The 72,089-nt window shown below is 38.4% G+C and overlaps 3 pseudogenes; 2 read left to right on the top strand and 1 right to left on the bottom strand.

Annotated features, from left to right (window-relative positions):
• Window positions 1-11,352: 11,352 nt before the first annotated feature.
• Window positions 11,353-17,017, bottom strand: LOC149246864 (polyadenylate-binding protein 8 pseudogene; annotated as a pseudogene).
• Window positions 17,018-17,229: 212 nt separating this feature from the next.
• LOC149246865 (purple acid phosphatase 2 pseudogene) lies at window positions 17,230-17,601 on the top strand (annotated as a pseudogene).
• Window positions 17,602-27,331: 9,730 nt separating this feature from the next.
• On the top strand, window positions 27,332-51,659 carry LOC149246866 (arginine decarboxylase-like; annotated as a pseudogene).
• Window positions 51,660-72,089: the final 20,430 nt, after the last annotated feature.

A 72,089-nucleotide genomic window follows, 5' to 3' on the forward strand; every position in this document is an offset into this window, starting at 1 on the left:
TTGGGGCTTGCGATCGGGTTAGTTCCCCTTGTTGGTATAACAAACATTCGCCATGTCAACAAATTGGTGCTAAAAGGAGGGCCTGAACCGCCGTCCACAACTTTTCAAGATTTCATCTATAAGTGCCACACATGGATTCAAGAAGATTAATACATGGATTGTGAAGGTCGAAAAGACCCCTCCTCTCATTCGGAAAAGCCTCATTTTGAAGAAGAGACACTGTGGGAGTATCCTGTCACTCAGGAACAACCAGTCAGAAGACTTACTCAGGCTTACGCTCATTCCCTATCACAACTCCCTATCTTTTAGTCATTACCTCCGATAGCAAAAAGAAAGCCAAGGGTATATCACATAAATGAAGAAACGTCTGCAGCCCCTTCTCTTGAAGATATTGTGCTTGATTCTTTGTAGAGTATCAACTCTCCTTGGGAAGAAATCCCTGAGGATTACCCGTTTGAAGGAAGTCCCTGGCCTGATTTGGAAAATGCTAACAAAGAAGCCCTCAACCAGAACATCCCTATCCTCGATATGGCTAATATTCCTCCATCGGGTGGAAACCAACTCCCACCTCCTCCGGGAGCACTGCCGCCCTAGCTCGCTCAAGATGCTGTGGCGATACGTGGGCAGCAACATCCCTTACCCAAGAATGCAGAAAAGGTACTGCCTAAATTTGACCCTGGGAGGGGAGACACCACTAAAAACCATATTAATTTGTTCTTCCTGGTTGTGTGCATGTTGGGGGTAGCTGATAAAGATATAGTCTGTCGCCTATTCCCTTTTACCTTGACTGGTGCAGCTTCCACGTGGTACTTTAGCTTGAGAACCAGATCGATCACCTCGTGGGCTACCTTTAAATAGGCCTTTTTAGACAAGTATGGCGATGACAAAACCCCTGATGCCTTAGTCCTAGAACTATCCCGTTTGAAAATAGAAACCAAAGAAAAGGTTAAGGATTTTAATATCTGGTTCAACACCTTGTTCAACAGAATCGCGGCCACCGCCAGACCTATAGAAGAGGTGCTTATGGAATTCTACATTGCTTCTCTCCCTGTCCCTACTGCAATGTGGGTCAAACGGAGTAACGCACAGACCTTACAAGGTGCTATTGGTGAAGCAGTAAAAGTCGAGAATGAAATTCTTAGTCTCACAACATGCTACCCTACAACCGGAGAAAGGAAAGCCTCTCAAGTATCCAAGAAGAGTAATGGGAGTGATAACAAAGGGGCTGAAACCAAGGAAAAGGATACCACAGATGTAGAAGGTTTGCATTGGATCATTAAGAAGCTGACAAATGCAGTTTTCGATATGAAAAGGAATCCTGGAGAGAGTACGAGTAGGAGTGCAGGAGAGTATAACAACAGAAGACCCTTCAAACCTTTCTATCGTAAGAAGACAGAGGGCAGTCATGGTCCACTTGTGCTGGCTGCTCCACCCAATGAAGGGACTTTAAACATGGAAGAGCTGGCTCTTATTGGATTGCTCCTTAACAAATAAGAACCTATAATGGAGCTCGAACTAGAATAAGAATATGAGGAAGAGTACCAGGTAGAAGAAACCTTGGATGAAGAATCTCAAATCAATGTACTGTGGGATTTCTACACTAATGAGAATGATGACGATGAAGGAGGTAGCACAATAGAAATAAACGCTAATGAAATCCACACATGAAGCAAAGGGCCAATTACAGGCACCATGAAGCCTGTAGACCAGACAAAGAAAGATACTTGCCCTTTGAAAGCATCCACTCCCAAGGTCCCTGTTGAGAAGGGCAAACCTAGTGGCGATTCCAAGAGTACACCAGTCGCGAACTATCTAGAGAAAGAGAATACATCTTCCGCTGCAATGAAGATGACCCAAAATGGTAAACTCATGCATAAGAACAACAAAACTAGTATGTTTACTCTACCCTAGTTTGTTTATAACATTGATTACCACATTGTAGATGATCTTAAGAAATATAGGGCTAATATAACATACTTCGATTTGCTAAAATTAACACAACAAGGGGATCTGCTCCTGAAAGCTATGAATGATCGGAATTGCAAACCTCCTACCAATCTGAGTATCCAAGCCAAGAAGTCGACATCCAAACCTCTTAGTACCCCCAGCACAACCCAAAATCCATCAGCTATGGAAGCCACTCTGTCGAAAATGAATCGAAACCCCCAAGATGTCAGTGCAGCCATGATAGGGAGGAAATCAAAATCAATGACTCCACCTTTCCTTATCACATTTGAAATCTTCAACATGAATGTACACAATTTCTTGGTAGATCCCGGTGCCTCATCCACTGTTATGCCTTACGCTATTGCTAAAAGACTGCATGCAATATCGTAGAGAACTGGAACCTGAATTATGCAATTGGACAGAGAAAATGTGAAAGTACTTGGGGAGTTAACAGATGTGTTGATTTGGATGGTTGCTAAACCACAATACACACAAATCATTGATATAGTGGTAGTCGACATACCCGAGGCTTATGGAATGTTGCTCAGTAGGGATTGGTTATCAAATTTGAATGGGTATTTCTCAACTGATTGGTCCCATCTCTTGTTACCTCAGAGGGGAAAAGGTGATATTCTGAGAGTTAATTGAGAAAGATACATGAAGTATGTGGTAACAAAACTAAACAGCTCCAATGAACCTGTAATGTTTACTAACTCCATCCTTGGGAATTATAGTTTCGACCTTTATACCACCGAAACCTGTTTCAAAGAATTCTAGGCAGAAACGGTTGAAGAAACTGTGACAAACACATAGTTGGAAGCTCTCCCCTGTCATCCAACTAATGAATCATCCTGTATTATAGTAGATGGTAGGACTATTTTCGTAAGGCGCAATTCATTGAATGTAACATTAGATTCTATTTTTTGGACGCTCTATTTTGATGGCTCTAACTGCCTTGGAGGTGTAGGCACTGGAAATGTTCTCATTGACTTGCAAGGGAACCAACATCTGATGGCCAGCCGGTTGGAGTTCACATGCACCAAAAACACGGCAGAATACGAAGGCGTGCTGCAAGGCCTCAAAAGGGCCATTGATATGAAAGTGAAAAATATTAAAGTTTTTGGTGACTCGCAGATAATTTTGGACGAGGTAAGGAAAAGGATGCACTACAATTTGCCACACTTGGTAAGGTACCAACATGAGATATGGAGCTTAATTGATAGTTTTGATGCTTTTAATATTTCATACATACATCGAGGGAAAAACCAACATGTCGATCGGATGGTTGGTATGGTTGCAAAACTTTTGCCTAATCTTACATTGAACAAGAATAAATTTTATGTTGAATTAATTTTCGGACCATCCGTACCTGATAACATCTCAAATTGGCAGGTGTTTGAAGGTGATAATCAAATCCCTGAATTCTTGCATTACAAAAAGGCATTCAAAAATACATTCATTGGTGAAAAGGAGCGTAAGTATATACTCACAGTAACTGACCACCTCACCAGATGGACCAAAGCCATCTCACTTCGGAAGGTTAATGATGACGAGGTAATATCTTTTATGGAGAAATCTATTATCAACAGGTTCGGAATCCTTTACGCTCTTATATTTGATAACACTTCTTCCCTTTCATCTCTAAAATTGACTGGATTTGCTATCAATAAACCAATCCACATAAGGCATGCATCAGACTATTATCCCGAAGGAAATGAAGAGCTAGTCCTAAACTGGGGAATGATGAGTAAGCCGAAAGGTGAACACCCGAAGTTTCAGCACTTATGGTAGGGCTCATTCCAAATTAAAGAAAAAATTGTTTAGGGAACTTACAAATTGAAAATTTTGCAGGGAGAAACTGAAAAACTCCCTGTTAATGGCCAACACCTCAAAAGATACTTCCAGTAGCCATGTAGGGTGGTTACCTCCTGAGTAGGTTAGGACTCCTTTTATTTTTTTGTTAGCTTAGTTGCATTTTCATCCTGTCCATTCCGGTTTTGCGCAAAGTTTATTTTTCTGCTATTTTCAATTTTAGTCTTTTGCAGCCATGTGATTTCTGTCTTCCAACCTTGTTTTCACCTTCTCAAACTTCTTCAGATTGCCTTCATTCACTACCTTCGGCTTTTTCATCCCTCATTAACCTGCTGATGGATTTTCTGATCCTAAATCCATCGTTACCTTGCAAATCAAACAAATTTTCAATGAGCCCATGAGAACTTAAAAAAAAATTAGCAGTGGAATTCAAAACCGAAGTCACTCAGTGGCATCTGTTAGGAACTAGGTGAGATCTGTTGATAACTTGGATATCTGGAGCATGTAGGGGCATCTTTATAAAACAAAAGTATGTAACTAAAACTGGACTAGCATGGAGGAATGCTGCATTTTTAAATAAATCCCACTCAGACCTAGCCTATTCTTTTCCATAAGGTTTGCAGTCATTCTCCATTGGTTTCGTCCACTACACTAAGTTTTCCAATGCCTGCCATATACAAGTAAACCTCCTTTCATGGGCTAAGCCCACTGCCATATATCCTGTGGCATATCCAATTGTTCTCTAGTCCTTGTGCCTGAAACTGGAAGGAATTATTTAAAATGGATACTTTCATGAGAGGGTTGACAAGTGTGAGTTTCTAGGAGGAAAGTAATAGTACTATCCTAGGAGAGGCAAACAAGAGCAAGGAAATATTTGTTAGTTATCTAGAGAGAGAGAGAGAGAGAGAGAGAGAGAGTAGGAGGAGGGAGTGACAGGTATATAGATAGATTGGAGAAAGAGAGCATATGTTCTAGGAGTGATATAGAGATACAAAGGGAGATATAGATATATATGGAAGGTGAAGAGAGGGAAGAAGAGGGAGATGGAGAGAGGGAGGGAGGGATAGAGAGATTGATAGATATGGAGAGAGAGAGTGTGTGTGTTTGGGGGGGTGAGATAGAAAGATAAATAAGGAGAGATGGGGGGATATATATATATATATATATATATATATATATGGATGGGGGGATGGAGAGGGAAGAATATTTCTTTCACTAGATGCATTGATTTCAATGTTGATAATTTCTAATGCCATTTGATTTCTTGCTCTAAATGCACTTTTTTCAGTGTAGATGGTAATTTATAATCCTATTTGATTGCTTGCACTAAATTCATTGATTTCAATGTAGATGGTGATTTCTAAACCTATTTGATTGCGTGCACTAGATGCATTCGTTTCAGTTTAGATGTTGGTTTCTAATCCTATTTTCTTACTTGCACTAGATGCATTGATTTGTGTGTAGATGTTGATTTATAATCCTAGTTGATTACTTGCATTAAATGCGTTGATTTCAGTGTAGATGTTATTTTATAATATTATTTTATTTCTCGCATTAGATGCATTTATTTAAGTGTAGATGTTGATTTCTGATTTGATGTAATTGGATGTATGATGGTACATTAATTTTAAAGTGATTGGATTAACAATGTGCATTGATTTCAGTGTAATCGCAAACATCTATTGACAATGTACATTGATTTTTGTGTTATAGTAATTCAACCTATTAATATTGGAGATCAAGAGAGACAAGGTATGATGTTTACTACAACAACTTGAGCTAAATGTTTAAATGGTTTACAATTTCAACTACCCTTTTCATATAATCGATATGAAAAGATGACAAAACTAATAAGGGTGACAATAATAATAGTAGAAAAGAATAGTTTGAGATTGATCACAATGAATACTATTTGTAATTGATTACATTCTTATTATTCATATTTTATATCAGTCAAACTTATTACCTTGTCACTTTGAATTCCAAGTTTTTATTTCATCATTTTTCATCATTAAAGTTATTAACAATATTTATCATCTCAACAAACTGAGGTAACTACGAAAATTTAAAATTAAAATGACTAGATCAATCTCAAACATATTTAGCATATTTAAAATGACTATATTAGTATTAGATGTATTTAAATATTATTGATAAAATTAATCATATGTTCTATTGTCTCTCCCAAAGACAGACTTGGATTGCTTACAAGACCAGTGCTTGGGCACATCTAAATTCTATGTATCTCATATGATCCTCAAGAAACCGAAGGCATCATATGCATCTTCTACACATAATAATTACAAATATACAAATACACATATAACAACATGGTTTGGTTCCTTCATCCAAGGATATAAGCCATGTATTTTTGGTATCCTTTCACATATACTACTCACAAGAATAAGGTAAAAACAAGTGGAGGCCGAGTAATCAAGGACTTACAGTTTAATCAGATTTTACAAAATAATGAAAGAAGAGAAAGAGAATAATAAGTCATTACATACAACTTGAAACATCAAGAGTTCTATACTTATCTGAGATAAAGATAGACAGGTGGATGTAAGAAGAGTGAATGCTATGATTTTAGGAAGTGCACATTTAAAGATATAATCTCAGACTTGTGTATAGGAATATGTATTAACTATTTAACACCAATGAATTTGTAAGAATATAAGAGATATTTCTGGCAGCCACAATTGATTGAAATCAGAGAGGAAGTGCAAACATAATGGAAGTTTAACAGAGAAACAACATACTATAATACTCGAACATGGGAATCACCATTGTTTCATTCATATTAAGAAAGATGTGGATCTGGAATCCATACAAATTCAGAAGCATATAATGTTTTTTCCTAGAATTCATAACCTTTCTTCAATGTTTCTTCCTCCCTTTTATAATGAGAGGGAGGGTAACAAAATCAGTTACAAAAATATCTTCAAGTGGAAATTTACAGCTGTCTATATGAATGGCTATCTTAGCATAACTCCTCTAACTATTACAGCAGGGAGTTTCCTTTCTTGAAATAAAAATAGGATAACAATACAATGATCAAAACAACAAAATGAAATTAATCCATCACAACTGAAATGATGGTTTCCAGAAATATCTTCATGCCACTCTTCTTTGTTGGCCTTTAGTCTTCCTCGAATTCTTGCAACAACTTAGCTACTAGCATTGCTAGTTGAGAGTCCCAATTCCTTTGTTTTTGAATCGTGGTCTTCTTTAGAACTCTCACCGTAATTTTATTAGAAGACACAACCAAGCCATTCCCTTGAGGGTAGTATGTAGTGGAGTGTCAACAAATGATGTTGAATTTGTGGTAGAAGTTGGTGAACTTGGCAGATTTGAAGACGGTGCATTATCAATGATGATTTTAAAAGGACACCCAAAGTGGGATCGTATGTTCTCTTCCATGAATTTAATTACCACTGAATAAGTAGCATTCCTAGCTGGGATAGACTCTACCCACTTGGTGAAATAGTTAGTGGCTGTTAAAATCCATTTATGTTGGCCGCTAGAAGGTGGGTTGATTTCTTCGATGAAGTCCAATCCCCACTATCTAAAGGGCTCCTCTACATGCACGGGAATCAGGGGAGAAGATAAAACTTTTGTCTTTCAATAAACAACTGGAATCTTTGGCATGACCCGACCTTAGAATAAACATCTCCAAATAGCATGTGCCAATAAAATATTTCCTTGAGGGTTTTGTGTGATGTTTCCTTCCAATTGTAGTGTCCTCCATAGACTCCCCCATCGAAATATTCCATCACTTCATGGGTTTTCCCCTCAACCAAACACAATAGTAATAATTCCACCGAGTCCTTCCAGTAGAGCAGTCCGTTGGATATAATGTATTTTTGTGCCTGCAATCTCATACTCTAGTATTTTTATCTATCCAGTCCCAACGAGCACTTTAGAAATAAGAGGTAATTAACAATGTTATCATACCTGGGTGATCCCTCATACTTGGCATAGATCTTTTGTTCAGTGGTTTTAATTTTTCTTTGTTCATCCTCTACACTACCCTCCTCTGTGATCAGGCTTATCCTAGAGGTTGGCATATGGATTCAGACAAAATCTTGGCCAACCCCTGGCCTTTGATGAGCTTGGTAGGCTTGATTTCCAGCTCATTTTCCTGTATTTTAGCTATCCATCTACCCTTCTTTCCTTCGTTGTCTCCCTACACCAGAATTGCATTGACTGTAGTCATTGGGATAAACGTTGTGATTTCAGATTACAATACATACATATGGAATGCCTTTAGTGCCTTGAATCTCCCATACTATTTGTAATTTATTACATTACTATTATTCATATTTTCTTTCAATCAACATTATTACCTTGTCACTTTAAATTCCAAATTTTTATTTCATCATTTTTCATCATTAAAGTTATTAACAATATTTATCATCTCAACAAACTGAGGTAGCTAAGAAAAAAGACCAAATCAATCTCAAACATATTTAGCATATTTAAAATGATTATATTAATATTATATGTATTTACATATTATTGATAAAATTAATCAGATGTCCTATTGTCTCTCCTAGAGACAGGCTTGGATTGCTTACAAGATCAGTGCCTGGGCACATCTAAATTTTATGTACCTCATATGATCCTCAGGAACTGAAGGCATCATACGCATCTTCTACACATAGTAATTAAAAATATACAAGTATACGCATAACAACATGGGTTGGCTCCTTCATCCAAGGATATAAGCCATGTATTTCTGGTATGCTTTCACATATACAACTCACAAGAATAAGGAAAAAACAAGTGGAAGTCGAGTAATCAAGGACTTACGGTTTAATCAGATTTTACAGAATAATGAAAGAAGAGAAAGAGAATAATAACTCATAACATAGAGCTTGAAACATCAAGATTTTTATACTTATTTTTATACTTAAATATATAATCTTGGACTTACATACATGCATATGTATTAACTAGTTAACACCAACAAATCTATAGAAATATAAGAGATATTTTTGGCAGCTATAATTGCTTGAGATCAGAGAGGAAGTGCGAACATAATGGAAGTTTAACAGAGAAACAACATACTGTAATACTCGAACATGGGAATCGCCACTTTTTCATTCATATTAAGAAAGATGTAGATATGGAATCCATACAACTTCAAAAACACATACAATTTTTCCCTAGAATTCAAAGCCTTTCTTCAATGTTTCTTCCTCCCTTTTATAATGAGAGGGAGAGTGACAAAATTAGTTACATAAATATCTTTAGGTGGAAATTTACAACTGTCTGTATGAATGGATGTCTCAGCATAAATGCTCTAACTATTACAGCAGGGAGATTCCTTTCTTGAAAGAAAAATAGAATAACAATACAATGATCAAAACAAAAAACAGAATTAATCCATCGCAACTGTAATGATGGTTTCTGGAAATATATTCATGCCACTCTTTTTTGCTGGCCTTTGGTCCTGGCATGTTCCTATTAAGTCATGGTTAATCCTCTCTCAGTAGGTTCCAGGTCACTCTTAGTCTTTAACAGTCTCCGAAATAGCTGCCAACTAATACGCCTTTTTAACTTTATGTTAGATAATATTGGTGGCCTGAAAAGTTTGGTGTCATAGTTCATGGAGTACCTAGGAGCGTTTTGAACATTGGCCTTTTAACACAGGAACACCATGAAACAGGTGAGCTCGACTTCCCTTTACATTGTTGGGAATACAACCCCCTTTTACTTCTTCTTTTATGTGATTGAAGGCTTGAACCGAGCGCTTAGTCCTTTGGACGCTAATGCTTTCAATTGTCTCGCGGGGACCTTTTCCTTTGTTACCTAGAAAACCTTTAATAACCCCTTACACTGCATTAGCTGATATCCCAAATGCAAGAACCTTATGAAATATAGCCTATGGAAGATCGTATCTTGTCTTAAACTATTTTAGTCCTTCCCCAGAGATACAACATTATATCGCAGATCGACCCCCCTGAGTTCTTAGAGTATGCAGTGACTGCATGATATCGGCCTTTGACGTTAAGAACTGCTGATAATATTTAAGTGTGAGCCCCGAGAATTTTTCGATAGCCGGGAATTTTTATATTTTTTGGTTTGTTGGGATTTTCCAAGGTAGACCTTCAAAATGCTCTATCTTCTGCTCCAGGAGTCCATTTTTGGACTTCCATATACAACCGGAAATCTCTTTCTGATTACTACCCAATGGGGAGGGTATGATTCAACTCTGATATCTTTTGTGGACTGGGGAAGGGGCTCCAAACTTCACTGCTCTTGGGAAACTTTGACCATTTGAAACCCGCAATGCAGTGAGAACCAAAACTAAAAACCATGGGTTGAAACAGTAGACCATTAAAAGCTAAAATTATGTGTGGAAATTTGCTAAAACCAATGTGCAATTTTAGCTTGAGGAACGCACATGTGAATTTTTTGAATAAATTCATTTTATCATGTAGAATTAAAAATAAATTAATTTAGCAATAGGTAGTTTAAATATAATCAAATAATTAAAAGATTTTATATAATCAAATAATTAAAACATTTTTTCTTTGGAAAGAGAATAGATTTGAAAAAAATACCTTTGTTTTTACAAAGCATTTCTAAAAACAAACATAAACTTTGAACAAAACAAAAACTTTTGGATTGAAATTTTAAATTTGAAATGGTCATGTCTAAACACAAACACACACACATAAGTTTCATATTCACAACTAATCCATAGTGGAGTTGCCATTATTGTATGGTAGAATTTGGGTCATGTAATTCAAACCAAAAATATTCCATAGTTATGGATTGCTACACAAGCAAGAAGTCAAAATTGGAACCCACTCATCCCCAAAGCATGTAAACATGTGATACAAGACTAAAGAGAAAAATTTAACCAAAAAATCGCTGCTAAAGAATCTTCACTTTAATTGTTAAGAGTCTTTATTTTAACTCAAAGAAATAAACCCAAGGGCCAACTTAATATAATGTATAAATATCAATTTCTAAGACTAAAATGCATAATTAATGAGACCAAACATATATATATTACAATCAAAATATAATTAAACACTAAAGAGTAGTAATGTAACTATGATGGAGGTGGTGGTTGGCCATGTCCATAACTTCCACGATTGGACATGGGGACATCAAACATTGGTTGGTTTAGTCCATAACTTCTTCCACGAGAAAAATTAGGTGGTATCATGTCAATTGGGTGAGATAATATAGGACGTTCAGGAGGTGGTACCATCCCCATCCCAATTGGATGATATAATATAGGATGTTGAGGAGCTGGTACCATGCCAATTGGATGAGATAATGTATGACCTTTGGGAGCTGGTACTATACCACTTGGATTATATGATATAGGACCTTTGGGATTGCACATGGGGACATGGGCACGAGTTGTTGGTTCCATGTCAATTGGATTAGGCAACTCGGAGAAATGAGACTCTAGCTTTTTTCTTTTCTCCTCTTTTTGTTGGGAGAAATGAGACTTTAGCTTTTCTCTTCTCTCCTCCTTTTGTTGGGAGAAATGACACTGTAGCTTTGCTCCTCTCTCGTATTTTTGTTGAGCCAAAGCAACATAAAGAGATAATATAGGACATTCGGGATTCACATGGGAACATGGGCAAAAGCTGTCAGTTCCATGTCAATTGGATTAGGCAACTCGGAGAAATGAGAGTGTAGTTTTTCTCTTCTCTCCTCTTTTTGTTGGGAGAAGTGAGACTGTAGCTTTGCTCTTCTCTCGTCTTTTTGTTGAGCCAAAGCAACATAAAGAGGCCTACCCAGGACAAATTTCTTATTCATTTCTACCAAAGCTCGGAATGCATGATCAGGTGATGAAAATGAGAAAAATCTTGAACCTTTACTATGTCCATGAAAATCCCTCATTATCTTGCATGAGGTGATTGTGCCATAAATAGAAAACAGTTCTCTCAACTTGTTATCATCTATGCTATCATCCAAATGTTTTAAATAAAGATTCGTTCCAGATTGTTGTCTCAATTCAGAGTTCTTCAGTGCTTTTCCGACATACCATTCTTTGCCATCAAGTTTCTTGCCATTTAAACTCTCAATGCACTTTGCTGCATCATCGACATTCTCAAAATTGACAAATACAAAACACTTTGACTTCCCTGCTACATCTCTCATCACTACCGCACTGATAATTGTCCCATACTCATCAAAATATTTCCTTAAATCTTCATCATTCATGGACTCTGATAAATTGTTCACAAAAACATTTTTAAACTTGCCTTTTCCTTTTGTTTGTTGCTCTGGCTCTAGCTCTAGCTCTGGTTCCTTTTTCATTTGTTCTCTATCCTTCTTTTTCGCCAGCTTCATTTGTTCTCTCTCTTCCTTTTTCATAAATGAACCAACATAAATGTGACTATCATTTATCAAAGTACCATTCATACATTTAATTGCATCTTGCACTACTTCGTCTTGCTCAAAATGCACAAATCCATCCCCTTTAGATTGCCCTGATGCATCTGTTGCAATTTTGGAAGAAAGAATGGGTCCGAACACAGAGAATTTGTGATAGAGGGTTTGATTGTCTACTACTTTGTGAATATTTTTAATAAATATGTTTGCCGACCCACACTTGCGGATAGTGGGGTCACGGTGTGAGTACATTATCCAAATAGGCTTTCCATTAAAGGGTGTAAAATTAAAGCTGCGTAAAGCCTCTGTGGCATCTTCAACAGTGCTGTAATTGAGATAGCCATATCCCAGAGAAGTCTTGGTCATGGCATCTCTACAGATGTGAACACTGACCACCGGGCCAACCTGCTGAAAAAGTTCCTGAATCTGGGCATCGCTAACATTGGGCTCCAGATCCCCCACATACAGAGATTTGGGCCGTACTGATTCATTCTCTTTCTCGCTGCCCCCATTAGTAATAACTTCCTTACTGTTACTGCCATTATTAATAACTTGATGATTCTCTCGCCCATTATTAATAACTTCACTGCCATTAACAACTGCGTGTTGTTCTACGGGTTGGACTTTAACAACTGCGATTTCTGCGAGTCTCACGGCAGAAAATCGATTCAATCGAAATAAAAATATTCAAAACCCACCACTGATGTTTTGATCTTTTGGTTCTTAGTGGCAGATTTATCGATTTTGCAACGTAATCAACTCCTTCCTTCGCACAACCTGTTTCAACCTAATCAACTCCTTGAGTGGTGATATACAACTCAATATTGAGAGTGCGGCACCAATTTAATCGTAGTGGTGATATATACATATTTAAATGGGGTGGACGGAGATTTATTTCCAACTCTTGGGTTTTTCTTCATGAGTCGGCCGTGTAACTCTTGGGTTTTTCTTCATGAGTCGGCTAGCTGGCATTTGAATTGGAAATTTGAATTGTATTTCCAGCGATATTATTTTCGCAATATAGTTGGAAAACGGAATAAAATTTGTATTTTCCCAAATTCAATAAAAAACGCCATTATGAAAGTAAAAATTTGAACAATTTAATTTTAAGTTAAATTAATTAATATAGTCTTTAATTGAAGCACAATGTAGAGATTGCAAATTATAGTCTTTAATTGAAGCAGAAGGCACAGATTGCAAATTATAGTCTATTTATATCATGGAAAATGACAACCATTTTATTTAATTTCTACAAATAAAACATGGTAAAAACCAGAATAATTGGTTCACCACAAATAAAACATGAATAATGGCTAATGGTTAGTGAGGTATGAGGACATTCCCATTGTATAGAAAGGCCTTTCAGGTCAAATGTCGGGTTCACAAGCAGAACTTCTATGTCGTTTTCCACTGAGTTCATGGGGGATGATACAAGGGACTGGGGGGATGGTGGGGATCCGTGGGGAGGGGAGGTTGTAGGGCATGAGGGATTCTCAAGAGTCTTCAGCAGGTTAGGATGTGGTAGAGGAGCCAAATTCACAGGGGTCATCAAGGAAGCAGAGAGTGGAAGAGGCAAATTCCTGAGAATCAAAGGAGGGGCAGTGTGATGGGGTATGTGGGGATGTGCATGCGGTGGAGGTGAGGTAACCAAATTCATAGTTTCTGAGTCTGTTGAATCAAAAGGGGGGATGCGAGGGGAGGACGATCTAGCATTGTGGGAAATGGACAATGGATGTTCCTTAGATATCAAACTAGGAGATGAGGGGATTGTGCAAGGAGAGTGTTTTATTGGCGACAACCACTCTCTAAAATTTTCCCTCTGCTTATTTTTGGAGCCTCTTTCCTAAATCACAACACATCATCTCGCATTGACTAAGGTACTTGTGTTTTCATTGATATTTATCTTTTTCTTTATGGATCGTATTTGCTTACTTGGTTTACTATCTAACCCACAAGCTGATCTCTTGACTTGGTTGTAATTTGGTTCTAAGCCAGCCTTGCTAATTTGTGCAATCCTAGAGCAGAACCAACCTTGCTCTTAGGAAATGCACAGTTCAAGCCAGCAGTGAGCGTCAGCTCCAAAATTGCGCATGTTAGACTGAGTCTTCTCAGTCCTCTGTCAGAATCAAATTCACCAAGGTTCATTTCTCGTCATTTGCAGTCATCAAATGCCATTTTGGTCAAAAAGAGTCATTTTAAATTCTTGAGTCCAGGGTTTCGTCTCCAGAAGTGTGAAATACCGCTTGCAGGCCAGATGGAGGTTGAATAAGTCTCTTACTTCAAGAACTTCATCATCAGTAATGCTCGAAAATGATCCTTCTCCAAAACTCTGTTTTGGAGAAGAAATCGACAAATTTGTTTTTGTAATAAATTTGCATTTTAAAGTCTTCCATCATGGAGTACTTCGAATGTAGGCCCTGGTCATCTTGCTAGGTTCGAAAGCTCCATCAGTCTATGTAAACAAGAGGAACAACAGCGAAATTATGATTCAGGCCCTATAAAGTAAACATCCTACTGCGATTTGTGCCCTGTAAACTAATTTGGGATTTTTCCATGGAGCACAATGGAGCTAATCATCTTGTGGACCCATTGATTCAACATGAGGATATCAAGAGTCTACAGATAACTCAAACGGAGTGGTGGTTCCATAAGTTGGATTATTGAAATTAAGAGTGAATCGCATTGCAAAGAAAAAGGCATGCCCAATTTGATGGCAAGTCATTTGTATGATGCGAGGTACATCGAATGGGACAACTGAAATTGAAGAAGTTACTCAATTCAATTCTTCTACCACAGGCTGCTTCTTTTCTTCTTTATAGCGTATTCAAACGAAAGTAGTTCAGGCCACGCGTGCTCGGCTTTTGATTATTGTGGAGAAATGGCCGGTTCTTGTACTGCTTTTAAAACAAAAATGTATTACATAGTCAGCATGTTCCTTACATGTTCATTAGAGCTATAAATGCAACAGTTCTTTGGACATAACAGGCCTCCCAACTACTGGTGGTTTGTCAAAGAAGTTGAAGGCGTTACAGGTGTTATGATGGTAGTCTTCATGGCAATTTGCATTCGTTCTGGCCACTCCGTGGTTCAGAAGGAATAAACTTAATCTTCCAAAACCATTGAAAAGGCTCACAGGATTCAACGCTTTCTGGTATTCACACCACTCATTCGTAATCATCTATGTGCTGTTGATAGTCCATGATATATATCTGTACCTCAGTCACAAATGGTACAAGGAAAAACGACATGAATGCACCTTGCAGTTCCGGTGTTGTTATATGGTGGAGAAAGAACTCTGAGAGCTTTCAGATCAGGTTACAAATCCGTTAAAATCCTTAAAGTAGACATCTTTCCAGGAAATGTTTTGTCTCTTCACGTGTCACAACCGCAAGGTTTCAAGTATGAGAGTGGACAGTACATGTTTGTCGATTGCCCGATGGTATCCTCTTTTGAATGGCATCCTTTTTCTATTACCTCAGCTCCAGGAAATGATTACTTGAGTGTCCACATCCGAACCTTGGGTGATTGGACAACAGAACTTAAGAGGATATTCCTTCTGAAACAACATCAAATCTAAACGAAGAAAACAAGAGAATCAAGGATGAAATTGGCCAGCGCGGCACATAGGATGACTGGCGTGGCGCACATGGGCTGCGCGGCACATTGGGCGCAGATTCACCGTGCATTTTTCCTCTGGCGCGGCGCATCGAGGACACGCCGCGCACTGAGCAGCCTGCGCGGTGCACACAGCCAAGGAGCCTGAGAATTGCCCAGATTCACTCCAATTGCCCAAAAATGCGTGAATTCCCCTTGGGACAAACGTTTGAGGATTGCACTGAGCTTATTAATCGACCAGGGACCTCAAACTCTAAGAATCGCCTCTAACTTGCGTCAGATGGTTGAAGGCCTTGTAACTGTTTGGGAAGAAAATTCATGTTCTGGGGTCTCTCACTGCAAAGTAACGCCTCTATCTTACATGCGGCACAACAATACTTGCAATATGCTGATGCTTGCGGCATTTTTCTCAATATGTCATTCTTTCCACAAAGGCAGGCGAATGGTGTAGAATTCGTTTCCACTCATTTTTCACAACAGAAGGAATTTAGCCACAATGCTCGATTGGAACAACAACGTGGAACTGTATGGAAGATGTGCAATTGAGTTTTGGTGAAAGCGTTGTAAGCAGATGAGTTGGAGAAATAGAGGCCAAAATCCTCTTCCTTGATGTCAGAAAACCATGAAGATGCACACTGCAGATAGGAGCGCCCTGACATTGTCGACTGTGTATTTTGGTGGCTCAAAATGATGTCACTGCCACTGGACACAGTAAATCCATAAAAAAGGAAGAAAAAAAAATAGGAGTATCGCCATAGAGTATGCTTGTCATCGTTGTATTACAAATTGTGTTTTCTGTGGCTTAGTTGTTTCATTTGTCAGATTGCAAGCTTGCAATAACTCCATGAAGTTGAGGGTGGATAGACAAATTTTACCAACAGTCAAAGATTTTGGAGTTCGAACCTTCATTGTTTGACCAGCGAGTGATTGGCTGCCTTGGATCCTAGCAAGGGATTTGGTTTACCAGCCTATCTCTCTGTCAATTGATTTGAAGTAAGAAACCAGTTATAGTTGCAGAACTTCCAGAGTTTTGATATCCAAATTGCAGAAGTGCTTCATAAATTTGCAAAGCTTTGAAGTCAGAAACTTGTGCAGAAATTGTCACGTCTCGACCGGTTCTCTTCAGATCGATCGGAGGAGACAATTTCACATTGGAACAATCTATGGCAAAAAGGTGATCTATGTAAAATGCGGTAGAGGAATGTGGAATGCAGGTGTAACGACTCAGATGATGTCTGATCTGTTTTAATATAGTTGGAGTTGTGCATTTTGGCATTGCTGGCAATGCAAACAATTCTCTTTCAATAAACGACACAGAGGAGGCGGCCTCGAATGACACAAGAGTTTACGCTCCTCAATATGCGTGGCTTAACTCAGAATTCATAAAGGTCAATAGAACAGAAACACCATGGTTGATTGTTCTCATGCATGCGCCATTATACAATAGTTACTACGACGCCTACATGGAAGGAGAGGCTATGCGAGTCCATGGCTATGCGAGTCCAATTTGAATCATGGTTTTTGAACTACAAGGTTGATATTGTTTTTGCAGGTCATGTTCATGCCTATGAGAGATCTTATCGTTATTCAAATGTGGCTTACAATATAACTAATGGGAAGTGTACACCTATATTTAATCCTGCTGCACCTGTGTATCTTACTGTTGGCGATGGGGGAAATATGGAAGGACTTTCATCAAACTTTACAGAGCCACAACCCAGTTATTCAGCGTTTCGGGAAGCAAGCTTTGGCCATGGAATTCTTGAAATAAAAAACAGAACACATGCTTACTTCAAATGGCATCGTAATGAAGATTCATACGCTGTAGTGGCAGACTCCAAGTGGTTATATAATAGATAACACTGCAAAGAAAGAAGATTTTCAAGCTCGTTAGAGCTCAGGAAAACCGCCGACGACACAGGACAGTTCAAGGAGTTGTGCAGGAAATTGTCAAAGTGATCTTAGCTCGCAAGAAGATATAACGTGTGGAAAGATAGAGGTGGAAAAAGCTCGCTCTCGCCGGTTAGCCACGGCATTGACTGTAACAATTCACCAGGTTGAGGAGATGCCAATGCTATTCCGGTAAAATCAAGTTCAATACGAAATAAAGTTGTTGGTAATGAACCTTGCGTAAGAAAGTTGTTGGTAATGACATGGCCTCTCAAGTAATGGAGTCAAATCGGAGCATTCCTTCGAGATGAAGGTTTATCCGATACGACCCATGAGCTAAGCTTGAAGATAAAGTAAGAAAACAGTGTCTGGTGTGTACGCATGCCCTGTAGAGGCAGATGGAGCAGAGTAATCTCAAGACACAGTGCACAGCCTTGGAATGAATATACCCCAAAAAACAACATTTGCTGTGACTAGGAGACCGGGATTAGAGTGATAGCATAACAGAGAAATGGCGCAATTAGCAGCAGCAGCATCCACAGTGCATAGATTGAGTTTGGGGTCTCAAGGACTTGAAATATCGGCGCAGGGGTTGGGTTGCATGGGCATGTCTGTGTTCTATGGACCTCCAAGGCCCAACGATGAAATGATATCTCTCATCCACCATGCTGTCTCCAGGGGCATCACTTTTCTGGAAACTTCAGACATTTATGGCCCGTTTACCTACAAAATCCTCATTAGAAAGGCCATTAAAGGGATAAGAGACAAAGTCCAATTAGGTACAAAGTTTGGAATCAGCTATCCAGATGGAATGCCAGGGAAGGTGAAGAGCCAGAAACCGAAAAGCCAAAATTTAAATCAGAAACATCTACCAGGGCAGAGAAACAGGGTTCGATTTCCTGTTTTTCACTTCAGTTATGATCTGCAGCTACAGTTGTCATCTTTTTATTGATCTTCAAAAAATTTTCAAGTGGAATAATGTAACACTGTTCTATCTATAGAGCAGATGGATGGTTCATTCCCTATCCTCAGGATTTTAGTTGAAACGGACCCTATTCTCAATTGATCTGTTTCCCATTCCTGACGTCTATTCATTGTATGAAAAATTATGTGTCAAGGGTTTTGAGTTCTGAGCAAAAGTGTGGGAAGAAAAAACCCAGCACTATCACTGTACAGTTTTGACAGAGAAATAATTAGATGGTGCAACTCTGATTTATAAGATCCTTGCAGTATGAGTTTTGGCAATGTGTTTTTCTCTCTATTTCATATGTATCATGTGTTTTTTTGCAGTCCATTCATGATTGTTTCCAGATGAATAATTTCAAGTGAGAAAGGTAGAATTCAGTCATTTCTCTGCCTTGAGGAAGTGTTCAGTCTTTATGTGTTTTCTTCTGCCTAGAAATGATTCATACATTAATGCCCTTTTCAGCTTTCTTAAACAGTATTTTCACCCCATTTTTCAATTCGATTGCTAAAATCTCATGCTTATCTTGCCTTATGAAATATCTTGTGCCTTTGGTTAAATCTCTGTTCATGCTATCCTCGTCCCATACAACTTAGCAACTTAGTCATTAAATCAAATATCCCTCATTCAAATTCATTTACTAGCCTAAAATCAGTTCCCATTTTAAGTCATCTCGCACCCTATTGCTCAATTTATCGAGATTGACTGGAGAGAGCCCTCTCCTGTCCTCGTAGGGCTAGCTACGAGGATGAGCTTGGTTTGATGTTTCCTTGAACCTCACCTTCATTCAGCTTGAGGCAGATTCGAGCGCTAACAGTGCAGACCCAGCTAAAAGCTTGCCTTCAAATGGGAAACTGTGTAGAGCATGAGAGACAACCTAATTCACTCAGCTCTAGAATTGCGTAGAGCCAACTTACAAATTGCCTTTAGCTAGGAAGTTGTGTAGAGCTTGAGAGGCATCGCAAAGCCACTCAGCCTAGAAATTGTGCAGAACCTACTGTGCTCAGAAACTTCTCAGTACATGAACCAGAGAGTTGCCCAGTACTTCCTAGAAATGCACAATATTTCCGGGCAGTGCATGGTAGTTTTCTTGAAAAGAAAGAAGCTAAGAGGAAAAGCATCCCAATGAAGTAGGGATGTATTATTAGTTTCACAAAGGTGACACATTTCCATATTTAGAAGTTTATGCCAAGTGTCGATGCTCTCATTGATCTCAAGCATACGTGTCATGAATTCCATATTTCTCAACTTTATGTAATGGGCACATCTAGATGTCACTTATACATTCGAGCATCAAGCTCTAGCTTCCTTAGGAGATGAAGGAGCCATCAGATCATTGTCATCGCTTTTAGGGGTGAGTTTTTCTTTTATCGCCTTTTGTTGCTTTTTTTGTCTCTTTTGTTTGTTTAGCTTGTGAGAGTGTTGTTTCACTCACTTTGTTTAATGACCACTAGAATTTTAACTTGTCTTGGCTTGTAGAAGAGTCGTTTCAAGTTATATATTGCTTTCTCAAGTGTCGCATGAGTTTTTTCCGTTTTTGCATGAAGGGTTGCCGTTGCGGCGACTCCCTTCAAATGCTCTATGTTCCTTCTATTTAATTGATTTTTGCACTTGTTTTACATGCATACATATACACTTAGTCAGATATGTACTCATGCTTACATTATCATTCAGATTTTCTTTTTTGCACACTCCCTATGAACAGGTCTTGGCTCCTCTTACCTGGATCTCACATCTCACTACATGGAATGCACAATTTGGGAGCTCCAAAACACTGCCATGGCTTTTAGAAATGCGCAGAGCCTATCACAGGTTGGATCGAACTATGCACTATGCAGTTCCAGGAGCCAGCCTCCCACCTTGGTCATTGAAACTTCATAATGCACAGTCTCTGCCAAGCCTTGTCTTATACTGAACTTTGCATTGCACAGTTCCATTCATCAAGCTTACACACTGATTACTGGGACTGTGTAGTGTGTAGTTCCCACAGTCAGTCAGTCACCCCTGTCAATAAAAATTGCGCAATTGCTCTCATTAGATGCTTTGGTTGCTGCTTGATCATGTTGTAAAGTTAGATTTGTAAGAGCTAATGTTTGCTTGCCATGAGTGTCCTTTCTGTCCTACAGGTACCACACTCATGAAGCACTTCTCTCCAGCAATCATTGTACCATGGCACCAAAGAGATTTGTTTCAAGAGTGACCACTGAAAGAAATACTCAAGAAGCAGTTGAGAAAGGGCCAATTTACTTGCTAATATATGTAGATTCCCAACTGTTTATAGAAAAGGAATCAACACTAACATGGCAACAAGACCAAAAACAATGGTCGAAAGTAGCATCCAGTACAGGATTAGGGAAGGCAAAAATTGCTGACATAATAAAGGGAGAACAAAGCTGCAGAGTGAAAGCAGATCAATCTTCATGCAGACAACTTTGATAGCAGAATAAAAAGGAAGAAAAGGACACAGACAACAGAGCGAAGGCAGAGAGAAAATTTGAGCTTGCAGGTAGCAGAACTGAGATCTCAGCAAGAAGAACAAGGGTCTAAGAAAGAAAAGTAGCTGAGAAGAAAAAACATGAATAAGAAAAAAGTCCAGGTGAAATAATAGAGAAAAAAATGCCAATACAGGTTGATAAGCCAGAACAACCAAGAACTGAGGATGAGAGTGAATAGATGCAGGTTCCCTCACCAAAGTTAGAAAGAGGAATGTCAAGGGTCACCCCACCCTTCGTTATAAATAGAACCTCATTACTCATAGAATAGGGTTTTGGAAGCCAATATTTTGTCAACGGATTGCTTAGAGAAGGCTTGGAGAGTATTGTGATGAGCCTTGGATTCTCCACAACGTAGAGCAAGTATACTTCTTTGGAGGAGTAGGTGGTGTTGACTGTAATGGTCCACTATTGGGGATAGTGGTTGTCAATGGTCTAGGTATGGATGGAACTTTCACTTAATAATAATATAACTAAGCCAACATGTTTTCATGCATATGTTGTTATTGTAGTTGGACTATTCTCATTGCTTTAACAATGTATGCTATTTAACTTATCCATTTGTGTATGAACTATTTTGTATATGATTGTACGAATCTTGTTGAAGATGTTTTGTTAGATTAACCCATCACTTTGGTTTTTGGACTATTCTACTTTCTAGCTTGTGATGTCTTTCTGCTCGTGTGTTCCTTTCAGGTTGTGTATTATTACAGGCTTCTAAGGGACACACTTCCTTTTCCCCTCTGTGTGAAATAACCCCCATGAATCTCACTTGACTCACCGCAAGGTCAGACACTTTCTTCCAGCCAAAGCTATATTACTTACCTTTGTGCACTACTGCAGCGAAGGTGATACTTTACTATGCACTGTTGGGAATCCTACTCCAAACAATTTGAGGTCTAGTTGGGACTTATTAACGGAGATATCTCCTTGACATATTGGTGGGTCCAAACGTCAACAGAGAGGTACCTAAAAACTGTTTTCGATCTGTGAGAAATATTCGACTTTGTACATCAATACCTCATCCATGATGTTTTATAGGGTACCGTCCAATGCCATCATAAACCCGAGCCCCACCACCCACAACGCCTTTGTTCCAATGTCTTTTGAGAGAATTGTGCCATAAGATGACCTATATGGTGGCAAATTAAACATCGAAATGGTATACACCAAAAATCTAGTCTCTGATGTATATGGATTTTGTCCCAAACCAGATTTATATTTGTAGGAAGGTCCCCAGTGAAGCCACATTCTATCAGAATCTAAACTACCATTTTGTCCTTAGCCCCTAAGCACTTTGGATCCACATATATGAATTTACCAATTTCATTTCCAATGTCTATAAACACCCTTTTGGTCCATAATTCAATGGGAAGTCCAGGAAGCTTCACCCAAATCAAATTATTGTGAGGGGTGTCCCTAAGAGGGTTAAAACTAACATACCAAGGTTGAAGTGACAAAACACCATGTTCTCGAAAACACGACAATTTGAGGATTTTTTCCAGGTCCTCCTAGCGTAATAAGTGGACGATGAACCACGATTTCACAAGTTTTATGACTGTAGGAGTGTAACCAAGGAGCGCTTTCCATTGTGTTGAAATCAATGTACGCATCTCTTCTTCCTGTAAACCCGAGTAGTAACAGTGCCCCACAAGTTCTCTTTTCTATAGGTTGATCACCTGGTCCAAGAGGAAATCATACCCAAAGCTTAGAAATTGTGTCTGAGGAGATGTTCCGATCCCATGGTGTTGATGTCTCGTATTAGGAGCCCAAGTGGAGTCATGGGAGTTCAAAAGGTGTGGTAGTTCCACACGTGAGGCAATTAGAAGGCCCACCTTAGCCAACTGTATTAGATTATTATTCGTATTCGGTAGTAATGATGTTGCATGTCTCTCTCTTGACATATGGGTGACCGAATGGGGATCGAGATGGGAATTTCACTTAGCTATTTGTAGTGTCAGAGAAGGGCCAGTTGGATGTGCTAATTCAACCTCCAAAGTGGCTCTGATGAATGCCTCATGTTCTGAGTTGTCCGATATGAAAATATATGATAGGTCCATAGTCCCCTAGGTGGAATCAATGGGGTAGGGTGACCGATCCAACGTGAAGGGGTAGAGTAGGTAGAAAGGTATAGGTGTGAGAGGTAGGTATGCTAAGGAGGTAGATGAAATCCCCAGCTGGGACATATGGTTGATAGATATGAAAAGTACAAGTTTAAAAAATACCTCAGGAAGGATTCAACAAGGGTCCAAGTCCCATCAAGTGCAAAAATGGTCAACACGTAGCACCCACGACACATATACCCTTTCATCTCTAGTTACATTCTATAAAGAAGGACCCAAAGTGCATCTATGAAATAAAGTGCAAGTATCATCCCGTGCAACAACAACAACAAAAACAACATCCCAAGAATGTTCACCATCGATTACAACATCTGAAACCAAAATTTTTGCAAGGTTTGGAAATGGTGAAAGTGTCTATCCACTTCTGCTAGAGTGTTGATTAATTAGTGGTATCTAGACACGATCTATGGTCTTGTTGTGATGTAGGGAAGACAATCTTAAGGATTTAAATCCACAGAGGCATATGGTATCTAGAAAAATGTTTTGAAATGGTTACAAATGATACAATAAAGGTTTTAGATATCTATGAGGAAAATTATGACAACATGAAAGAATTCAGATGTAAGGATGTTAAACATGTTCGGCGAGGATGAGGGGGGAAACCTGTAGTACACTGGCCAGATCATAAGCCATGATATGGTCTCATGTGGGATAGGAAGTGTGGATAACCCTAGTTGGGACAATATTCCAGATGCACCAAAAGACCAAAGTGCAGGAGAGGGCCAAAAATGAGAAACACCGAGAACTGAAGTGTTCCAATATTCAAAAACCCCGCAATCATGGACAAAACTTATCCATCAACACTAAATTTATCATATAAATAATTGAATATTTCCCCTTACAACGAATATGGAATGCATACAAACCCAGTCCCCTAGTTATAAAAAAGGCTACTTGGAATCCTGGAAACCACACACTGCATCGTGTCTTGACCTGCTACTCATTATACTTTGGGAATATTGTTGCATTGTTAGTGTCAACTTCAGGTCTTCCAAAGTTTTTCCCTTCAATACAGGGATATCTTTCTCGTAGAATACATAGCCCCTAGTAACAACCAACTTATGAATGACGTGGAAGTACGTTGCTCCATTGGATGTGAAATAACATAGGTTAAAGTGTTTGTTAGTTTATATCATTTAATAAAAGATATAATTTAATATATTAAAGAGTTTGTTAATTTATATCATGTCAGATGTGAAGACATTGCAATTGATGTCTCACGCTTTATGAATTCATAGTCTAACAATTGGGATGTACTTTTTGTGATGTGAATTGCAAGGCAATTTTTATGCCATAAGGTGTTTCTGTTTGAAATGAATTCCCTTATGTTTCATAGTGTAGTATCTTGCACTGTTGATTTGATGTTTTAGACAACTAAAAATATTTTCATCGTCGGATCATCATAGGCAATTATATTAAGTTTGTTATTGCTATGTCTGTCTACAACAACTCAAGGCACCAGGCGCAATAGAAGCTTTGAATGCCACCATATTTCTCAGGATAACCTCTGTGTTACTATCTAAATTTACTCTGGGGAGGTAAAGTATGGTCATTTTCTCATCATATTTTATTGTGCTGATATCGCCATCAGTAGGAGAGAATTTCACTCCCGCCAAATGTAAATTAGCCATAGAAGGAATATTCAATTCATGTGGAGAGGGTTTTATGATCTTAACAGATGATTCTTCCTCAGTTCCCACTGCATCTTTTTTAGGTGTTTTAAACATATTCAGTATAAGAAGAAAGGGAAACTTCATCAAATATTGCGAAGGATTCCAGTTCAACACTCACTGAAGTAACATTGTGAGAAATTGAGCGACACCAATGTTCATAGAAGAGAGAGTTTGATAGGGCATACTAAAGGCTTCTTTAATGGTTAAACTATCTGCTAGATCAAGTGAATCATATTTTTCCTCAATTAGAGTTGGAGTAATGGTTGACATGTCCGCTGGATAAGGAGCGTCCTTTCCTTCATCAAATTGAATTGGAACTTTATTGTCAGAAGAAGGGACAATACAATAGTACAACACCTCCAACATGTGCCACCTTTCGTTGATACAAATATTTCCGGTCTTTGGAAACTTGAAACTAAAAGGTAATAGTTCTTGAACCATTAGGCACAACACGTTGGAGAGCCTCTCCTCTGCCTTGGCTTCAGAACCCAACTCCAACTCCAAAATTGTTTTCATTAGGAAAAGTGGCATCTGATTTTCGAGCATCATCAAATCTCTGAGAACATAGTTGTAGAAGGAATTGGTGCCAGTCAGATCTAAGACATGTCCTAGCAATTTGACGTCAGAGTAGAAGCTTTGGCATCCGGGGGCATGATCCACACCAAGGTTTCTTCCTTATATTTGATGAAGTTGTGATAACAGCGCCCGACTTCCCAATCATATTCTTTAAATTCCTCGACAGTGACAACTAAAACTTTGCTAGACCCTTCATTTTTTTCTGAAATCTGCAAGCAAAGTTTCCAACTTGTAGCGGTCCATATCATGGATCTCAGATCTCCAATAGTGACCAATGCAAACCATTTTAGGAATGTACGCTTGAGGCTTGTCTCCCAATAACTCTTTTGGCACATTAAACATCGAGACATAGAACTGTTTCACATTCTCCTCCTCTTCTTGTTGTAGTGTGTCGAGAGATTCATTAATTTGAATAACCCAACTATCCTCATTGATATACATTTGAGCAACATCAGTGTTGGATTCCATTTTTTTGGGTCAAAGAAAAGGGGCCACAAACAAAATAGTGGAGAAAATTTGGAAATGTATCAACTAGAATTGAGAGACTTTGCAACCTTATATTGAATTCAATGGGCTAAGGTCATGAGTCCTAAGACATTTCCTACATTTCAATCCGTTGTTTCATTATAGAAAATAAGCCTGCCCTTCGTTACAAACAATCCCCACCCATATAAGTAAGCTCCAACTCCCTAGAGGAGGTGAATCCCAGAGAAGGGGTAAACGATACATGCGTTAAGCAAGCGAATAGATGAACATAGGAGGAGAGGAGATTTGTTCCCGTAAGGGTGACAGGAGTATTTCTCTCTCGAAAAGGCATTGATGCAATATGGAATTTTATATTTGTCACCATTCCTTGTTCCATCTTGCATTTTTTATTGGTTATATTGTTTGAATTTTCAATAACTCCATATAACTCAATTTCTTTTCATTAATCTTAGTTATAATTTTTGTTAAATTATTTTCATGTTTTTTGTTTTTTAGTTAAGTTTTTATGATTTTTTAATAACAGTTAATTTACCTATATAAATAGAATATTTAGTAAACACTAATAAAATATAAACATAAATTTATGATAAACATAAATTTTTTTATTTATGATAAACACCAAAACACTTATTTATGATACATTTCAAATTATTACATTACAAAAAATCATAAAAATTAATTAACTTATAAATTATTATTATTATTATTATTATTATTATTATTATTATTATTATATAAATTAAATATTTATACATTTAAAAAAATCACGTGACAATATTCTTAACCATGGAGATTCACCCTCACTTTATAGGCTTTGTTACAATACCATGGATAAATATCATGGCTTATCAATACTATATGTCCAATAAACCATGAGTCATTTCATATGACACTCATTCATATGACATTTTTTTAATTAATCAGTTTAATTAAAAATGCAAAAAAGGGCATAACTACTTTGGATATAAATCTTAACATTTGATTTTTGTATACAACTAAGAATATTTTAAAATATTTTGTGGAGGCTAAATTCACCTAATAATTATTGATAATTAAATTAAAATTATGGAAGCCCTATTCCAAAATAGACACATGCCTTTGTGTTGTTTTGTATTGATTAACGTCAATGTTAAAAATTAGCAAATACTTCAAACTAATAATTGCGTCGTGAGGTGTTACCCTCGAGAAGAACTCCCCTATATGCTTAGTGTGTTTCCCTTTGAGAAGAACTCACCTATGTGCCATTGATTTGATGTCTTAGATGATTAAAAAAAATTCGTCGTTGTATCATCATAAGCAGTTACATTAAATGCTGCGTTGGAAGTTTGTTAGAGTAATGACCCATGTTGCTCTGAATCCCAAGAGAGAGTAAAAATGTTGGAAGGGATGCTTCCCTTGGCTTGCTTAGGCATTGTGGAGTCTCCCCATCATAACCCCCTTCGTATCTATGGCTTGCCAGGGGACGGATCTCTTCCTGTTCTTTTGGTTCTGATTTTTCCTAACCCCTTGTTTTCTAATGGAAACGATGTAGGCATTGTTGCTACACCCGTCTCCTGATCCATTGCCCATTCTTTTGTGTTGTATAGATTCATGGGGTGGGTAGCTCCATATTTTGTGGTGAATTATAATGGGAACGAGGTTGTTCATGTTGGACACAGATTGCCATTGATGTGAATATGGCAATATTCAAGGAGTAGACAAAGCCAAGAGGAGCACACACAGTTATCGGAGCCAAGAGGAGCACACAAAGTTATCGGAGCCAAGTGGAGCAAATAGCGAAAAGAGCAAATAGAGCCAATGGAGGCATGCAAATAAGTCATCAGAGAGCTTATATGCATGCAGGTAACAACTATCCGGGCAACAATGCCAAAGGAGTACTCTATCGGAGGAGTAGAGCTATCGCATATCGCATATGCCAAGAGTAAGGTTCATAAGCAGAGAAATATATATATATAAACAAAGTAAAAACAATGGAACAATATATATATGCATGCATTTAAACACTATCAGCGGGCAAACTATACATTCCCGACAATACACTATCGGAGGCCAAAACTCACGTATATATGTCGTTACACTATCGGAGGCAGAAACTGGACTTGAAATTTATTACACGGGAGCGGAGAGTCATATTGGGTCCGACACCTAATATCAGATCGCAAAAATGGAGTGGTCTGCGTTAATGTCAAGCCCTGACCCTGTGTGACTTGCGATCGCCAATGGCGATATCGCATCGGACCTCCGCCAAGGGCAACCCCTGATTGCGATTACACATGGACCCGAAGGGGTTATCAATTGTTGCTTAATATCATATCGCATCCACCCATCGCAATGCTACATAGAGAGTTGTCCGACTAGAAGCACCAATTGCGATAAAGCATGTGGACCCAATTAAACATTAAAACATGGTTTACTACCATATCACATACAATCCATCGGAGTAGTGGAGGATTGGTTGTTGGACATTGGCGGGGTCATGGGTCCGATATATAAAGGACCCTCAGGAGTCATGAATTGCCGATTGTGATGGAGTTATGGACCCGATATAGGAATAGAAGTGGGTAAACTAAATTTGAAATCTGCCATTAGTGTTTCTTGCCTGTTTTTCATATATTTTCCTGTGTAACCATGTTTTTGCTTGCAGGGTGGTTTTAAGCTGAAAGGCTTATGATGGCTGTGTCCAATGGTTTTAGAAGGCTGAACGTCAGGTAAATGGGGTGATTCATGGCGAAATCGATTGCGATTGGACGTGGCTATCCGTTAAATGAAGCTGAACTCTGTGCATGCCCACAATCATTGTCGAAAGGAGCACTGTTACAGTTTTAACCGGGAATATGTGTTCTCCATGGATTATTTGGCACTCTCTTATGAATTAACGTGTTCTGTGAGCACGATGAGATAGAGGAAGCTACAGCGACAGACAAACCAATGGTTAGGAAGCTGAAGCATGTGAGGAGGAAGCCAAAGAGCCAGCGAGAAAGTGGAAACGAATGGACAAACGCATGGGAATGTATAAAACGGTAGAAACAGAGAACTATTGGTTCTGTTGTTGTGGTGAAGAACCAGAGCGTGAGGTAGCAGAAGCAGTAGAGGCAGTAGAAGCAGCGGAGGCTGTAGAAGCAGCAAAGGTAGGAGAGTAGGAGTGAGAGCACCTCAGCTGAATAGAGTGTAGCAGAATACCAGTTTATACCAAGATTAGGTTGGAGCCCAAGAGGTTGGAGCCTCAGAACTGAATAGGACTAAAGTCATTAGGGGTAGGTGCTCCTAAGTGCAGAACCACTGCAAAACAGAGTTGGTGCTCTAGAGGTTGGAGCCTCAATGAAGTCCAAGTTGGAGCTTGGCAACTATTCACAATCAGATATATACTTATATTGTATTTATTTCATTGCACTGTCTTGAGTTTTAATAAAAGAATTAATTCCAACTGTTGCTTTCTATGTTCCGTGTATACATATACATATCTATATATGCTTTTGGTAATCACTAGAACAATTAAAAAGTAAGAAATATTGATTCACCCCCCTCTCAGTATTTCCAACAATTGGTATCAAAGCAGGCTTCTTCATACTAGCCTAACAGCTTGAAGAAGGATCCGCAGCCATGATGAGAAATCACGAAGCATTAGGAAGACCTACTTTGTTCGATGGCACTAACTTTGGTTTCTGGAAGAAAAGAATGTCCTACTACTTAATGTCCCTTGGACCTGAAGTCTGGCATTTTGTTCAAAATGAATACCGAATGACTTCCACTCTTTCAACAGACCCAGACGAGAGGAAAGCCTACATCGCAAATGCAAAGGCCATGAACTCCATCACTAGTGGAATCAATGATTCCGAGTATACAAAAGTCATGAACTATACCTCTGCCAAAGAAATGTGGGAGAAGCTAGTTGGCTTGTACGATGGAGACTCAAAAGTCAAAAAGGCAAAGCTTCAAACTCACAGAAGACAATTTGAAAGTTTGAGGATGGAAGATGAAGAAGATATTGCAGCATACCTCCTCCGAGTAGCTGAAGTGGTGAATTCCCTGAAAGGATTGGACAAAAAAATTGAAGAAAGTACCATTGTTCAAAAGGTATTAAGGTCTCTTCCAGATAGATTTGACTCCAAAATAAGTGCTATAGAAGAAGCAAAGGATCTAGATACCCTCAAAATGGATGAACTCCATGGAATTCTCACTGCCTATGAAATGAGGAAAGGTGGCCCAAGCTCCAAAGATGCAACATTCAAGGCCTCAAAGTCTAAGAAGGGGAAAGGAAGGAATGACTGTAGTGATGATTCAGATGTGGAATCCGAATTGGCTCAATTTGTACGAAAGCTGAAGAGAGGATCTAAGCTTAAAGGCAAGTATCCTCTTATTTGTTTTAAATGCAGTAAAATAGGTCATTATGTAGCAAGATGTCCTCATAAACATGACAGTGATGATGAAGGAAATTCTAAAAGAATGGCACACAAAAATAAAGGGTTCAATAAGAAAAACTTCTTCTCCAAGCAAGATAAGTCTGATGAGGATGAGTTTATGGTCATAATAAAGAAATCAGATGTGGAAAGTGATCATGATGAAAGCCAAGAAACATTATTCATGGCACTCACAGATGATGATGACTCAGGGCTGAAAGGAAATGTAGATGAACTGTTAATAAGCGCCATTGAAGAAAATGAGAAACTACATAACAAAATCATTTCTCTCAAAGTGGAAAATGAGGAAATAAGAAGGAGAGAATATCTCTTGGAAGCAAAGCTTAAAGAAAAAGACGAGACTTGTGAAGAACGCGAGGCCAGAATAGTGTCTCTGAGAAAGGAGTTGGAGCAAATTAAAAAGGGTTGTAAAAGCTCTCAAATACTTGAGACTATTCTAAAAAATCAAAAACCTCAACATGACAAGTCTGGAATAGGTTTCAAAGGAGAATCCTCAGGCACTAAGAATGGTGCGAAAAGCTACACCGATGCACTTCCCTGCAATCCAAAAGATGAAAAAGTATGTTATCAAAAGTGCATCCCAGATCCCAAGAACGAAGAGAGAATTACTCCAAAGAAGAATGTGGAGTTGAATCTTGGACACTACAACAAATAAAAACCTGTACTACACCAAGGGCCCATCGCAAATTCAAAGAACAAGGGAGGAGTAATTCCCAGGAAGGAAATCGACTCAAACTGTGGTTGCTTCAACAAGTACAAAACCATCTTTCTTGGACACTACTTTCACTGTAAAAACTTCGGTCATCAAGCCAGACATTGTATGGCTAGAAGAAGTGAAAAGACAAAGCTAAAGGACCGAATAATCAACACATATGCCCCCAAAAGGCAGGGACAAATCAAAACCTTCAATTCATTTGATCCCTTGACCAAATTTGATCTGATTTGCTCTTTCTGCTACAATAATGGACACTATGAACAAGACTGCCCACTCAAAGGAAGAAAGGTGAGTAGCAAGAACTCCAGCATGGACAAATGTGGCCTGGCTCTATATGCTCAAAATAATGGAAACCAGTGGTTTTTAGATAGTGGGTGCTCCAGACACATGACACGGGAGAGAAGGAAGTTTGTCTCACTGAGCAAAAAGGAAGGGAATGTGTCCTTTGGAAGCGGATCTGGAAGAATTGTAGGAAAAGGAACAATTACTCTAATCAATGGAATAGGAAAAGCTCAAGATGCTCTGCTAGTTGATGGACTCAAACACAACCTCTTGAGTGTCAGCCAAATCTGTGATCAAGGACATAAGGTTGTTTTCAGCACCAAAGACTGTGAAATAAGGAAATCTGCCTCAGGGAAACTTGTGGCAAAAGGGGTGAGAACACCAAACAACATTTACATTCTAAACAAGATTCAAGAAAATAAATGCTACTTGAGTCAGACAGATGAGAGTTGGTTGTGGCACAAGTGACTTGGACATACAAGCTTCGAAAATCTGATCAATATCAGCAAGATCAAAGCTGTATGAGACATCCCAAGGCTGTTAAAACCAAATCAAGCAGTATGTGGTCCATGTCAACATGGAAAGCAGACCTGAATCAGCCACAAGGCAAAGGAGCTCTCTACATCGAAGCCCTTGGAGATCATCCATGCTGATGTGTGTGGGCCAACTAGAAATCAAGCACTCCAAGGAGAAAGGTACTTTGTGTTATTTGTTGATGATTATACTAGAATGATGTGGATATATTTCATAAAGTATAAATCTGAAACTTTTGAGTGTTTTAAGAATCTAAAAGCCCTTGTAGAAAATGAAAAAGATTCAAAAATTAAGTGCCTTAGAACAGACAGAGGAGGAGAATTCACATAAAACGAGTTTAGTGAGTTCTATAATATTCATGGAATTAAAAGGGGATTCTTGCCTACCAGAACACCTCAGCAAAATCAGGTAGTTGAAAGAAGAAATCGAACAGTCCAAGAAATGGCAAGAACAATGTTATTAGCAACAGACTTACAACCTAGATTCTGTAGAAAAGCAGTAGGGACAACTATCTATACATTAAATCAAACTCAATTAAGACCAAATTGTGGAAAAACTCCTTATGAGCTATGGAAAGGAAGACCTGCTTCGATGAAGTACTTCAAGATATTTGGAAGCAAGTGCTTCATAAAAATAAATGATGGCTCACCCGGAAAGTTTGATTCTCAGGTTGTTGAAGGGATATTCCTTGGATACTCTACACGGAGCAAGGCATACAAGTGCTACAATTATCGACTGAAGAAAATATTGAAAAGCATTGATGTAAAGGTTGATGAAGATCTTCTAGAAAAGGAAATTAAAGAACATGAAGATGACTCTCTCATTGAAGAAGAAGAACCTAAAGAAGAAGAAATAGAAGAGGAAGAAGAAGAAGAAGAAGAGGAAAGAGAACCACCTAATACCCCTTCAAAGATGAAGTATGTCCAAAGACATCATCTAGAAGAGCAGATCATTAGCGATAGAGATGAAAGTGTGCAGACCCAAAGAAGGATGACAATCACACGCAAGAGAAAATTCATTACTCTCCTATCTATGATAGAACCATAAACATTTGCAGAAGCAAGGATCCTCATTGGGTAAAAGCCATGGAAGAAGAAATGTCCCAAATTGAGAAGAACAATACATGGGAGCTGGTACCTCGTCCAAAGGACAAAAACATAATAGGAACCAAATGGGTGTTAAAAAATAAAATGAATGAGGAAGGACAGGTTATCAGAAACAAGGCAAGACTTGTCTGCAAAGGCTATTCACAAACTGAAGGAGTTGACTTTGAAGAGACATTTGCACCAGTGGCCCGTATGGAAGCTATCAGGATGTTCTTGGAATTTTCTTAATCAAAAGGATTCAAAATCTATAAAATGGACGTGAAATCAACATTTCTAAATGGGGAACTCAAGGAGGAAGTCTACATGGAGCAGCCAGAAGGTTTTGATCTAACAGCAGGAAGGGACCTAGTCTGTAAGTTGGAAAAGGATTTATATGGGTTGAAATGAGCTCTTAGAGCTTGGTATGCAAGATTGGATCACTACCTACAACAACAAGGCTTCAAAAAGGGAGTGGCTGGAAGTAATCTATACATAAATACTGATGAAGGTAAGTTACTAGTTGCTCTTGTTTATGTCGATGATCTGATTTTTGCTAGTAATCTGATGAAATGAGCCATGAATTTTCTCAAAGCATGTCAAAAGAGTTTGAGATGTCAATGATAGGAGAGCTGTCCCACTTCGTTGGACTTCAAGTATCTCAAACTAGAGTAGGATTGTGTATATATCAAACCAAATATCTAAAATACATGCTCAAAAAATATGGAATGGAGGACTGTGCACCCATGAGCACTCCTATGACCACAAACTGCAAATTGAGAAAAGATGATGACTCCCGTCTAGTGGATGCAACTCATTACAGGTCAATGATTGGAGCCCTTCTATACTTAACAACTACATGACCAGACATAATGCAAGTAGTAGGAATGGCGGGAAGATTTCAATCTGTTCCCAAACAATCCCATTTATTAGCTGTAAAAAGAATTCTCAGATATCTAAATGGAACTTCTGATTTCGGTCTTTGGTATTGATGCTAATTGGGGTGGAAGTATAGATGATCGGAAAAGTACTAGTGGAAATGCATTCTTCCTAGGAGACTGTTTGGTATCCTGGCTCAGCGAAAAACAGTCATCCATATCATTATCCATAGCTGAAGCCGAGTATATTGCTGCAGTAGATTGTTGTACTCAGATACTATGGATGAAGGAAGCTCTAAAAGATGTCGACATATGTACAGATCAACTGATTATCGTCTATTGTGACAACACAAGTGCTATCAGTCTCAGTAAAAATCCAGTGATGCACTTAAGAACCAAACACATACCAATCAAGTATCATTTCCTCCATGAGCAAGTAGCTAAACAAAACATCGTCCTGGAACATATCAGTACTAAGGAGTAGATAGCTGATATTTTCACAAAACCTCTTCCTCGAGAAGCATTCGAACATCCGTGTCAAAAGATGGGGGTTATTTCTTTATCATCACTCAAGTTCATTTATAAAGATGTAGCAGGACAGGGGGAGCAGTTTGACAGGGGGAGTCCATAGGCCTTCCTTTGCCATTGGTGTCAAAGGGGGAGAGAGCAGAAGAATATTGCCATCAATAATAAAGGGGGAGATTGTTGGACACAAATTGCCATTGATGTCAATATGGCAATATGCAAGGAGTATACATAGCCAAGAGGAGTGATGAGCCCCAATTTTTGGTACAATTTGGGCTCATTTGGCCTACTTACCTTGCTCAACCATTCATCTTTTATCACTTATGCATTCATTTCTTAGTATATTCGTGTTGTTTGTAGGAAGAAGGGCAGGCATTATATCTATGTGGCTAATACATGATGATTTCAGGTTTTTGGCATTAAAGAGAGCAAAATACCACGCAAATGGAGACAAGGAGACAACAAAGGTGACATTGCGGGTTCATAGGGACGTTGTCCACAGTCTTGATGACCTTCCTCGTGATTTTCACCTTAACTCCGAGCTCCAACAGCTCTCCCCACCGAGCTTAAAGGCAGCCAACACGTTCTACAGGATCAACAGTTTACAGTAGTTTGACTTTTAGTTGGACAGCCAAGCTCCACGAATGGAGGAAGCCAGCTTGATCTTCATTGTGTATAAATATGAAGGCCGTAGCCTTTGTTAGGAGCTTTTTGAACTTTTGGACTGATATTGTAATTTCTGAGCACAGCTCGGTGTTTGTTTTTGTAAGCCAGTTTTGGCATGACATTAGACTCTTGATTATGAATAAAGGCAAGCAGATTTGGATCTAATTCTGAGCTTTTAAGGGAGCTATAGCTCTCAGGTTAGGGCCCAACCTGAGAGAAATAGACCTCCTCTTCTTGTAGTGTTATTTGCCTTTCTTTCCAGCACTTTGTTTCTTTGTTTTGATGTGCATTTCAAGAACATAGTCTGCTGATTTGATTTCTTTAATAAGATTGAGTAGGATTAGCTTATGGTTAAATCACTTTCAGTTGCTTAGATCAGGATAGGAGGTTTGTAATTCACTGGAGCTCCAAGAAAAGGTTGTTAGTGCCTTCGCTGCCATCTCTGTTTAGGGATTGGGGTGCAGCCTATACCAACCACCAAAAAAACACAGTCTTTTTCTACTTTTATGCAAGCTGCAACACAGTCATTTTAATCATAGAACCATCCATGCACTTTGATTTTGAGCCATACTCCTTCATTACAACTCCATGCACGACTTCTCTTCACGGTTTACATTGCTGTTCATAGGTTTAATAGCACAGGTAGCACAGGTTAATGGATTCTCGTTTTTGGTGCAAGACATAAGCAATTTGTTTTATTTACACTGCTCAGTATCATTCCACTTCCTTCTTCTCCTTCTTAACCACGCCTAAAGCCACCTACTCGACCTCTGTTCAGCTCATTTACCTTCCAACTCTTCCATTGCCACGTAGCTTCATTTTCTTGACCTTTCGTTGTTTCCATCCTTCTATTCACCACCCAACTCCATGCACTCTCTCTCCATCTTATTTCTCTGCCCCTAAGCCATCACAAGCTCCATCTCCACCTTACCTATCCACCCATACTGCTCCATCACTTCACCATCACCCAAAACTCCCACGGTAGAACCTCCTGTAGAAGTTAGCAGACTTCCTGTAGAATCCCTGAGTTTCCTGTAGGATCCCCTGCAGACATCCTGTAGAAGCCTGCAAACTTGGTTGCCGAGCACCTGAACGTTGTAGACTTCTGTGGACTGATGCTAGGGACCCTCTGGGACCTCTCCTAGCCCTCCTGACCTCTCTCAAGCTTTCTCTCCCTTCGCACCACCTCTGCACAGCCAAACCCTAATAAGAAACAAAACCGTAATCACTCCAACCACTTAAGCAAAAATACAAAAACAATGTTCTTTTTCATGGAAGTAGTTTGAATTCATGCATTTCACATCACTAGAAGTAATGGCATCATTTTTAGACATTTGCACTCTCACTATTGCATCATAGAGGTCAAACTAGTCAGATTAGGGTTTACTAGGGTTTCATGTTTTGGTTGGCTTTCAGTTCATTTTTGCAAAGTAGATCAATTTCCCTTGAGATAGCCTTCGTCCATCATTTAGAAAGCTTCTTCTGAGAGCATATAGAAGTTGGCTTGAGCCCTAGTGGACTTGTGCCAGCTGACCAAGTGACAGCTGCGACAAGAGCTAGTACTTGTGCATACAGCACCGTCGCTTCCAAGTTTGTACGAACTACCGGGTTGATAAAATTAGAGATAGGAAGCTCCAGGAGTTGTAGCATTGTTGCTACAATAATGGAGCCCACCATCGTTTTGGCGCCATTGCCGGGGAAGCGTCAGAGTATTAGTAATTGTTGCTTTTCTTCTATTTTCTTACTCTTGCCTTCTGCTAAGTAGTTTATTTCATTTCCATTCTGCAAAAGTAGCATAGACATTTCCTGCTTTCATAGATTAGCATTTCCTGCTTTCATAGATTAGCATTTCCTGCTTTTATAGACTAGCATTTCATTTCTGCAAGCGTAGACTAGTGTTTCAATTCTGCAAGCGTAGACTAGCATTTCCATTCCTGCAATTTCATTTGAGCAAAGTAGATTAGTTCTTTCCTGCTTTCAGTTTAATTCTGCATCTTTTATAGTTAGTTGTAGATCAATCTGTTTTAGTTTTGCAGGTGCCAAAGACAAAAAGCAAAAGAAATAAAAAAAGAAAAGAAAGTCTTTTCCATTTCATGCCTCGTAGAAACCGGGATAAATCAGGCAAATTCCTACCCAACACCCCCACCACATCACTGAGTCACCTTTCTCTCTTCTTTGGTGACAGTGATCCAGAAGAACCTATAGGTGAACATCCCGAGATATACAAAGGTCCTATAGTAGAAGAAGAATTAGAGACCACTCCATCTGAAGCTATGCCTAACAATAGAAGAGAAGATGAGAGAATAGAAGGTGCCTTCCCCATCCGAGAGACCAATGGAGAGATGAAAATGAAGAAAATTAGCCCCTCCGCCTTACCTCACTTCCATGGACTGACTGCTGAAGATCCTGATACCTTCCTGTTTGAGTTTGCTGTCCTTTGTAGAACCTATGACTATACTGAAGATGAGCAAAAGCTGAAACTCTTCCCTTCAACTCTTAAGGATGCAGCATTACGCTGGTTCATGGGCTTACCTGGGAATAGTATCACCACTTGGGCTCAGATGTAGCAAGCTTTCAATACCAAGTACAGGGATTATTGTAGGTCTAAGGAAACCAAGGGAGAAATCTTTCGGATGACCATGGGAAATGATGAGTCCTTAGAGGATTATGAGGAGAGGTTCCAACTTAGCTATAAGTGGGCCAGGTGCACACTTGACCCTGAATCCCTCAAGTTGGTCCTGCTCCGAGGAGTCCCTGAAGACCTCTTAGATACCCTTCACATGTTAGCTGGGGGGGAAATTTACCAACTTCCTTATTAGGACATCAAGACTGTGTTTAGAAACCACTCCAGGGCAGCACGGAAACGAGGTAGAGGAAACCTCCTCTCAACTAGTGTCCCTTTCTCCAAACATGAGCTTGCAAATCAATTAGAAGATCTTAAGAGTGAGGTGAGACAGACCATTGCCATGCAGCTGGACACATTTAGGATCCAGCAGAAGAAAGAGGAAGCTGAGAGAGCCTTGGCTGTCTTCTACCCTATGTGCACAAGGAGACACCCTAAGAACGAATGCCCATTGCATTCGGTTGAAGTATGTTTCGTTTGTGAGGAGGACCATCCCACAAATCAGTGTCCAACCTTACCTGGGTTTAAAGCCATGTACCAAGGGACAGAAGCTCCCACTGAACCTCTCTATTACCTCAACCAAAGGAGGCCACAAGGATCTAAACCTTATCAGCAGGGAATGCAAGGGGCACCTCAAGCTTATCACAGCCCCAACCAATCGACTCCTACGCCTTCCTGGGGTCCCCCTGCTCATCCTTCCTGGTCCATGCCTCCTCCATGGTCTTATCCACCTCAGTACCCTACTCAACCTACTTCTCATTCATATCATTCACATGCCCAGCCACAGCCTCAGTGGAATGCACCTCAGTCGGGGTGGAGGCCCCAGTACAATACTCCTCCCGGTATTTTGCCTCCACCACCAGTTCAACCTCAGCCATTACCTCCTGCTCCTCCAAGGCAACCTCAAATGCCTGCTCAACTGAACCCAAACCCCAACAATAGACAGGCTCAGCAGGTATACACTGGGGAAACCTCATGCCCTACCTATGCTGTGGAGATCCAGGAGATCAATCTTCGATCTGGAAAGACTCTACCAGATCGCCAACCTCCTCCCCCAGAGGATGAGGAAGATAAACAGGAAAGTGAACCAAAGGCTATTCCACCCTTTCCTGAGAGACTGATAGCCACCACACAACCCAACCCAAAGGAGGATGAGCTTCTGGGTGAGCTCAAGCAGTTGTGTGTAAAAATACCACTTCTCCAAGCCATCAAGGATGTGCCAATATACAACAAACTGGTTAAGGAAAAGTGTTTCAAACACCGAGGCAGGCGGAAGAAAGATGCTTCAACCATCAATGTCATAGGACAACTGTCTGACCTTATGTTAGGACAAGTCATCTGCCCAAAGTACCTAGATCCTGGAAGTCCTGTAGTAGATGTCCACATCAATGGCACCACCATACCTCACACCTTGATTGATCTGGGGGCTGCCATTAATGTGATGACCAGGGATACCATGCTCAAACTCAATCTTCAGGGTTCCTTGAGGAAGACCTCGACAGTACTGCAATTAGCAGATCGCTCCACTGTGACTCCCGAAGGGATTGTGGAGGATGTCTTGGTCTCTATCGACTCTTGGGAATACCCTGCAGATTTCTTGGTTCTGCAACCCAAGGCAAAGCTTACTGGATATCCTCTCATTTTGGGAAGGCCTTGGTTAGCCACTGCAGATGCTTACATAAGTTGCCGTGCAGGAAATATGACCATCAAAAATGGTCCTATGTCCAAACAGCTAATCCTATACCCTCCTGCCCAACCCTCCTTAGAGCATGACTTACCACTCTGGTTAGAGGAAGGAGAGGAAGACGAGGATGACTTGATCGAGACCCTGATCCAGAATCCACCTTCCAGTGCTCTATCCTTAGAGAAATTGGTGGAGGATGCCCAAGCTAGCACCCTAGTGGATCTTTGTACAACCAACCCTGTCACTCCCAGAGTCAAGAATGTGGAGTTCGGACCTGAGAGAATGTTAAAGATCAGCTCCTCCCTATCTCCTTCCCAGGAAAAGGAGCTGTGTAGCCTGTTGGCCAGTCACCTAGATGCTTTTGCTTGGAGCTATAAGGAGATGAAAGGAGTCCATCCTTCGGTCTGTACCCATCACATATACATCAAAGAGGATTGTAAGCTGGTTAGGCAACCCCAGAGGAGAATGTATCCAGCCCTTAAGGACATTGTCAAGGAAGAATTGCAAAAACTGTTGGATGCCGGATTCATCTACCCCATCTCAGATAGTGAATGGGTGTCCCCTCTGGTGTTGGTTCCCAAGAAAAATGGGAAATGGAGAATCTATGTGGACTACCGAGAACTGAACAAAGCTACCAAGAAAGACCATTTCCCTCTGCCTTTCATAGATCAAGTGTTGGATGGACTGGCAGGAAAGAAGTTCTTCTCTTTCCTGGATGGGTTTAGCGGGTACAACCAAATCCAAATCAGCCCGGAAGACCAAGACAAGACCACCTTCACTTGTCCTTGGGGCACCTTCGCCTACCGAGTCCTTCCCTTTGGGCTATGCAATGCTCCTGCTACCTTCCAGAGAGCTGTCTTGAGCATCTTCTCGGAGCTGGTCCATGATGCAGTGGAAATCTATATGGATGACTTTACTCCTTATGGGGCCAACTTCCAGGAAGCATTGTCCAATCTGGGAAAAGTCCTAACCAAATGCATTGAGATGAACTTGTCCCTTAGTCCTGAAAAATGTGAATTCCTAATGACTGAAGGGACCGTGCTAGGCCATACCATTTCTTGCCAAGGGTTACAGGTGGATCCTAACAAAATTGCTCTCATCAAGAAGGTTCCACCTCCTCAAAAGGTAAGGGATGTTCGGAGTTTCTTGGGATTAGTAGGATATTACCGGAGATTCATTAAAGACTTCAGCAAGCTAGCCTCGCCATTGTTTGGCCTATTGGCAAAAGATGTGGAGTTTAAATGGACTGACGATTGTCAGAGGGCTTTGAATGAATTGAAGGACAAGTTGGTGTCAGCCCCAATCCTGAGAGGTCCAAACTGGGCCCTACCTTTCCACATCCACACTGATGCCTCGAACAAAGCCATAGGTGCAGCTTTAGGACAAGTTGAGCAAAAACTTCCATATGCCATTTACTTTGTTAGCAAAAACTTGTCCAAAGCTGAGCTGAATTACACTGTAACCGAGAAAGAATTCTTGGCTGTGGTCCATGCACTGAACAAGTTCCGACATTATATTACTGGCTATCAAACCTTTGTACATACAGACCATGCTGCAATTAGATATTTAATGAATAAACCAGATGTGAATGCTCGTATTATTAGATGGTTAATTTTATTGCAGCAGTTTGATTTGACCATTGTTGACAAATCAGGTAGAGAAAATGTTGTTGCTGACTTTTTATCTAGATTGGATTTGTCTGCAGATGAGGATGAAACCGTGGATGACCAGATGCCCGATGAACATCTATTTGCTATTTCAGTACTCTCTCCATGGTTTGCTGATATAGCAAACTACCTTGTTTCAACACAGTTCCCTCCGCACCTATCTTCAAGAGAGAAGAGCAGAATCATCAGAAAAAGTGCCTCATTTACTTGGATCGGGGGCAATCTGTTCAAGCTTGGCCTCGATCAGATCTTAAGGCGTTGTGTAAGGGAGGAGGAAGTCTTTGATATCCTCCTCACTTGTCATGATGGACCTTGTGGAGGACATTTTGCAGCAAAGAGAACTGCCTTCAAAATCCTGCAGGCAGGCTACTATTGGCCCACACTTCATCAAGATGTCAGAAGATATGTCAGCCAGTGTGACCAATGCCAAAGAATGGGGAAACCGACCCAAAGGGATGAGATGCCTCTCCAACCTCAGGTGACTCTTGAGCCATTTGAGAAGTGGGGTATGGACTTTGTGGGCCCAATCAACCCTCCTTCAAGGCAAAGGTCTTACATCATTGTGTGCACTGACTACCTGACAAAGTGGGCAGAGACCAAAGCAATCAAAGCAGCAACGGAAGAAAAGGTGGCCGAGTTCCTAAGAGAAAACATCTTCTATAAGTTTGGCTATCCAAGAGAGCTGGTCACCGATCAAGGGAGCCAGTTCACCTCCAACCTGGTTGAAGATCTACTAGCTCATCACAAGATCAAGCATAGGACTTCCAACCCCTATCACCCTCAAGCAAATGGGCAGGTGGAAGTCACCAATAGAGCATTAGAAGGGATCTTGACTAAGGTGGTGAGCAGCAGCAGAAAGGACTGGGCAGATCGCCTGGTTGAAGCCACATGGGCTTACAACACCACTTGGAAGACCACCACCGGCTTCACACCTTATGAGCTGGTCTATGGGAAGAAAGCTTTGCTGTCCATTGAGTTTGAATACAACACTTTGAGGATGGCAGCTCAGCTAGATCTAGATCTCAGCCATGCACAACAAGAAAGGTTATTGCAGCTGAATGGCCTGGATGAGCACCGAATGCAGGCCCTCCTTCACTCAGAAGTGGTTCAACTTCAGAGAAAGGTGTGGCATGACCAACATCTCCATGACAAGCAATTTCAGCCGGGAGATTGGGCCTTGTTGTATGACTCCAGATACAAAGATTTCAAGGGGAAGCTGAGAACCAGATGGCTAGGGCCATATTCAGTGGAAAAATGTCATGACAATGGATCTGTTCTTATTCGGACCATTGATGAGGAAGCCATCCCCATGCTTGTCAATGGGCATCGATTGAAGATCTACAGGAAGCCTCTCTCAAGACAAGAGTTCATCAAAACTATGGAGAAGGCAGTGTTGGTCATAGAGAAGGGTTCTGCCTCTGCTTTGGGCATACCCTGAAGAATCTAAAAAAAAAAAATTAAAAAAAAATATAAAAATAAAGAAATAATAAAGATCCTTGGGTGAAAACCTTTCTGAGGCGCCCAAGGCAGGTGGTAGGGGTGAAAACCTCATTGAGGCACCCCTATTATCTTTCAAAAAAAAAAAAAAGATAAAAAAGATTGGAAAAGATCCTTGAGTGAAAACCTCTTTGAGGCGCTTAAGGCAGATGGCAAGGGTGAAAACCTCAATGAGGCGCCCCTGTTATCTTTCAAAAAAAAAAGGAAGAAAAAAGAGAAAAAAAAAAACAAAAAAAAAGAAAGAAACAAGGTCAGCAGATTCATTATGTAAAAGTGCATGCAGGTTGCAGGTGTTCTATGGAGGAGAGGGAGCCTCTCAACTCAAAGCCAAGGGTCCTCATCATGCAGTCAGGACACCTCACTAGCACCTCCTCCAAGAATACTCATTTTCTCCAAGGTATGTGCAATTTTATTACAGCTTGAGTCTTCTACAGGAAGACGCAGATTTTCGACAGGAAGACGCAGATTTTCTACAGGAAGATGCATATTTTCTACAGGAAGGTGTAGACTCTCTACAGGAACGCAACCTTTCTACAGGAAGCTCTGTATTTCTACAGGAAACTTCCTGTAGAAGCTCAGAACGGGCCAGAATTCATTTCATGAGGAGATCTAACGGCTAAGGATCGGTTTGGACGCATGCAAGCCACTGTTGTCACCCTTGCACATTGCTGTTATCTTGTTCCACCATCCTTGTCGACATGCAACAAAGTTACCTGCACCAGCAAAGCAAATCGATGAGTCTCGAGAAAAAGCAAATTGTAAATGAAAAAACGCTAGAGATCTCACACCATGTGCATCCCAGTCATCCAGAAGCTCCGGGAGCGTGATCGTGAGGCCATCCATCGTTGTGCAGCATGCACCCAAGGAGGAATAACTGTTCCAAGACATCCCGCGGGAGTCCTGTAATAGTTAAGCCTGCTAGAGTGGATACCATTTACAGCGCAGGCCATATGCAATGAAACGTGGGCGCATGCAACCAAAGCATCCAATCCATCGTCGGCAGCCTGTGAACATGGACCTCCGGGCCTGTGTAAGTTCGCCAGCAGCAGGTAAATCCACTCATCAGTGTCCAAAGAACCGAAACATCGTGTGCAGCCGCGCAGGTAAGTGTCTCGACCCTTCCTTCCATCAGATTGAATGAATGTTACTTTGATTGATTGCAAAGTGTAAAGGTGAATGGGTTGAGCGGCCGTATGGCCATTTGGCCGGCCACGTCGGCCAGTTAATGGTCTAGTTAGATGTTTGGGTGGCGGCCATGACAAAAAGAATGGGCAGCACGCACGTGAGAGCAATCCCGTTGAAAAAGCGAGTTTAACAGAAGTGGCGGCAGCAGATCTGCGGGAATTGATGCGGCAGCAAGTGAACGCGCAGTTGAATGATGGGATGACGTCACCCAACGGTCCGGCGGGGATAGCTCACCCCCGCGCCACGGATTCCGCCAATTCAAAATCTAATCGGCTAGATTGCACTCATGCATTTATCAACCACCGTTTTGAACTCGAGTGGCTATCCTGATCTTTCTGCAGGAACGCTGTCATTCTACAGGAACGCTGTCATCCTACAGGAACGCAGTTTCTACAGGAAAGCGGGTGCCTCACGTAAAAAGGTGGCAAATTAAAAAGGTAACCCTGAACTCTTCATGCAACTGGTTATTAAAGGTGGCAGAATTGTCATCCACAGTCTGGTCATAGAAAAATGGTGAAATTGTTGTTTGCTATGCCTATACTGTCATTCTACAGGGTGTCGAGTAATTAAACTGTGTTAAGTTCCTCAGGGATAAGTTTTGTGGATTATGTGCATGACATTCTACGCTCTGTCTCAGTAAACCAAATTTCTTCCACAATCACCACCTCTGGTTAAGGAAACTGTTTTATCATGCCGGGTGGGTTTATTAGACGAGAACCCACTGATTCAACCAAGTTAAGGGAAATCCAGGAAGTGGTGGAGCTCTTCACACGGGTTCAATGGATATCTTTTTGTGACAAATTGCAGGGTTACGACGATGAAGTGGCAGAAGAATTTTTGCAGGCTCTGAGGCCGAAATCCAAGACACTGGCCACAGTGAACTTCAGGGGTCTAAGCCTCAAGCTCACCCCGCAATATATCAGTCAAATTACTGAACTTCCGATGGGTTTGCCATGGGATAAGGAAGAAAGGAAGTTGAGCCAGGAGGCCAAGAAAAAATTCTTTCCACCTGAGGAGGAATTCTCGGAGGACAAGAATGGGGTGCGTAGAACCAGTTTGCTGCCACCATGGAATGAAGTTAGCTTGCAAATCATGAAGTATATAACCTGTGAAGGCCGTTTTAGCATCGTGTATGCGTATCACTTTCGGTTGCTCACTGAATTGAGGCACCGGGTTGATCTTCCTGTAGAACAGAAACTGAGCATTCCTTATTTCCTGCTACAGTCCCTAATTGAGTGTGCCACAAAGTTAAAAGAAGACATACCAGATCAGGTAGCCCACCATGGGTTGATCAAACTTCTTGTGGAGGATGCGATTCATTCATATAAGGTTCCCCTCTCATGGGAATCATTCCGGAATTTGACAAGAGATGGAGACATAAGGATGTTGATTGAAGAAACGGGTTCCTCCAGCAGTGAGGAAAAAGAAGCAGTGGCCGAGGGAAAGAAAGAAAAAGGCCAGAAGACCCCGACCACAGTGCAGAAGAAAGAACAAAAGAAGAAGCATGAGAAAAAGGATGACAAAGAAAAAGGTGACACACCCATCTTGTCAGCAAGAGAAAAGAGGTTGAAAAGCAGAACGGACAAAGCTGAGGTGGTCCACATCAGCCCGAGTACCTCATCAGCACCTGCAACCAAACCAAAAAGCAAATCCCATGCAGCAAAGCAAGCAAAGGTGGTCACACCCGTGTCTACAGGAAAGCAGAAACAGGCTTCTACAGGAATCTCGAAAACAGAGATAGGGTCTTCTACAGGAAGCCCGAAATTGGCAAAAGGGTCTTCTACAGGAAGCCCGAAAATTACCAAAACAGGGGCTTCTATAGGAAGCCCGAAAGTGGCTGAAACAGGGTCTTCTACAGAAAGCCCAAAATTGGTAAAGAAAGGGTCTTCTACAGAAGGCCCGGAAGTGGGTAAAGCAGGGTCTTCTACAGGAAGCCCGAAATCAGAAAAGAAGGGGTCCTCTACAGGGATCCCTGAGAAAGCAAAACGCAATAAAGAGAAGGCTGGCATTCTCGAAAAGGAGGCAGCAGCTGCGCTGGCCGCCCTCAGTACACCTCCAAAGCCAAAGGAGAAGAGAGAGAGGGAGATCCCTCTACCTTTTGAAGCCAGGAGAAGTAAGAGAATAAACACGGGCAAGCCGCAGCCTCCACCTAGCAGCCAAACCATTTTAGGGGGTGTCCCTACTTCACCCAGTGAAAGATCCCCCTCTAAAACATCGGCCACCCCCGAGAGGGGAAGTCCAAAAATAACTTCCTGGACACGAAGGATAGGCCAATCGGCTTCTGAAGCCCGGCTCAAGGAAACAGGAAAGAGGGAGGAAGCGCCACCCTCGTCACCGCCAGGGGCAGAAGAGGCAGGGCCACCAAGAACAGGAAAGGAAGAGCATGCTCCGGGCCCTAGTTCTCGGCCAAGGACAAGGAGCTGGAGCAAGGTTGCTCAAGGATGAGCAAATATTTTAGCTGGGGGGTGATGATGAGCCCCAATTTTTGGTACAATTTGGGCTCATTTGGCCTACTTACCTTGCTCAACCATTCATCTTTTATCACTTATGCATTCATTTCTTAGTATATTCGTGTTGTTTGTAGGAAGAAGGGCAGACATTATATCTATGTGGCTAATACATGATGATTTCAGGTTTTTGGCATTAAAGAGAGCAAAAGACCACGCAAATGGAGACAAGGAGATAGCAAAGGTGACATTGCGGGTTCATAGGGAGGTTGTCCACAGTCTTGATGACCTTCCTCGTGATTTTCACCTTAACTCCGAGCTCCAACAGCTCTCCCCACCGAGCTTAAAGGCAGCCAACACGTTCTACAAGATCAACAGTTTACAGCAGTTTGACTTTCAGTTGGACAGCCAAGCTCCACAAATGGAGGAAGCCAGCTTGATCTTCATTGTGTATAAATATGAAGGCCGTAGCCTTTGTTAGGAGCTTTTTGAACTTTTGGACTGATATTGTAATTTCTGAGCACAACTCGGTGTTTGTTTTTGTAAGCCAGTTTTGGCATGACATTAGACTCTTGATTATGAATAAAGGCAAGCAGATTTGGATCTAATTCTGAGCTTTTAAGGGAGCTATAGCTCTCAGGTCAGGGCCCAACCTGAGAGCAATAGACCTCCTCTTCTTGTAGTGTTATTTGCCTTTCTTTCCAGCACTTTGTTTCTTTGTTTTGATGTGCATTTCAAGAACATAGTCTGCTGATTTGATTTCTTTAATAAGATTGAGTAGGATTAGCTTATGGTTAAATCACTTTCAGTTGCTTAGATCAGGATAGGAGGTTTGTAATTCACTGGAGCTCCAAGAAAAGGTTGTTAGTGCCTTCACTGCCATCTCTGTTTAGGGATTGGGGTGCAACCTATACCAACCACAAAAAAACACAGTCTTTTTCTACTTTTATGCAAGCTGCAACACGGTCGTTTTAATCATAGAACCATCCATGCACTCTAATTTTGAGCCATACTCCTTCATTACAACTCCATGCACGACTTCTCTTCACGGTTTACATTGCTGTTCATAGGTTTAATAGCACAGGTAGAACAGGTTAATGGATTCTCGTTTTTGGTGCAAGACATAAGCAATTTGTTTTATTTACACTGCTCAGTATCATTCCATTTCCTTCTTCTTCTTCTTAACCATGCCTAAAGCCACCTACTCGACCTCTGTTCAGATCGTTTACCTTCCAACTCTTCCATTGCCACGTAGCTTCATTTTCTTGACCTTTCGTTGTTTCCATCCTTCTATTCACCACCCAACTCCATGCACTCTCTCTCCATATTATTTCTCTGCCCCTGAGCCATCACAAGCTCCATCTCCACCTTACCTATCCACCCATACCGCTCCATCACTTCACCATCACCCAAAACTCCCACGGTAGAACCTCCTGTAGAAGTTAGCAGACTACCTGTAGAATCCCTGAGTTTCCTGTAGGATCCCCTGCAGACATCCTGTAGAAGCCTGCAAACTTGGTTGCCGAGCACCTGAACGTTGTAGACTTCTATGGACTGATGCTAGGGACCCTCTGGGACCTCTCCTAGCCCTCTTGACCTCTCTCAAGCTTTCTCTCCCTTCGCACCACCTCTGCACAGCCAAACCCTAATAAGAAACAAAACCGTAATCACTCCAACCACTTAAGAAAAAATACAAAAACAATGTTCTTTTTCATGGAAGTAGTTTGAATTCATGCATTTCACATCACTAGAAGTAATGGCATCATTTTTAGACATTTGCACTCTCACTATTGCATCATAGAGGTCAAACTAGTCAGATTAGGGTTTACTAGGGTTTCATGTTTTGGTTGGCTTTCAATTCATTTTTTCAAAGTAGATCAATTTCCCTTGAGATAGCCTTCGTCCATCATTTAGAAAGATTCTTCTGAGAGCATATAGAAGTTGGCTTGAGCCCTAGCGGACTTGTGCCAGCTGACCAAGTGACAGCTGCGACAAGAGCTAGTACTTATGCATACAGCACCGTCGCTTCCAAGTTTGTACGAACTACCGGGTTGATAAAATTAGAGATAGGAAGCTCCAGGAGTTGTAGCATTGTTGCTACAATACTGGAGCCCACCAAGGAGCACACAAAGATATCGGAGCCAAGAGGAGGAGACAGAGCCAGAGGAGCACACAGAGTTATCAGAGCCAAGAGGAGCACACAGAGTTATAGAAGGTAAGAGGAGCAAATAGCGCAAAGAGCAGACATAGCTAATGGAGGCATGGAAATAAGTCATCGGAGAGATTATATGCATGCAGGTAACAACTATTGGAGCAACAATGCTAAAGGAGTACTCTATCGGATGAGTAGAGCTATTGCATATCGCATATGCCAAGAGTAAGGTTCATAAGAGCAATATATATATATATATCTATATATATATATATATATATATATATATATATAAACAAAGTAAAAACAATGGAACAATTATATATGCATGCATTTAAACACTATCGGGAGCGACCTTAACACTATCGGCGGGGAAACTGTACATCCCTGACAATACACTATCAGAGGCCAAATCTCACGTATATATGCCGTTACACTATCGGAGGTGGAAACCGGACTTGAAATTTATTACACGGGAGCAGTGAGTCATATCGGGTCCGACACCTAATATTGCATCGCAAAAATGGAGTGGTCTGCGTTAACGTTAAGCCCTGACCCTGTGCGACTTGCGATCGCCGATAGTGATATTTCATCAGACCTCCGCTAAGGGCAAACTCTGATTGCGATTACACATCGACCCGAAGGGGTTATCAACTGCTGCTTAATATCATATTGCATCCGCCCATCGCAATGCTACATAGAGGGTTGTCCGACTAGAAGTGCCGATTACAATACAGCATGTGGACCCGATTAAACATTAAAACATGGTTTAATACCATGTCACATCCGATCCATCAGAGCAGTGGAGGATTGGCCATCGGCCATCAGTGGAGTCATGGGTTTGATATATAAAGGACCCTAGAGAGTCACGAATCACCGATTGTGATGGAGTTATGGACCCGATACAGGAATAGAAGTGGGTAAACTAAATTTGAAATCCACCATTAGTGTTTCTCGCCTGTTTTTCATATATTTTCCTGTGTAACCATGTTTTTGCTTGCGGGGTGGTTTTAAGCCGAAAGGCTTACGATGGCTGTGTCCAATGGTTTAGAAGGCTGAACGTCAGGTAAATGGGGTGATTCATGGCGAAACGATTGCGATTGGACGTGGATATCCATTAAATGAAGCTGAACTCTATGCATGCCCACAATCATTGTCGAAAGGGGCGTTGTTACAGTTTTAATCGGGAATATGTGTTCTCCATGGATTATTTGACACTTTGTTATGAATTAACGTGTCCCATGAGCACGATGAGACAGAGGAAGCTACAACGACAGACAAGCAGTGGTGAGGAAGCTGAGGTAGGCGAGGAGGAAGCCAAAGAGACAGTGAGAAAGCGGAAACGAATGGACATAGGCATGGGAATGTATAAAACAGTAGAAAAAGAGAATTGTTGGTGATGTTGTTGTGGTGAAGAACTAGAATGTGAGGTAGCAGAAGCAGCGGAGGCTATAGAAGCAGCAGAGACAGGAGAGTAGGAGTGAGAGAACCTCAGCTGAATAGAGTGTAGTAGCATACCATTTTATACCAAGATTGGGTTGGAGCCTCAAAATTGAACAGGACTAAAGTAATTATGGGTAGGTGCTCCTAAGTGCAGAACCACTGCAAAATAGAGTTGGTGCTCTAGAGGTTGGAGCCTCACTGAAGTCCAAGTTGGAGCTTGGCAACTATTCACAATCAGATATATACTTATATTGTATTTATTTCATTGCACTGTCTTGAGTTTTAATAAAAGCATTAATTTCAGCTATTGATTTCTGTGTTCTGTGTATACATATACATATCTATATATGCTTTTGGAAATCACTAGAACAATTAAAAAGTAAGAAATACTGATTCACCCCCCTCTTAGTATTTCCAACAGTTCGACCTCATGGTTATCATCTCAATGTGATGAACGAGGTTATCGACCTCAATGTGATGAAGATCATTAAGAAGGTGGTTGGTTCCAAATATTTGGGAGGGCTGGGAGTGTCAGCACTTCTTATTATTATGTTTCCTGATGTGCTGAAGCACAGGCTAGAATCTCTACAATCAACCTTTGATTCTACAATACATATGCAATCAATATCAATATGTTGTGGAGAACATTTTGGAGTTTGGGAAGCCCTATGAATTTGGGCTTGAAGCTAGGTCGAAACTAGAGTTGTTGCTAGCCATGGGTTCCATGAGTAAATCAAGCCTTAAAGATTTGCTTGTCTGTAATGGATACAAATATGAAGAATATATTTCGTTGGTGCTTACTACCATGCCCTTGAATTTTAATTGCATTATTGTGTTGGAGCAAGAAGAAGAACTGGATTTGGTTCTTAGTGTGAAATGCAAGTTAACCGTGAGGGATGTTATTATGGTTTCAACCAACTTAAGGACCAAACATGGTGGCCATTTCGGCACCAAATCTAGTGAGAAGGAAAAATTTGGGTTCACGAGTTTGGAAATTTTTGGCATCGTTTGGAAATTGTAGAAATTGGGGATGTTGGATTGTCTCGAGCTTCTTCTTTTATATAGTATGTCTTAGATCCCGTGCATTTAGTTCTTAATGATCATGTGAGCGAAGTGATGTATATATACTGTGATTTTGTTAAGCTGGGCACAAATATGAAGATCAGTGACATTGGAGGAGGGATTGGTATTGATTATGAAGGTACCAAGTGTTCTTGATCTAATATGTTTGTTGCTTATAGTTTGGAAGCATATGCACCAACTATGGTCAAGGAAGTTCCTGTGGCCTATAACCAGGAAGGGGCAAACCATCTCATCACATGCAGTGAATGTGGGAGAGATCTGGTTTCACACCATTCTCTTCTAGTTTTTGATGTTGTGTCTGTGCATGAAAAAAAGGACTTTGTATCTGCAGTTGTGGCTGGAATGGATCTGAAGCCTTTGGTGGACAAATTTCCTAAGAAATTAATGGGTGAGCATTAAAAAATCATGGATAGTACTACCATGGGGAATTTCCACAACAACCAAATGTACACAGAGCATATGAAAGAAAGGTTCCTAGATTTTTTCAAAGAAGGGAACTTGAGGCTTGAACCATTAGCCACTGTAGATGAGATGTGGATGTAATATCTTTTCTTGTCATAGAAGGGCCTACCATGTGTCACATAAATATGTCAATAGTCAAGTTAATTCCTAACTTCTGAGAAATTGGGAAGTTGTTTCCATTTATGCCTATCCATAGGCTCAATGAACGAACTACTTCGTGTGCCATTCTGTCAGACTTGACCTGTGATAGTGATGGCAAGGTGGAAACTTTCCTAATTGATGATGATAGTGGTGGAACCTCAACCAATTTTCTTCATTTTTTGATGCATGAACCCAACATGATGTTTGGTTCTCTCAAGTGTCGCATTTAGGACTCCCTACACTTGGATGATGACTGTGACTTAGACTCTGTTATCTCTAACCTTAACACCATTCCTTCGACATTCAAATATCTACCATACCTCTCCCCCTCATCATCCACCTCTTATGTCTTCAGTAACGCTGATGAAGAATCCCATGACCACGACCACGACTGTGACCATGATACCTGGTAACCCTACCTTAGGTCCGTTGATAAAAATAAACCATTCATTTTCCCTGAATTTTCAGTTGGATTAGGTATAGTTAGGTATGTCAGTGATTTCTTCATCTATAGAGGGTTTTATAGCAACAAGAACAACCACCATGTTTTGTACTTGAGATGTAAATTCATTTCTTAGTGTTAATTGTACATGCCATTCTATAGTTTTTGAATGGTGAGTTCATTTTATCTGGTTGTAACCAAGATTTAGAAAGTTATTCGACCTGCTCTTGACTATTCTGATAAAAAGGCAATCTTGATTTTAGATCTCTCATTTTCAAATGTGAATTTCTAATTGAAATGGACGTTGGATTGGCCAAAAACGAAAAAACAATAATGGCCCATTGTGGGCGATTTGCGTTTTAGGGCTAGTCCATGTTTGAAGACATTACATGGTTCCTGGGCATTAGATTTCTCATTAGAGGAGCGAGAGGAAGCTCACCTGTCATCAATGCAACCTGCTAAATATGAGTCGTTGTAGCTAGTCAACTCCATATTGAATGTGGTTAAAGTAGAACATCTCCTCCTTCTCCCTCTTTCGGTATCGTCATTGGCTTATTCATTGGTATATTTATTTTGATATTGTATCAATTTACAAGTTAGATATTTTTTTTCCCTTCTATCTTATTTCTTAAAGAATCAACATGAATTGTCCTATCACCATTTGTGATGAGTTTTCTATTTTCTTTTGTGTCTATGCTTGTTAATACGCACCAATAGAATTGTGGACCAACTCCAGACAAGTAAATCCTCTTTGGATGTATCTCTTTTTTGAATAGTGCTTTTCTAGTCTCAAGGGGATGTCCCTAGGGTTGTATGATGTTATTTTCCATTAATATTGTATGAGGGGAGAGGTTTAAGTAGAGAAACATGTATGTTGAAGTTTTCCCATCACCACGAAGATCACGTATTTAATGTTTCAAGGAGAGAGGATGCAAGTAGTCTGGGGCATGTTAGAGGTAAAAGAATAAGTTCCATTATGACCCATGATCAAAAGGGAAAAAGTCATGAATTGATTGCTTAAAGTACTTAAATACTAGTTAGAAAATTGAGAATGATGATTTCGCTATCTACAAGTTAGAAAACATGTTACTATACTAATCAAATGCCATTATTTTTTTCCGATAAATAAACCCAAATAAGGTCCTTCCTTAATTCAACCAGAGATGCAATATTAACACTAAGGAAAGAATGGGAAGTGTTCTCCAACCACATCAAAAAAATATTTTTTTTACAATGCACATCATTCCGCTTCAACCAATATCCTTATGCACAAAAAATGCTTTATGTACAACACATCTCCACAAATGCTACAAAAACTATTGCATATCCATAGTTTCAAAATTCCTTCCCTAACTGCATTCCCTAGCATAACTCCCATTCATGAAATAAAACATAGCCAAACCCAATATTGTGGATATGAACATTCTACAACAATGAGGTGCATACAAAAATCCATGAACCCAAGACTAATACATGACTAATAAGAATTATATTATATAAGTTTGATGAAAAAATTTGTGGCTTGAGTTTCAATAAGAGTAACATTTTGGAGAACTATATGACAACATAGAAAATTATGGTTGAATACTTACATACAATGTTTGTGGGGCATGTTAGAGGTAAAAGAACAAGTTCCATTGTGTCTCATGATAAAAAGGGAAAACATCATGAACTCATTGCTTAAAGTACTTAAATACTTGTTAGAAACTTGAGAATGAGTATTTACCTATCTACAAATTAGAAAAATTGTCACTGTACTAATCAATTGTCATTATTCTTTTATTAGAAATCAACCCAAATAAGGTTATTCCTTGATTCCACCAGAGATGGAATATTCACTAAGATTAACACCAAGGAAACAATGGGAAGTGTTGTCCAACCACATCAAGAAAACACTTGGTTTACACTGCACATCATTCCCCTTCATCTAATATCCATGTGCATAGAAAATGCTTTATGTACAACACATCTTTAGGAACCATAATTTTTTAGAATATATTTTTCCCATTTGGGTACTAAATTCTGCTACTTGGGTATTGTTAGGGACTCTAAAGACTTACTTTCTTCTACATGGAATGGGCTCTCTTTTCATCAGATGTCAGATATACATTCTCTGCCATCTTCTGAGCCCGATAGAATGGCCCCTCACAATGGTTTCACTACTGGGGTTGTAGGGGATTGCATGGCTCCCACTTACGCAATGCCTTCAAAGATTGAATCCTTTCTGTAGCCTATCGAGAAGATTGGTATGGATATGTTTCAATGGCCCAGGATATTCATCTCATTGTGTACTTTGATGTAGACACTAAGAATTTTGAAGGCCATCGAGAGCCAAGATATTGATTGAGATTGATTTATTTTCCAACAAAAACGTAATATTTGATTTGTGTTAGAGGGTAATCTAATGGATTTTGGGCATCATGGACAAAGCTATATGTAAAATAATGCCAGATGAAATTCTTCTTGCTGGTTTATAACCTTGTTGCAAGAACATAGGTCATAATTAGCTTAGATCACTAAGAACTATGAAATATTGGTACTCTAATAGACCTCATAATTCAACCTCTAGGAAACTACTTTATTGTGTACTTTGATGCAGAAGCTAAGAGGTTTGAAGGCCATGTAGAGCCAAGAGAGTGATTTGGATTGATTTGTTGTCATAATAATTGCACCAATATACAAACAGCTATTGATTGAAACAAGACCATTTTTGATACAGAAGATGTGGAGCTTGACTTGTCTTTGACATTGAAAATTTTATATTCTGTGACATCTAAAATGTGAAACTTATTTGTCCAAGGGAAATGTATTTTAGGGGTAGTGTTTGTATACTAACTTACATTTACCTTAGATATTGACCTTCACTTTTTAAGTGTTGATTTGTTAATAAATTTTTTTGAGGATGCTCCATTTTGTGTAATTTGTTGGATAAATTCAACAAAAAGATAGGTGTGGAGCATGTTCTTCAAGACATAACTACTAAGGTGTTGATTATGTGGCACTTAACAAATTGATAATGAAGAGACAACCCATATTATTTTTTTCTTTATATGTTGCATTGATTTAATATTGGAGATGTTGAGGAGGAAATGAGGAGAATATGAGCATCACCAAATCCATTTATGATCATTCCCTCACGATGACATCACAAATAATAGAAATTTGTTGTGTTGTACTGTCACCCTATCAACGTCAATCCATTCTCAATTGTCAATTAGAGTGGAGGAAAATGTTTGTTTTTATAGAATGGTATGCTAATACCATTAAAACAAACCTAGGGGATAGGTTGTACCTTCAATTGTTTCTAGAGAATCCTTATGGGATTTAGGAAGGGAGGGTTTTTCTTGTAGTGAAACTTTAATAAATATTTCTTGGTTAATATTGAAAAGCCCATCATAACCTACCTATATGAGGCCATGGATGAAGTCACAATGAATATATCCTAACACTTTGTGAGACACCAGGTAAGGAGGGAAATCTCATGTACATCATGGGATTTTCTTTACGATAAATGGAACAATATGCTCTGTCACCCACTTCATACAAGAGGGCTCATTCTCAACCATGCTTTACTCTGGTAACTTTGACTACTATAGTGAGACTATGGTTGGAGTCTTTACTTATGTGCGAAGGATCATTCCAGATCCAAGGGTACATGTGGTCATACAAATTTTGAAGATGTATAAGAGAGTTTTGAGATTAGATGGCTATGATATAGTAGTTGAAGGAGAATTGAAATCTTGAATTAGAAATTTGTTGTAAATTTCATATTTGTAAAGATTCAATTATTAATTTCAAAGTTCAAAGTTCAAACTTCACATTTTAAATTTCATTAATTTAATTTATCTCGTTGGTTGGAATTATTTAATAAATTAAAACTTAATAATTGTTAAATGGAATTGGGGTCTCCATTCATGAGACATGTGTAAAACTGTTGTAAAGTTAAACTCATTTATTACCTATTCTTAGTAAGTAATTTATGTTGCAAAGGAAACAAGCCAAACTAGGGAACATCTAGATCACATATTAATTTAGGTATCTAAAACTAATATTAATTTAGGTATCTAAAACTTTTATAAATGAATGAAAATAATTACTCATTTTTTTTATAAAATAATAGTTAACCTAGGGGTTATGGGATATGGAGTGGTTATCTCTAACATCAAATAAAACAATGTAATAGACAATTCTTGGGGTATTTCCAATTAGCAAGCAACCCCATTGAATGCTATTCATTTTTGCAATGTTCAACATTGGCCAAGAAATCTCAAATAGAAAACTTGATGATGGTGGAGATTGTTTGGTTGTCATCTAGCACTTGTTTAGGGGCACTCTACCTAATGAATGAAAACTTAGAATTATAATAGAAATTTCAAGATCTCAAGAATCCTTCTCCAATAATAGTTTTTACCATGTCCTAATATCACTCAACTTTGATGTTGATCATCTTGCTAATGATGGTGTCAAACTAGAAGCGGGTTGGGTCCTTATCAACAATGGAAGCCCAACAACTTCGATTATACCTTAATATTGGTATTATTTGAATAAAAAAATGTGTGGGAAGTGGGTTAAGGCTACATTGTTCATCATGGTCTCCCCTCCCATTATTTCACATGCAAATAAGTGCATTAAGGCCAATAGGTATACTCATATTGAATGCATGTTTATGGGGGAAGGCTTAAAAAATACCTAAGTTAAGTTTTGCATTGCCATTTATAAAGTAATATACATGCCCTAGGCTCATTCAAGGGGACCTAAAAAGATTCAAATTAATCCTTAGAGAAGGTATCGAATCACCACTAAAATCTAGTGCATTCATGGTATAAATTATGGGTTCTTGGAGAGGGATATGCGATGAATCTGATGTTAAACTAAAGATCCTGTAGGGAAATTGGAGCAAGTAGTATTTTTTATGTTTCCAACTTATTTGGCTATGAGGTTCCCTCAACCATCAAGCAATGGAACCTTCCATTGGTCCCATCATTTTTTTCACTTGATCTTTTTCCCTCATAACAGGACCAGTGCCAAAGGTGGGATATGTGCAACCATTGGGATTTGGCCTAGGAAAGTATTAGTGAGGTAATTTTGTAATCTCTTTGGCTCTTCAGAAATTTAATTTCAATATTGTAGTTATTATGGAGCTATTTGGAATGTTTAGTTGGTATAGAGATGGAAAAGGATAGCTTGTTAATTCATATTATTCAATCACCTCCTCCATTTTCAAACTAGTGATACGGGTTACTGGTATGGTTGTGTGATGTTAGATTTTGTAGCATAGACAAGTGTTTTAGTCTTAATTTGTTTCAAAGAGGCTAAGGAACTTGGGATCTCCAAAACCCATAAAAGATTTTGTGAGACATGTGAAATGCCTTAATTAAATTAACTAGCCATCATTTAATTTCTACACCATAATTTGTACACTACGAGGGCAAGTAGTGTGAGTTCTAATCATGTCGAGTTGTCAGGAAGAGAGAAAGAGTAGGGAAGAGGGAGGTCGAGTTTGTCTATGGAGGGAGAAAGGAGGTTGAGTCAAATATGTCACATATGATATCAAAGAAGGACATAAAATAAAATGACATTGATGGTAATTTTCCATATTAGTAATAAGTAGTTAAATGATATCATTCCTTTTTAGATATTGCAATGGTATCATTACTTTAAGATATTGCACTTTCAAATCTGATGATATGAATAATTTTAACAATGAACTTATATAGCTTTTTATTATTTTTCCACCAGGTAATATGAATTTGTGACTTCACTAAGGATTTCTTTGAAAAGACTCATCAATATGTTTAGCATGTCCATCTGGCTTGATAATAAGATCAACAATTTAAAATATGAAAAGTTACATTTCCCATTAGTATGACCTTATCATATGTTGATTTAGTTGACAGTTACATCCTTCAACCATAAAATGGGATTCAAATCCACTATCATCATTGGATGGAGGTTAGCATAATGGTTGATATCACATACAAACATGGGTCATATAGTAAGATAAATTGTTGAAGGAATATCACTTCTATATAAGTGATGATAGGGGCCATGAATTAGATTATGAAAATTCTAGGCCACTTTGAAAATTCTTGACAGTATTTCAACGGTTGTGTAAGTTTCATAAGAAATGCAAGGTGTGACATATTTAGAACTATTTCAAGGCTATTCAAGGTAAATGTGAGTATAACATATAGGTACATGAATCAAAACTATTTTATGCACACAAGAAATGAATTTCAAAGCTAATTTCTTCATTCAGGATGCAAAATATATTATTGGATGGTGTTGTTTAGTAATGGAAAAAGGAACATGAAGGTGAGAAGACCAATCAACAAGGAATCCACATTCATAGAGATATTCTTTAGATGTGGTCAATGTAGATTAATCACATACATATGAATGAAAAATAATTGAGGATACTCATTAATTTAGTATCAACATCAAAGAATTCGATAGTTAAAATATGGAATCATTTTTGCTCATTTTTACTTATTTGGCTCATATAGTATTAGATAATGGATTGATTATGAATCTACATATTGGGTTGATAGAAGGGATTGTATATATTCCCCAAATGGGAAACATTAACTAGTGAATTAGCCTATTTTGAAGAGGAACACTTAATTATTTCACAAGATTATGATCATGTCTCAAATCTCATACAACTAGGTTCAATCAATATTCTATTAACTTTCATTTACCTAGAATGAATATAGCATGACTTTTTGATCAAGTAGACTTATGTGTTGGCTCTCCATTTTTTGAGTGGAATATAAGCACAATGGTTTCCCCATAAGGTAATGAATTGGGCATTGACTATTGGTTAGCACATTGATTAGAGGGAAAGCATACCCTCAATGTCTTAGTAATGGAATCCAAAAGATTTATGTTTATGATAGGGTTGATAGTTATTAAAGGAGAATATTTAAAAGAAAATGAAAGAATATTGAAGAAAGGTGTCTATGTATATCAATATTATAGACCAAATGATATTGAATGCCACTATACAAACCTATTTATTCTGAAAAACATCTTTCTACAAATAATTTCAAGGGAGAACTAATGAAACATACAATATTTCCTCAGTCAATGCATGAAGATGGGTTACACTTTTGGGACAAATGTGGCAATGAAATTTCAATTTTTTCCTCTTTTATCAAATTGGAGCACTCAAAATTCACATAGCCAATGTGAATTTTGATTCGGAGTAAAGAAAAAAATTGTGGAGAATTATGTTGTTGTCCTAATGATATTTTTTGCAAAAAAATTTAGTATCATATAATATGTGGATTTTCTATTAAATGAAATGCTTGTCCTTGCAATTTTTCACACATATTAAGGGGTATGTGTGTCTTCATGTAGCATAACTTAGTCTAAAATGTGTAATATATATATATATATATATATATATATATATATATATATATATATATATATATATATATATATATATATATATATATATATATATATATATATATATATATATATATAAAGATGATCTATCCGGAGAGAGCTAAGTTTTTCATATTAAAAAAAAAAAAATTATTCAAACTTAGTCGAAAATGTGTACTATATATATAAGATGATCTACTCGGAGGGAGCTAAGTTTTTCATATTAAAAAATTAATTTTTTATGAAAAATTATATTTTTCTATTTTTTTCTCCAAGGAAAATATAGAAATTTCTATTAACGCAATAAAAAGTTACATTTGTAGATGCATTTAAGCATTCAAAAAGTTTTATGTCGAAAAAACATATAGTAAACCATCTTTGGGTTGATCGTAGAATTTTTGAAACTACTCAAACCCAAAATATCAAAAAGAGTCAGTACTAGATCTTGGGACTCACCATTAATGAGGAAAATGACCCTTTGCTAAAACAAGCATTGTTCAAAATTATAAAAAGGTATATCATGTGACCATCATCAAATGTTTGTGGCATCTATAAACCAGCAGTATCAAAACAATACTTTGACATAACAGAAAAGAAACAAAAAACTCTTTGATGAGAAACCCGATCCATTAAGAGATAAAAGGCTATTGATCCGACACATGGATCATATCTCCATCAACTTTTGTTATGTGCCAGGAGCCCATATCCTATTGCAGAACCTCCCTAGAAAGGAAGTCTGTCTGAGTGTTCCATTCCCTGTAAATATAACAGATAGTTATGTAGTTAGAGTGTTGTTTCAAATGTCAAATTCCTTCAAGTTATGGAATCAAAATATAATTTTGACATCTTTGTTCTCCATTAAACCATTTTATAACATTATGTGAATCTCCAAAAATTTGTATCGATCCCATCCTCATGTGTATAAGCCAACAAAGTAAGAGTTTCAGATATTGTAGTTCAAAAAAATTATTTGATCCCAAGCCAAGTACCACCGAAGATTTTTGAAATTTTTGGTTGTTTTTATAAATGAAAAGTCCCGAGCCACATTTTTCCTATGGATCGGATGCACCATCAAAATAATCCCATGTAATATCTCCTCTAATATGTTCTTATCTTAACATTCTAGGCATCTTAACAAGGTTTGGTGGAGGCAAAAAAGCATAGATCGAGGCACTTTATACAACAATAGGAGCATGAGAAGGGACCATATCCTAAAAAATGCTTCTATTTCTGGCAAGGGATATTTTTCATATTTTCCTCTGGGATGTCCTTCCACCATCTATGCGAGGCATCACTTATATTTTCCCCATTCCAAATTTGGGGTTTTCCCAAAACTCTCACTGTTTCTTTTGATATTTTAATACTGAAATGACACTTTCGAAAAAGGTGTTGGAATGATTCTTTGTTGCTTTTTCATAGAGTGCACCATCTTGGACCAATTCTGTTCCTCTTCTAAAGATTGTCCCATGTAGGTATTTTTTTTTAGGATGCACCAAAAAAGGGTCTTGATTTTGCAGGACATTTTAGTTTCCATAACAGTTTCCAGCACCATTGTTGTGCTCCCCATGCCCTTTTAACCTTTAGGTAGTTGTAGCCAAACTTTGGATAGTATTTTCCTGTAGGAGCATGTACCCATGCAATCACATCCGATTTATACCTTAATCTTACATTTGTTCTCTAGATTTCTCTTATATAATTCTTCCATTCCTCTTCCCATTGGGGTTCCATTTGCATATCCACCGCTAATTTCCATCCCTGATGCCAATTTGTTGATAGATATCCTCTTACGATTTGATGTAGAAAATATATACCTTGGGCATGTAATCAATTTGTAACCTCCCTTGAGAGGGCATAACCCTCATTTCATCCCACCCACGGGTCTATTCCTATTTTGAGCTTCTCCCCATTCCCAACGTGCCAGGCCAATCCATCTTCAATGATACTGAAGGAGTCCAATGTTTCCTTCCATACCACTAAAGCATGGGAAGTCTTTTGTCTGAACTTCGTAGCCACTCATCCATGGGGATTGGGTCTATGTATTTCCTTTTGATAACCCTTCTCCACATATTCTCCATTTTTGTTAGTCTCCACCTCGATTTTGCTACTATTGAGGATGTGAAAGTTCATAAGTCTTTTATTCCCAACCCACCCAAATCCTTTGGTCTAGGAAAGTTTTCCCAGGCTACCCATGGCAACATGGAATCCTCCTTTGTTCCAGCCCATAAAAATCAGTTGCACACTTTCCTGATCCATGAGAGTTACCTTTTTGAATCTAAGTTAGTGCAATCTAATATACATGAATTGTAATAAGGATGGATTTTTTCAAAACCAATATTCCCTCTCTCGACAACCATTTATAGCTCTAGTGTTTTATACTCCTTTTGATCTTTGTCGGGAGCCACTACCAGTCTTGTTTCCTATAAGAGTTTGGTTTTAAATGGAAACCTAGGTACTTAAAGCTATCCTTCATTGGCTTAGCTTCAAATGGGAGGGCCGAGGTGACTCTGGTAATTTCAGTCCCTGGGAGACCTTCAAAACCTAGGGATGATTTTTGAGGATTTATAGACATTCTTGTTACTACTAAGAACATATCGAGCGCTTCTGTTATATGTTGAATATCACTTATGCTTCCATCACTGAATCTCAATATATCAAAAAAAACAACAAATGAGTGACATACAAATTTATAGAAACTTCAATACCTTTTAGGTCTCCTCTTCTCTTCCCAGCCAATATCGGCAGACTGAGACCTTCTTCCATAAGTAAGAGAAGGAGTGGAGATAGTGGACACCCCTGTCTCAATTCTCTTTGGCTCTGAAGGAAAGAGGAGGCTACCCATTGATCAGGATAACAAAGTTGACATTTGAAATGCATCCCATCACCCAGTTAATCAAATCAATATTGAATCTCAGGTGGGTCATTAGCATATGAATATAGAGCCAACTGATTCTGTCATATGCTTTAGATAGGTCAATTTTTATAATCACTTATTTTTTCCTACTCCTCTTGATACGATGTAGTGTCTCCTGAGCCAACCTAGTTGCTTCATGAATCTGCCTTCTGTCTAGGAACCCAACTTGTTCCTTAGATCTATTTCTTGGTAGGATAGGTTTCATACATACTACAATAATTTTGGCTATAATTTGATAGATTAAGTTGCACAAAGATATAGGCCTAAATTCCTCAAAAGATGAGGGGTCCTCCATTTTAGGAATTAAGTCTAGAAAAGTAGAGTTGAAAGGTTCATAAACTGCACCATTTACCCGAGATTCCTCTACCACCCTTATAAGTTCATGCCCTAACAGGTTAAAGAAGTGCTAGAAAAATTCCATTGTCCACCCATCTGGGCCTGGGCTCTTGTTTTTATGCATAATTTAAAAAACCCCTTCCACCTCCCCTTCTGACAGAGGTTTCGTAAGCAAATCATTTTCCTCCTCCTCCACATATCGAGGAAAATGTTGGGTAAGCTAGATCACCTCTGCAATCGAGACCGCATCAGGAGATTTGAATACATTTTTAAAGTTGTTCCTTCTCAGTGAGGCTAGGTCATAAAAAGTGTTTTCTATTCCCCCTTCGGGCATTTTCAACCCCAAAATTCTGTTTGTATTTTTCCTTCCTTTAGCATAATTTTGAAAAAAAAATGATTTTTCATCCCCTGTTGCTAACCAAATAGCTCTACTTTTTAGTCTCCATTGTTCTTCTATATCACTTAGGATTTTTCTTCTTTCATTATCCAATTGTTTAATCTTCTCCCTCTTTTCTTTTGTCTCATATCCATCCATTTCTGGGCTTTCTAAGAGGTCTAGTTCCTCCCCTATCCTGCTTAAATAAAATTCTCCTTATTCTTTTTCTCTTTTTCCCATTCTATCATTTTCTTCTCAATTCTCTTTAAATTTTCCATAAAAGAATGGGCTAGCGAATACCCATGTTCACTGGCTAATGGTCTCCAAGTCGCTTTAACTAGATTGTTGTATGAGGTATCTTTGAGCAAAGCTGAGTTGAATTTGAAGGAAGACCCCAACTTTTGATTAGGTCCTTTCATTTCCAGTAGGATAGGTAGGTTATCTGAATCCCCTCCTACACCCATCCAATTTCTAAAGTAAGGAATCCTAGAAGATATTTCTTGATTTAGTAGAAAGTGGTCTAGTATCTTAGCTATATTGGCCTCCTCCACTGTTTTATTCCTCCAAGTAGGTCTGGATTTTAGCATGTTTATATCAATGAGTTTTCCAAATATGATATTATTAAAAAAGTAGTCATCCAAGGGGTCTGCTTGGGATGTAGGACCCAATATCTTTGACAACACCAATGAAAAGTTCAGATCCCCTCCCACTACTAGGTTTGGGTTATTGTAAATAATTTGGAGAATAGGTTTTTCCAGAATAAAACCCTATCTTGGAATGGCACATATATATTTAAAAGTAATAGGTAAGAGCATAGCTCCTGCGATAAGACCTTAACCCCCACCACCAAGTTCGACGCCTAACATTTTAGTAGCTTCACATTGCTATCTTTTACTCCCAAAGCCAAACCCCCAAATCTTTCTTTGGCATCCACAGTCAGAAATGTCCATCTTGGTAACATTTTATTAAGGGCTAGTTTCACTTTTTCTCCAGCTCTGAGTGTTTCTTGGAGCATAATTACATCAGGACGGTAATAAAGGAACATAATTTTTAGTTCAAGTTTTTTAGAGGTACTAGAAAACCCTCTGTAATTGAAAGACATCACAATCATTTGATCACTTTTGTTTGGGTCTACACTTCTTTTAGCACCCCATGAAAGGATAATTGTTTCTCATGTGTTATGTCAATTATTCCTCCTTGTTGAGCCTTAGAGAGGTTTCATTTCCTTCCTTGGGATTATCTTTCTTGTCTCGAGAGTGAAGGCAATAGTTGGATTTCTTCACTGGTTTCCCAAAAGAGTATAAGGTATTTGGGTCAGCCAATAGATTTTGATTCAATTGAATTACTGGGATTGATGTAATGATACTATCTTGGGCTTTAGACACATAATCAACAGGAATATTTTGAATTGAAATAGGCCTGGAAGGACTAGGCCTCGAGAGAAACTTGAGAAAAGATTGAAAGGATTCATGAATAGAGGGAAGGGGAGAAGAGACAATACCCACCATCTGTAGCTCGGGGATGGTATCACCCCTCACCTTTAGATCTTCACGCATTATCTCATGAGGCTCAACCTGCTCCTACAAAATATCATTCTCTATTTGCATATCCTAGACTTCTTGAGATTCTATCAACACTTATTCACCTTTTTGCTAAGTCCCCAAATCCTCAACTTGAACCAGTTCCTCTTCCACAGTTTGAGTATGATCAAGATTTCCGGCATCCCCTCTGTATCTTCTTCACCTCTTATTCCTAGGGGATAGTCCCCAGGTAAATGGCCATATTTATGGTATATGTGATAGCGAAAGGGAAGTTGTTCATAATCAATGATCTATGTGAAAATATGATCTTGGTATTGAAGATTAATTTCCTCATCTAGTCCCTCCTGTGGATAAAATATTACCAGGATTCGAGCAAGACTCTTGTCCCTTATTTCCCTAAAGGCCATGTCTGCTTCAAGTAAAGGACCCTATTGCATGAAAACAACTCTAGTTTTTTGAGCTTACATGATTTTCCATCGTCACATTTGCTGCACCTCCCGCTGAAAGCGTCATTGTATCCTGACTCTCATGGGATTCCTTCTCAGGACCCTTAATCCCCTCCTTTCAATCATAGTGCATGCCATCTTCCAACAACCCAAACCTGCCATCCTGGCACCAGTCAACCACCAAGCCTCTCCACTTCCCTATTGGCAGTCTACCTATAGAAATAGCTTTCTCCAAATTTTGTTGTGAAAGCTCCAACCCTGACACTGACAGGATATCCTCTAGTTCATGCTTCAAATACAGACAATCCTGTTGGTTGATCATTCCTCCTGTCCTTGAATGTAGGATAAAAACTCCACCATAAAAATTGTTGTTTAACTATTTCGATGCTCTCGTGCAGCTGAGGAAGGATCACGAGAGTGACTGTGAACAGAAAAGTGTAAACCCTCTCTTGATACAACCCTAACATATATCCCTGATACCCACCCTCATCATTCCCTAGGCCACCTCTAACGTTGACAGGTGTGACCCATGCACTAGACAGGTACTTCTACCTATCGTCAAGCATACAACACTCCCTATAGCATGTCAACCTTCCCACTGAAACCCTCCTGGTCTAGGGTTCCACCATTGCCACATCTGGTAGATGGTCCATGACCTCTTGAGGTATGGGAGCTATCGTGTCATTCTCTCGAATTATGGTCAAATTATATATTTTAATTACTTTTCGAGTAGGTGAAGTAACCATTCAATTGCATTTTGCAAACACATGAAGAGGACTTGAAAACAAAGATAACGGTATTTTTTGAAATTTTTTCATTGTGTACATTTTCAGATATTGATTTTTTATTCAACCTCTCTAAAATTGTTCAAAAAAATTAAAGCGTTATATTTAAAAGAAATTAGATAAAAATATCATATGAATTCAAAATTGTCATACTCATATGGCATTAGATAAAGGGTTCCTTCCCGAATCCAACATGATCAACTCTGCCAATTAAAGACATTATGCTTGGAGTCTCCTAGGGTAGAAGATGGTGTTGCAGAGAAAATTTGCAAAAGAGGAGCTAAAACTCTGTGTTTTAGGACCTTAACAACTCGATCAAGCGCCTAAAATGCCTGTTCGAGTGTTTTAATTTAAAATTTCAAATAGATCGATCGATTGATCCCTTAACATGGTTAAACAAGGCTTGATCGAGCTATAGGGTCGATCGAGCCTCATAATTATCGTAAAAAGAGAAAAAAAATGGAGCCTCTCAATACTTGTCTATAAGCTAATTATAAAATCTATTTATTGCAAAAAATAATTTTATAAATATTCCAATATATTCCAAACTCTAATTTTCCTTAATTATAAATCCATATTTTATTTTATTTTACCAAGAAAATAATTATAATAATATATAGATAACTTTTTGTAAAAGATTTTGACTTTGCTTTTTCAATTTTGAAATTCTTGAGAATGATAATTTGTTTATTGTTTTTTATTTTAAATACAACATATTTATATATTTAATCATTTTAATTAGAAATTTTAAATAAAAATAAATCAAATTATATTAAATAAATAAATACAACAAAAAACTAATCTAAGATAAAGTTTATAATATTATTATCTTAAAAATAATTTCCTACGCACTTTTAAATCTAGATTACTCAAATTCAAATCAGTCAATTAATGTTTTAAAATTTATGAATTCCTTGTGTTTTTATTATTTAAAAATATATATATTGAAAACCTAAGTTAGAATTAAAAATTTCTATATACTTCGCACTTCTGCAAAGTGAGGACATAATTGCGGGCAATCACATCTTATAGTTTGAGAGAGATTTATAACCACACATATCATTGCATCCATTACAACTATATTAATTATAGTTTTGAACTATTACAACTACGTTAATTATTACTACACTTATTTATTTTCCTAAACACAAGTGGATATTACTTCAGTGTATGAGGGAATCATGTTTGTTAACTCTTCAATGAATTTTATAAAATATACATTTCCAGCAATGTCAAATTCACATTTTTGAGTTACACTTCTTCATATAAAAAATCATAATATTTATTAAATCAAATTGATAAATTTTCTTATTTTTAATAAATTCATTATTTAAATTACAACATTGAAAAAATAAATCATATTACAAACTAATTTTTAAGTTACCAAATTATAAATATAAGAATATTACAATTACAATTGCAAGTGGGATAGAATCCTTTTTCAAATTTATACTCCAAAATGCTAGAAATGCAATGATAAATTAATCTACACCATCGTTAATTACCTATTCAAATGTAAATAGTAATTGATTATGATTTTTTTCTTTAACTATTTGTTGTGACCACAACCACCACCCTATTAAAATTTGCCTTGATAGGAAATTTTGAATGGGTCCCCCAGAAGTTGATCTTGCACCCCTCTGAACGATCTGTTTTATCCCAGGGATTTAAACTCTTGGCCATGTCAAGTCTTCAATTTTTAAATGGTTAAGGCCCCCTTTATAAATCCTTGCCGCATGATTCATCTATAATCCTTTCTTAGCCCTTCATTCATATCCTCATTGGGATTTTTCTAACCCCTCAAAACCTCTCATCACATATTTATTCGCATTATAACTCGTTATAATGAAAATACCTCGAGACCGTGCCCAATTTCCTGTTTTTGCTTATCGCATGAAAATTAAACACATAATTCTTACCATAATACACCGGACTCGATGGCTTGATTGACTAGAATACATATATTTTCAGGTCCAGAGCATTTTACATATCGCAATCGGCGGGGTCCCAAGGCTTCAGCATAATGTGCACAGCGATATGGCAGACCCGCCGATCCCATTAAACATAGCCCATTCATTTCGGGTTCGAAGCCCCATAACATATCGTATATTGGCGGAGCTCGGGATCATTTATAAAATGCAATGCGATATGGTGGACCCGCTACGTTATTTATTAAATACAACATATATATATACATATATATATACATATATATATATATATATACATATATATATATACATATATATATATACATACATATATATATACATACATATATATATACATATATATATATACATATATATATATACATACATATATATATACATATATATATATATATATACATATATATATATATATACATATATATATATATATACATATATATACATATACATATACATATATATACATATACATATATATATATATATATATATATATATATATATATATATATATATATATATATATATCGGGTCCGACTGAGTCACATATCGCAATCGCTGGAGTCCTGGACCTGTGCACATTGCGATATGCGACTTGGTGGACCCACCGATATTATCAAGCAGAATATATATGTTATCGGGTCTGCCTTCCCCATTGCTAAGTCGCTATTGGTGGAGTCTAGTGCTTATGCCTAAGGCCCGAAGCGATGAAGCAGACTCGCCGATAACTATGCGTCTGGGCGTATTAATTTTGAAATCCAGCCTTGTGATCAAATGTGGTATTTTCCGTGTATTCCTGTGTTTTCGGTAAGATGTCATGGTCTGCGTTTTCAAAAGAAATCCGATAGGGGTGGTGTTGCATACGATGTCCTGTTGGGATGTGCGATTGCGACTCGTCATAGCACAACTTCAACTGAGCCAGGGGTCGTTTCTTTCACACTCGCTCTTTTAATTTCATTACGCCTTATCATTTTTCAATGATGGCGAGAGATGTTCTTGGGTGTTTTTATCATTTGTTCGTAATCATAAGGCTAATATGAATTATTTCTGCAGATGAGTTTGAGTGGATACAATAGCAGATAAAGGTGTTGTATCACTACAACAAAACAGGCAATTTGCGCCAGATTTAGCACGAGATTCTAGTGCATTTTTTTCTCAATTGGGATGAGCAACCTGGTGATAAATCTGGCTCTATTGTACAATTTTTAAAGCGTCCTTTTTTGCACCAAATTTTGCATCTTTTTTACGCCAAATTTTCCATCATTTTCTGCATCATATTTTGCACCAAGATTTTCATTTGGTTTTACAACAGGTTTTGCTTCTAGTTTTGTGCCTTTTTTTGCATCTATTTTTTCATCATTTTTTGCTTCTTCTTTTGTGGAATTCTTTGCTTCTATTTTTTTGTCATAATTTGCATCGATTTTTACACCATCTTTGACATCTTATTTAGCGCCTTTTTTTACATCCAATTTGTGCCAATTTTTGCATCTGGTCTTATGCCATCTTTTGCTTCTAATTTTGTACTTATTTTTACATCTATTTTTCTGCCAATTTTTTTGCCTTTTTTTACACCATCTTTTCCATCCAATTTTGCACCATATGTTGAATCTAATTTAGTGCCAAATTTCGCATGCATTTTTGCACCATTTTTTGCATCCACTTTTGCATTTTATTTATCTCCCTTTTTTGCATCCTATTTTGCACCATATTTTGCATTTAATTTTGCATCATTTGTTGCATCCAATTTAGCATCATTTTTAACACCATTTCTTGCATCCAATTTTTCATCCTTTTGAGCATCTAAATTTGCATCCTATGTTGAACCATATATTGCATCCACCTTTGCATCCCATTTTGTGTCTATTGTTACGTTCACTTTTGAGCCATTTTTTCGTCTACTTTTGCATTTGTTTTTGCACCAAGTTTTGAATGATTTGTTGCATCATTTTACATCCAATGTTGCATCTCAATTTGCATCCAAAATTGAGCCATTTTTATGCCCATTTTTGCACCATTTTTTCTTCTTTTGTGTCCAATTTTGCACCATTTTTTATGTCCAAATTTGCATCCTTTTTGGTATCTAGTTTTTCATCCTTTTTGGCTTCCAAATTTGCATCCTTTTTTCTGCCACATTTTGTGTCCACATTTGCATCTCATTTTGCACCTAGATTTTAGTTGGAATTTTCATCTAGTTATGCATCATCTTTGACATCCTTGGTTTCACCATTTTTTAGTCCCATTTTGCATCTTGTTTTGTGTCTTTTCTTACATCCTTTTTGCATCCTAATTTTACACCATTCTTTGCATCCTCATTTTGGTGTCCATTTTTGCATCCTTGTTTGCACCCAATTCGGTATCCTTTCATATGCCCTATTTTGTTCCCTTCTTTGTGTCTAGTGTTGCACCCTTTTTTAATTTTACTTTAAAAACCTTTTTGTGTCATTGTTTGCATATTGTTTTGATGGCTAGTTTAACATCCAATTCTACTCCCAATTTTTCATCCATGGTTAAATCCACTTTTGGTTTCTTGTTTAGAGTTTTACTTTTATTTCCATTTATGACCACCTCTATGGGTTCATTTTACTAAGTTCATTTACATAGTGAAATATATTAAATTTTCTAAATATCATTTTGCTGTAGGATTTAATGCATGGTTAGATGAAAACAAAACCCTCTCAGTTTATCTCAGAAACCTAGGACAAACCAATTAAGAGAAAGGTTGTTCTAAGGCTTAGGATTCTTAGTAGATCAAGATGTAGAGTATAGATTAAGAAAAAGAGAATGAATTCTTGTGAGTCCTCACATGCAGGTCTTCTTGGAGTTTTTTGTATAGCCAAGAAGCGCTCCTAGCTAGCTCCAAAGCTTGGTCCTACACATAAGAGAGAGAATAAAGCAACCTTCACAACATAATATCTTAATAATCAAAACTATAAAAAACATATAAATATTATTGAATAAATAAATATAAACCAAAAACCCATGCATACATTAGTTAAATAGAAGAAGTAAAGAATGAATAGAAACATATGGAAGGAAGAACAACTGATCTATATGAATAAAGGAGTTGGAGGAAAGTTACAACAATCAGATATAGTTGCAACATCACCTCCCCCAACTCATAGCTCCAAAACTCTCCCTCTCAAGATAGATCTCAAGAGCGTGACAATACAAAATTCCCATCATTTTTTCAATGGCCAAGCCTCTAATATATAGGAAAGTGGAGGCTATGAAGATTTCCAAAATTCCTCATTAGTTCAATTTGGGAAAAATCTTTTGGGTGAATAATGTTTCCTCATATAAAAAAGGAATTTTCCACTTTTTAGATGCTTTTGTGCTTAGGAAAAAGCTTCTCCATGCTTTATGGCTCTTTCCCACTTTTGTATGCTTTTATTTTTTAGGAAAAAGCTAAAGATGAGGATAAAGAGATTACATTCCACCATATGTTTCCGAAAGTGACCAAGAATGTCAAATTCAAATTCTAGTTTGCTTATGTTTTAGTTTTTTTTTAAATATATATTTAGTTTTAGTATTTTTTTTTCTAGAAAAATATATTTAGTTTTTGGTATATTTTTCTATAAGAAAAATTATATTTTGTTCTTATAAAAATGGATTTTAAACATTCCATTCATGCTAAATTTGTGATTTTATGATAGGAGTTTAAATTATATATAGTAAAGTAACTTAATGTCATGTGTCGTGTTGCTGAGATGGGTGTTATACATCTCTTTCTTGCTAAGTTATAGAATGTGCTTGGGTTTTCTTAATGCAATAAAACTAATTATGTTCTTCATGATATCTTGAAATGTTCATCTTGAACCAGGCTAATAAAACAATAAAGTTAAAATAGGTTTTCCTTTGTCCTTTATAGATCTTTGTCCCCATTAATCTTGGTCTTAATAGATTAATTGTCTTGTGGTGGCCTTGAGTGGTCACTTCCATTAGTTGCATGCTTTGTAGTTTTCAGTTAGTGACATTTTTTAGGCTTGATAATATGTTATTTAATTTATCAAAATGTGTTATTGTCCATATTATTGTTAAATATTAATATTAAATATGCTGATTTTTTAGCATGTTTTAGCAAAACTTTCCCAAAATGTTTATAGATTGTATTTTATAATGCAATGATTCTTTGCTTGATGAAATTGTTTTGGATATTTTTTTTAATGATTCATTGATTGATGAAATTGTTATGGATATTTTTTTTAGTATATTAAATTGTATGTGATAAAGTCAAAAATCACCTCTTTTTTAGATTTTCATTGATCAATTTCCCTTAAGGCCATCAAGTTCACCATTTGGTCCCAGGTTAAGGAAATATAGGAGTCATGAAGTGGAATTGTCCAAGCACTTAAATCTTGAGACATGTTTCTTTTTAGTCACTTTATACTTTCTTTCTATGTAAATTTTTTATGAAAATAGTCTTGGAACATGAGGGGCGTCAATAGTAAGCGAAAACAAACTCCTAAAAGAAAA

Source organism: Pinus tabuliformis, chromosome 7 (assembly GCF_031772625.1).
Source record: "Pinus tabuliformis cultivar Carrire ecotype Pingquan chromosome 7, CPIR1, whole genome shotgun sequence".
Classification (NCBI taxonomy): Eukaryota; Viridiplantae; Streptophyta; class Pinopsida; order Pinales; family Pinaceae; genus Pinus; species Pinus tabuliformis.